This window comes from Durio zibethinus, chromosome 17 (genome assembly GCF_047325235.1).
Source record: "Durio zibethinus cultivar Kanyao isolate XHJ-2024 chromosome 17, ASM4732523v1, whole genome shotgun sequence".
Lineage (NCBI taxonomy): Eukaryota > Viridiplantae > Streptophyta > Magnoliopsida > Malvales > Malvaceae > Durio > Durio zibethinus.
In genome coordinates this window covers 2,989,202-3,044,259 of record NC_143178.1, presented here as the reverse complement: position 1 = coordinate 3,044,259, position 55,058 = coordinate 2,989,202, and the positions used below count along the sequence as shown (strand labels likewise).

General features: G+C 34.1%; 7 protein-coding genes and 2 pseudogenes across 15 annotated transcripts in view; 4 read left to right on the top strand and 5 right to left on the bottom strand.

Annotated features, from left to right (window-relative positions):
* LOC111286730 (axial regulator YABBY 1-like) overlaps positions 1-56 on the top strand; it is a 2,979-nt gene extending 2,923 nt beyond the window's left edge. For both annotated transcript variants that reach the window (XM_022876902.2, XM_022876893.2), the window contains exon 7: positions 1-56. This exon is cut by the window's left edge and continues 426 nt beyond it. The gene's annotated coding sequence lies outside the window, so the exon portion shown is untranslated.
* A 2,754-nt stretch (positions 57-2,810) lies between these two features.
* On the bottom strand, positions 2,811-7,490 carry LOC111277326 (monocopper oxidase-like protein SKU5). The gene is made up of 9 exons (XM_022863707.2): positions 6,782-7,490; positions 6,371-6,480; positions 6,008-6,278; positions 5,761-5,899; positions 4,827-5,193; positions 4,294-4,659; positions 4,123-4,201; positions 3,263-3,462; positions 2,811-3,163 (listed from the first exon to the last, which is right to left on the bottom strand). The coding sequence occupies exons 1-9, from the start codon at positions 6,920-6,922 to the stop codon at positions 3,061-3,063; spliced, it is 1,776 nt and encodes a 591-aa protein (XP_022719442.2). The 5' UTR covers positions 6,923-7,490; the 3' UTR covers positions 2,811-3,060.
* Positions 7,491-11,960: 4,470 nt separating this feature from the next.
* LOC111277296 (acid beta-fructofuranosidase-like) lies at positions 11,961-17,370 on the bottom strand. 3 transcript variants are annotated; one of them, XM_089746089.1, is made up of 7 exons: positions 15,569-17,363; positions 15,136-15,474; positions 13,056-13,912; positions 12,791-12,952; positions 12,463-12,698; positions 12,293-12,380; positions 11,961-12,183 (listed from the first exon to the last, which is right to left on the bottom strand). In XM_089746089.1, exons 2-7 carry the CDS (start codon positions 15,191-15,193, stop codon positions 11,989-11,991), a joined length of 1,596 nt encoding a protein of 531 aa, XP_089602215.1. In that variant the 5' UTR covers positions 15,194-15,474; positions 15,569-17,363; the 3' UTR covers positions 11,961-11,988. The 3 variants fall into 3 exon arrangements, with proteins under 3 accessions (XP_089602215.1, XP_089602214.1, XP_022719396.2); XM_089746088.1 differs by having other exon boundaries at positions 15,136-17,370; XM_022863661.2 differs by lacking the exons at positions 15,136-15,474; positions 15,569-17,363 and adding an exon at positions 14,690-15,033.
* Positions 17,371-18,619: 1,249 nt separating this feature from the next.
* LOC111277319 (uncharacterized) lies at positions 18,620-22,634 on the bottom strand. The gene is made up of 12 exons (XM_022863694.2): positions 22,425-22,634; positions 22,261-22,339; positions 22,100-22,175; positions 21,933-22,016; positions 21,686-21,790; positions 21,105-21,185; positions 20,924-20,988; positions 20,685-20,754; positions 20,514-20,591; positions 19,876-19,973; positions 19,634-19,769; positions 18,620-19,013 (listed from the first exon to the last, which is right to left on the bottom strand). The coding sequence occupies exons 1-12, from the start codon at positions 22,594-22,596 to the stop codon at positions 18,867-18,869; spliced, it is 1,191 nt and encodes a 396-aa protein (XP_022719429.2). The 5' UTR covers positions 22,597-22,634; the 3' UTR covers positions 18,620-18,866.
* Positions 22,635-23,078: 444 nt separating this feature from the next.
* LOC111277311 (putative trehalose-phosphate phosphatase F) lies at positions 23,079-26,055 on the bottom strand. Of its 3 annotated transcripts, XM_089746091.1 has the most exons (12): positions 25,944-26,055; positions 25,339-25,840; positions 25,108-25,248; positions 24,914-24,985; positions 24,681-24,806; positions 24,500-24,556; positions 24,304-24,405; positions 24,133-24,210; positions 23,900-23,969; positions 23,738-23,808; positions 23,559-23,651; positions 23,079-23,444 (listed from the first exon to the last, which is right to left on the bottom strand). In XM_089746091.1, the coding sequence occupies exons 2-12, from the start codon at positions 25,630-25,632 to the stop codon at positions 23,355-23,357; spliced, it is 1,194 nt and encodes a 397-aa protein (XP_089602217.1). In that variant the 5' UTR covers positions 25,633-25,840; positions 25,944-26,055; the 3' UTR covers positions 23,079-23,354. The 3 variants fall into 3 exon arrangements, with proteins under 3 accessions (XP_089602217.1, XP_089602218.1, XP_089602219.1); XM_089746092.1 differs by lacking the exon at positions 24,133-24,210; XM_089746093.1 differs by lacking the exon at positions 24,681-24,806.
* Positions 26,056-36,922: 10,867 nt separating this feature from the next.
* On the top strand, positions 36,923-38,034 carry LOC111318560 (protein INAPERTURATE POLLEN1 pseudogene; annotated as a pseudogene).
* Positions 38,035-38,300: 266 nt separating this feature from the next.
* On the top strand, positions 38,301-40,108 carry LOC111277264 (putative xyloglucan galactosyltransferase GT19). Its single transcript, XM_022863589.2, has one exon. The coding sequence runs from the start codon at positions 38,531-38,533 to the stop codon at positions 39,935-39,937; it is 1,407 nt and encodes a 468-aa protein (XP_022719324.2). The 5' UTR covers positions 38,301-38,530; the 3' UTR covers positions 39,938-40,108.
* Positions 40,109-40,263: 155 nt separating this feature from the next.
* On the bottom strand, positions 40,264-51,701 carry LOC111277274 (beta-ketoacyl-[acyl-carrier-protein] synthase III A, chloroplastic-like). 3 transcript variants are annotated; one of them, XR_016329057.1, is made up of 9 exons: positions 51,005-51,701; positions 49,415-49,563; positions 48,884-49,020; positions 47,854-47,959; positions 47,649-47,767; positions 41,601-41,665; positions 41,295-41,517; positions 40,896-41,093; positions 40,264-40,763 (listed from the first exon to the last, which is right to left on the bottom strand). XR_016329057.1 is itself a non-coding variant. In XM_022863611.2 (8 exons), exons 1-8 carry the CDS (start codon positions 51,187-51,189, stop codon positions 40,542-40,544), a joined length of 1,206 nt encoding a protein of 401 aa, XP_022719346.2. In that variant the 5' UTR covers positions 51,190-51,693; the 3' UTR covers positions 40,264-40,541. The 3 variants fall into 3 exon arrangements, 1 of the variants encoding a protein (XP_022719346.2); XR_016329056.1 differs by having other exon boundaries at positions 40,624-40,763; positions 40,846-41,093; XM_022863611.2 differs by lacking the exon at positions 40,896-41,093 and having other exon boundaries at positions 51,005-51,693.
* Positions 51,702-53,165: 1,464 nt separating this feature from the next.
* Positions 53,166-54,827, top strand: LOC111318552 (uncharacterized; annotated as a pseudogene). The gene is made up of 6 exons (XR_016328917.1): positions 53,166-53,310; positions 53,396-53,409; positions 53,534-53,710; positions 53,805-53,879; positions 53,965-54,105; positions 54,238-54,827. The product of XR_016328917.1 is annotated as an uncharacterized LOC111318552 (transcript).
* The last annotated feature ends 231 nt before the right edge of the window (positions 54,828-55,058 follow it).

Here is a 55,058-nt window from a genome sequence, read left to right as displayed (position 1 = left end):
TTAATGTCATTTCTGATTGGTGAATCTTGCTAATCAACTACTACTAGTTTAAACTCTCTTTTCTGTTCGACAATTTTAATTAATTAGTTTCTTCTTTCATGCATCACTCTTATCTTATGAGAAAAATAGTTGCTTTATATAGTTTTTAGATATAATAAATTTTCCATTTTATAACATAATAATATTATAATAATTCTTCCACTTTTGGTTGGTTGCGTGGTGGGAGGGCTTTCTCTTGAGTCGTGTTTGAAGATATAAATGATATATTAGTATTTGTAAATTATTTAGATTCAATTCGAATAAAATTTAAATTCGATTTGATTATTATCGAATTAAATTCGAACTCGAGTAGCTTGATTCATCGATCGAACCGAGTTTCAGTATTTTTATATTCGATTCAAATAGTTCGCGAACTTAATCTAACTTTTATATTTAAATATATTTTTATTATTTTAATTAATAATATATCTCAATTCGAGCTTGAGCTTGAATTCGAACACAAATAATCAAATTTTTATTAAATATAAGAATCAAATTTATTTTTATATATTAATCGAATCTAATCGAACGAATTCAAGTAACTTAATTTTTATCTTGAGTCGAGCTAAAGCTAAAAAAATAAAACTCGATTTATGCCATATATTAAATGCATATATCAATCAGGATTTCTAAGTTTTGATGCGTCTAAAGATACATTACACCTTTGGCCAAAAAACAAAGATACATTTAAACAATTCTCTGTTTCATAGGCACACTGTAGTAGCAAGGGATAAAACTTGGGTGACGTTTCTGGTATGAAATTCATTAAATTCCCCCCATAAATTCTAAATGTGTGTTAATTAAAATGGCTGTTCAACATAAATTAGGTTGATTTTTTAACTTTAATTCCACAATATTAATGACAACTATTTTAACTTTAATTTCATTAGGATTTTAACATCTGTCTGACAGGCCAGCCCAGCCCTTTTATAATTGCTTGTTCCAACTAAGTGGGCTTTTGCAGGCAGGCAACCGTGGTGGAATATGAAGTCAGTTGTCCAAGCAAAAAAAAAAAAATCGCACAGGCACAACAATCCGAAGGGGATTACAAGCCTTTGTTCAAATACCGGGGATGTGGAACACAATCATGCCAACAAAGTAGTGTTGGTGTTGTGAATAATTACGATTGCACTTATTTTTCAGTCCTACACACTGAATCCTGTAAAAATGATAAATAATTCCTTTTCTTCCCATGAATTGTATAATACAACCTATATATATTACCAAGCTATTCCAACAAAAAAAAAAAAAAAATGAGGTTCAGCTTAAATTTTGATTCATAGGGTGAAGAGAATTTTTTGTCCATTAAAGTGTTTGTTGAACTGATTATGATGTTATTACCTTAAAACCTATCGATGCTTGACAGAAATGGAGTTATTTCGGAATAAGATGCTAGACGATGGCTCTCCAAAGAGAGCACCCCCACAATCTCAAAGTAAACTTTGTAAAGGGGTTTTTCTTTTCAACCTTCAAGTCGCTCCTCCCCACTTGCCCTACAAAAGCAGAAAAGAAATGGAGTGAAAAAAGCTGCCTTTTCAACTCCAACATAACCCCAGTAGGCCAGTAGTTCCTATATCCAGCCTTTTCAATGTCTCTCTCAACTCAGAAAGGACATTAGACAATAATTTCACTGCAACTTGGGCCAGCAATTCCGTCCTTAATTAGCAACATTGAATGAGGCCTTTCGATAGATATCAGCGTTTGAATGTCTGAAAGTCTGACGTTTGCTTTTATCAGTTAATATGCTAGCATACAATGACCCGGAGTAATGATCTTCGTTCTTCTATTTGCATGTAGTTCAGATTATAGTCAACTTAATTCTGCTTAGTGTAAGTGAATAAGAAATCATGGGAACACTTCAAGTATTCAATAGGACTGTGTCACCCAAACACTTGGTTGCTAAATGGAGGTAAATGTCATGACAAGCTTAATCACAATCTTAATCACCCAAACACTCCAATGTCATGACAAGCTTAATCACAATCTTAAGGCAAGCCAGCAAAAGCGACGAGACTGGAGATTTTTAATCAAAACCCAAAAAAGCTTGGGAAAGAGGAAGGGTTTAGCAGCATTTGATGCTTCCATTTGACAGAACACTGGCCAGAATGCCCCTTCAGTCTCAGTCTCGCAAATGGAATCTCTAATGGGCCAATGGATACGAGCAATTGAGCTGGCTTGGCAGAAGCAAAGCACGGAAAAAAAACCATATAACCTGAAGGAAGCATGATTTCCAGCTAGACTTGTCATCTTCTATCACGGATAGACCTAAAAATGGGACCAGCTGATCTTTCATTTTCCCTGGTTCGTGTCACTCTCAAGTTGAAAATCACGTTTGTTGAGTTACCATTCTTGTCCAATCTCATTAAAAACCACTCAAGCGTAAATGGACATTCAGACAAGGCCAAAAGTAAGAATTGACTAAATTTTAACCCTTCATTATGGAGTAACTACTTACAACTACTACACCAGTTATAGTTTAGTAGTGTCTCTAAAACACATTTTTATCATAGGTTCTTTGCATGAAATGGCATCGTTGACCTGCATACAAAACCTCAAATGAATGACTATATTGATGGACGATACTCACAGCATTACTACAACCACCAACCACAATCAAAAGGGGCGTCCAATGTGCAAATTACACACCCACCCATTCACAAACATATACATACATGCATACATACATAAGAGAAAAGAACTTAAGGACAAATGTGTGAAACTGGGCAGATATAGATGTCAATTGCAGAAAACCATGAAGGAATAGATAAATCTAGACACGAGGTTAAATCGTATTGAAATTTGATGAATTGTCATCAGTACATAAATTATAGGTATTAAAAGAATGATATTCCCAATGAATTAAACAAGGAACCCCGGGTGCATTAACAACATTGTAAACAAAAAAATACATGTTAAAATCACCCAAGATTCATATCAACAAGACTACACTTACACACTTGCACACCTAAACACACAACCACAAACCTTTCTGACAAGAAGAGATACCCCAAAAGAAAACACCTAGCGGGAAAGGACAAGTAGTGCAGAGGCAACCATCAGCACCGTGAAGAAGAGTTTGTATCTACTGCCTGTGATTGATGTTGCCAAAGAGACATCCTGTGGCCTGAAAAACAAACCAAGTAGAATCAGGACTAGCCATCGTCAATTTTTAGAGCTAACTTAAGAAGAAAACTTTTCACATAAGAGGACTCATTTTGCATACTTCTGCAATTTGCTGAGGGCACCACAATAGAGGGCATTGTCTGGCATAGGCAATTCAGTCTTGTTTGTAGCCTCTGGATTGACAACCCTGACATATGTTTCTTGGCCAAGATACCATGAGTCGAGGTTTTCTGTTCTAAGGTTCCAGACTCCAACATTGTCAAGTGATATCAAGATTGCTGTCCATGCACCAGGATAAACCTACAGAGACAGAGAGATTACATTTGAGTCTTCTTGACAAAAGAATCAGGTATCTCGTGAACTTCATCTCACATGAGGGATCAAAGTAGGCATTGTTGGTGGCAAGTCCAAGACTAGCAGATTAAGGTTTAATGCTTAATGCATAAATGTCATGACAACCTATGATGAACATAATCATTCATAAATGAATGGAGGAATTAAAGCTACCGAAAAACAGCAAACAACAACTTGATATATCCTGCAGGCATTGTCTGTATCCAACATCATGAGAAGCAAGGCACAACATTACAGAAAAGAAATACCAGAAATGTATTTTCAAATGCTGAAACCATTAAGGGAGGGAAAAGAAAGCAGCAGTTCAAATAAAATATTGTGTAAATGACAAAAAAAACATGTTTCCCACTAAAATTCAGAAGGGGAGCATCAACCTAAACTAGTTCAGCAGCAAATTACCAGTGCAAACTAGGATGTTTCCCATCAGTTATAATTACCTAAAATATTAATATAACAGTTGCATATAAACTCTACTCATTGAAAACAGCTCCAGCATAGCCATGTTTGTTTACTAGAAAATATCAAGTCAGAGAAGATAATACTAACTAACCAAAGCTTTAGAAGGAAGCATAACAAAACTAAAAGCACAAGTCTCCAATGACCTACCTGTGTTGTAGTGCGAGCAATGCCATCCCACTTGTTATATGTGCCCCTGCTATTCTCTGACCACTCACCATAATCCATTCTGCACCAATATAATTGAAGAGTTAGTGTTAAAATCATAGTGCATACGCATAAGATTATTCTTGATGATGTATATAGGAAACATATTCCTACCCGACAACAAAAAAAGCATATCCACTCATGTGATAGCTCTGCACCTTGGTGTCATTGTTCTGTAGGATGACTTCCATAAATCCCCTATATGTTCCATTAATTACTGATGTTTCCATTTTAGGTGGCCCTGTAAGTGGTGCATTGGGAAAATCAAGCTTATATACTCCCTTAACCTTGAACTGGTCAGCAAGCCGGATTGGTGTAGCTGGATTGACAAATGATATCCCACTGAGTGTTGTTCGTCTTTTCCCATCAATAGTAACAGGCGGCTTGTTTTCCAACACAATAATTTCAGTCACATTGATTGAACCATATCTAAAAGATCCCTGTGGATTAGGGCGAGCACCACTGGCAGATACATTCCATCTGCATAATTTAAGCACAGAAAGTAAGAAGGCATGACCAACTAAATTATTCAAATAATTCCTTTTCAACATTTGAAGATTACCGACAACTAAAATAATACTAAAATACATATCATTCACAATGATTTAGAATTCCATGATGTGTGCTTAACCACAATAAAAACCAACCTGATAGACCTTGCTTGGTTCATTGAAAAGGTTTTGTCATATTCATCCTGTGGTGGATCAGGGAGGGGACCAGCTGCCTTTCCTTTTGAATTTGAATAATGCAAAATGGCAACACCAGTAACTCGTTTCCACTGTGATTCATTCACAAACCTGGCACTTGCTACTATGTAGTAATCACTACTTGCATTCTGATCTGTAGTTAGCAGAAAAGAATAAGACTGTCCTACGTGTATGTCTAAGCTAGTGTAGTTCTGCTGCACTGTATATGATCCCTCGGTCTCTGCAAGAAGCACATTATGGCTCTGAATCCTGAAATTCAAGGAGGTCGATATTCCCACATTTGTCACTCGAAGGCGATAAGTTTTACCTGCCCAACATAATAATGTAATGTTATCATTTAGGAGCTTGAAAAACTCACCATAAACATAAAGGTAATAACTAATTCAAGTTAGTTAGAAGTATGTATGTATGTATGTATCTAACTGACAGTTTGATGTACAAAATTTATGGGACAACATGTCTTTACAATGTGGTCATAAATCAGATGCATGCCAAAAATTGAAGGCCCAATGCTAGTTCAAAATTCACCATTAATTACACATGAAGTTAACGCCAGTAATAAATAGGGAATTGGTAGTATGATTTGTGTATGAATAACTGAATATTCCCAAAGTGAAAGGTTGCATGCCATATGCAAAGCTCCATCCGGCAGTTATAGTTAAGTAGATGCATTTTTTGGAAAGATCTAAGATAAAACTACATTATAATAAAGAGATGCTAATTACTTCCAAATTCTATCTCCCAGAATTAAGTCCATTTTTCAATCACCAAAACATCCTGTAATTACACAAGCAGTTGAACTCACATATTTAGAAATGAGTAGCAATTAGCAAATCATAAGTCGACAATGCCTTGCATTGCATGAAATAATCACCTGGGTGGACGTTAATTGTTTCATAATCAATGCCATCAGGTACCAGAGTATCATTATACCGGTAAGGGCCTTTGCCATTAATAAGAACTCCATCTGGCATCCCTAGATCTTTTCCAGCATCAAGTGCCTTTCTCAGAGCCTAGAATCCAAAAGGTGTCATCATTAGACACATTATATCTTACGCCCCAAATCCAACCTTAAAAAGGAAAACAAAGTTATATATCCAGTAACTTAACAACGCACTAACCGTGTGATTGCGTGTGTACCAATCACCAATCAAAATTGTAATATCCCCATCAGGTGTGTCAAAAGGAATAGGAATAATAGCTCTATTGTTTATAATAAAGCTGCCAAAACCACCAGCCGCTCTCTGGAAGTGCAGTGATGGGAAGTAGAAGAAACTCCCAATTTGGTCCTTCACCTGGAACTGGTAAGTCCAGTTCCACTTTGGAGGAATTGGACAATTAGTGCCAGGAAGCCCATCTTGCCATGAACTACGCCTCTGTTGAATCCCAGACCTATCTCTCCCAACCAAAAAACACACAGTCAATCACTCTATCTTTGTACTATGATTTAGCTTAACAAAGATTACTGCAAAGTAAGATTCTACCAATGGATGAGTAAACCCTCGTCCAATTTGTTTCGAACATTGACAACGACATTGTTGTTAGTGGTTGCATTGATAGTAGGGCCAGGAAACTTGTTATTTATAGCAATTACCTACAAAGTAATGCAGACACAGAAAAGATTAATAGAACTCAAACAGCTCAACCACGTTACTACAAAGCTCACTTATATCTCAAACACTAAGCAAAATACAAGTAAAAAAAAGCTAATTTTTTGTAGATCCGAAGCTAAAAGCAGAAATTTTAAGCAACGTAAAGGCAACTCATCTCTCAGTTATGAAAGTTAAGAAGACCCACGTGAAAAAATGAACTGGAAATAGTAGTAAGAGCCTAAGAGGAAGTAGATATAGCAGCAAAAATGTAAAAGCAGACTAAAGAGATGTAAAAGAGCAGACCTGTTGGGGAACACCCAAAGGAGAAGCAGTGATGTAAGACACCTCAAAATCATAGAAAACAAACGGATCTTCAGCAAAACACAAGCTCAAAAGCAGAGCAATGGGGACAAGAAACAGACCCAAGAACCTAATCAAAGACATTCTTCAAGGAAAAATAAAACTCTTTTTGGGTTTGTCTTACAAAATTTGTAGAGGGTACTCCTTGCTAAAACTTTACCGGGCTTTACATTATCTGACACGCAAAAGAAAGAGAAGAAGAAACCAGAGGCTCTAAAGATAGAAACTTTGAGAAGGAGAGAGAGGGACTAAAATTTAGCTTTATGAGTTGGCTGTTAGAAACTAAAAAAAAAAAGGGGGCGGAGCACTTTGGGATGGATGCGGTAAATGGGTGATCGTAAGAGGAAGAGAGAGAAGAGAGGGTGACAGCCAGTAGCCAGTTAACGTAATAACGTGTTAAGACATGATAGATTTTCACACGCAGCCATAGCCCATACCCCACGGGGTTAACGATTACGCGTTGCTAAATTTGACGGATGTCGTGGGATGGTCGATGATGGAGTAACGTTCGGATCCTCTGAAAAGCAAGACATGATCGCCAGCACATGATCACATCTAGCATGCGCCGCCCAACCCCCCCCCCCCCCCCCACCCAAGGAACTCAAATTTCTTTCGTTTGCTAGAAATTGCAGTACCTTCCTCCCTAACAGCCGCTTGATATTTCGGTTTCACAGTTGCTTAAATATAGTTCTAATTACTCAAGAAGGATAATTTTTAGTAATAATTGCAGAGTTTACATGGGCAAAGATTAAATTAATTCGTCATTTTAAATAAAGATCTCAATGGATAAAATATTTATTATTATTTAAGTATTTGTATTTAATTATCTATTAAAATATTTAAATTTGATAATTATTTAAATATTTTTTTATTTTTATTACTCAAATTTAACTCATATAATATATAGAATATTCGTTAATTACTTGAAGGTACTTAATACTCATTTATTAAACTAAAGTTTAACCTTCATATTTAAAATTAATTTTAATACGTATTATTAAAATTTTTTAAATTAATAAATTAAATTTAAAAACATAATCAAAATATTTAATAAATTAATTTAATTAATCATTACATTAATAATAAATAATTTATAAATAAATTATATATATCATATTAAATATATATTATTTATAATCAAGTTCGATAGTAAATATATTAAAATTACTATTCAAGCCCTACTTGAATTAGTAACAGATAATAATTTTATTGCTCAAAATTGATTATAGAATATCCTAATCTTACTTAACACAATCGAGTGGTTTCAGACATCTCTTTATAAGGTACCCATTGTCATCCTTAAATCTTAAACATATAATTAAATTAGATAATTCGTGTATCATTGTATATTTTTTTTGTATAAAAGATAAATAAAATATAAAATATTATTATATCATAATTTATATAAAATTATATAACATAAAATATACATATTTTTATATTTATCAAATTCATATCATTTTTATTGAAATTTTAACTTATATCTTTTTATAATTTTATATTATTTTTATATTCTATCGATATATCATGCTTAAAATTATCACACAAATATATAACAAGCGATCTTATAAACAAATCACTATATATCGTTTAACAAAAAACAAATGAAGAAAGTAATATTAAATGGTGGAGTGGTGGGTTTTATTATTGGTCCTTAAACACTACTATTAGTTAAGTATTTGTCATAAATAAATAATATTGTTGATTAAAGATTTGTTTATAATCTCTACAATATTCATAGATATAATTCAATAATTTTTTTTTTTTTATAATGCTATATCCTTAAATTACTTTTTGTTATAACACGGAAGGGTTCTTTTTAGATCTCATGACCTACATGACAAGATGACAGGAGGACTTTTTGGTCGTTTTCCTGTATCAACATCAGAGATACTGTCAGATTTTGGGCAACCAATGAGAAATATTTTAATGCCATGTGTATTTTTTTTTTCCTTAACAAACAAAAAAGTAGTTTTCTTTGTCATTGTTTAGGGAAATATAACCAAAACAGAGAAAAATGAAACATCATGCATACGTATAGTCAGCAACAGCTTGGGTTGGGTTTTTCTTGCTTCAAATTTGATTCGATTTAATAAATTTAATATTTGATCTGATATTAAAATAATATTTTTATATTTAAATTTTATTCATATATGTTTAAATTTATAATTAATTTGATTTGATTTAAAATTAATAAAATATTAATTTTTAATATAAAATATTATTTAATATTGTTTTTAAATATAATATATATATATATAAAGTAAATGTAAAATTAAATATAAAACAAAAAATAATATATATCTCAAGTTGAATTGAAGTGAATTTATATAAAATCTAACATCGATTGAGTTAAATTAAAATATTTAATTTAATTCAAAATTTGATTAAAAAAATAAATATTATAAGATTAGATCAAATCAAATTAAAATGTGATAGGTATGAATTGAATTGTCAGCTATATATATATATATATATATAGTTGTGTATGGATATATGTTAATATAAAAGGAGGTGTTAATATATTTATGTATGGAATGTGGTGGTCTATAAATAGACAATTTAAACTTAAGTAATCATACAGTTGTATACAATTAGTTGTAATAATAAAGCTTTATTCATAAAGGGTTTCTTTTTATAAAATCATGAATGAAAGATTCATTTGAATTAGTGGGATGGCAAATTGAAGTGGTAAATCTTTTAGGCCACCTAACCCTAGGTCCAAAATCTAATATCATCATAAAAGAAGTTGGTTCCTGGACCTGTATGAACCGTTGTAATTACCTCTTATAAATGCGTTAAGCTAAAGAGTGTGTGGATGGTTTCATATCACATGCTGTAATTATATAGAATTTTCTTTATATTTATATATCAAGGTGAGTGGTGAGTCCAAGCTTTTGTGATAACTACTCCCATCTAAATATAAATATAAAACTCATTTACCTGCTGCAGGACAAAGAATGGCATATATGTACTTATAAAATCCATGATTTTAAGTCATTGAATTTTTTCCATGACCATTTCAATCCAACCCATATCAATAGAATTGGTTTTCATAAAGAAGTTGTATGAACCTGGAAGAAAAAGAGAGGGATTTCGTCTAGCTGGCAAATCACGTCCACTTTCCTCACCTGCAACCACATTCATGGCACATGGAAACTTGCTGTTGCACAAATAATAATAAATGAAAAGTTTTAAGACAAAGATATAAAATGATATCTTTTTCAAACAGACAAGAAAACTTATGCTTGGACTGTTGTTCATGTGCCTTAATTTAGTTCAAAGTTATATACCCATAACATTTATATACAATCAATCAATTTGATTTCAGCTATGGAGACAGAATTGAAGCTAGCTTCAAGTTTGTACAAACGTGAAAGGCAGCTATAATTTCTTTATTATTTTATGTTCAAAAATATCATAATTAAAACTGAATAAAAAATCCAATTTAAATGAATTTATGATTCAAGTGGATGATTTTTTTATACGCAATGCCTCATATGTTTACCTCGATTACAAGAAAACTGTTTTTGGAAAGTCATTTGTATATGTATTTTCATTTTACTTCATTGTTACCTCTTTATTTTATTTGGGTTTTTCATGGCCCTAAAAGAAGTTTTGTTAAAATAAAACAAATTAAACGATTTACCGAAGTTATGAGATAGAGATAGAACTTATACAGCTAGTTATTAGACCGTGAAGAATGCAATTGGCTGGGTCTAACACAATGAGGTGGCTCTCAAAGCCCAACGAAGCCCCAAATGGTTCGATTCTTTGGTGTCCAATTACCAGCCCATGGCCTAGACTTCAAATTTCCACTGGTGTTTGATTTCTTCCCTTTTTAATCAATTTTGTAGGCCCAACCTTGTAGGCTTTTGGTCTCGTAAGGCATATTTGAATGATGAAAATACTCTGGCTTAATTCAATTCTCAAGGAGAGTAACTTATTTATTTGCTTCCGTTTGTAGTGGAAAATATCATATGCAAGTGTTAATGAGAAAAAAAAAAAAAGATAAAAAACAAAATTAAAATGCTCAACTTATCTTGTTAGGATATCTAAAAGTAATTTAAAAATTTGAAAATATATAATAATTGTTGATGTAAGAATTATTAAACATCGTCTTGTTATAAGATATTATCAATTTTGAAGGTTTGATGTGATTTTCATCGTAATTTTGTCTTTTAAGAAAACTTGAGTTGATAAGAAAATGACGATTTTTATAAAGATGTAGTTTAAATCTTTTTTTATTGAGATTTTTCTAAAAATAAAATCATAAAAAAAATAATATTAAATTATTAAAATAATCGATATCTCACAATATATACAATCCAACAAAATAAATAATGTCATTTATGGAAATCCATACTAACCTTTCAAAGTGCACATAATTCACACCCTTACCTAAGAGGATTAGTATTGGAGAGAAAAGATCCTACATCTATAAGCCAATGATCGAATTATGACTTTATAAGTAAGGATCATCCTCCTTTATCAAGACACATTTTTTCAAAGGATAAAACTGTGAAAGAAATTAGATCAGTTTGAGCAGACAATACCTTATAATAAGTAAATTCCAACTATCATTGCATCAATTATAATGCTAATAAATAATGCTATAGTATATAACTAGTAATATTGAATTTTATCAACTACAACTAGGAAGTTATCTATTGATTAAGTTGTTATGGGCTAAACAATTGCACCATTTGATAACAAGAACAAACCCCCTTTGGGGGCTTAAAATTGGAATTGATAAGACCCAGTTGGCAGATTTAAGCAGAAGTTGAGACATATCGTTACAAATTCAAAGAACTTCAAATCCCCAAGATGCCGAAAACAATTTGCAATTTATGATCTTAAACAAAAAAAAGAAGACAAGAAAACAATGTGCAATTTCCAATCTTCATCGATGAGGCACCGGCAGATGCATGCAGATTGCAGATGATACTTCACTCAGGTTCTCTTTGCAGTTACAAATGTCTGTTTGCACATTTGTTTCATATTAACTCTTCCCTAGCGAGATCTAATTCATTCCATTTCCAGTCAAATTGATGAGATGACATGATTTGATTGAAGAGAGGAACCAAAATTAATCAATGGTGAGGTTCCGATTACCACATGATTTCTTTTTGGTCCTTTAGAAGTTCTTATCATTTATTTGGATAGGGCCGAATGAATGCAGAGTTCATTTGCCAGATCTTAAGTGAGGCGGTAACACTGGCATTAGTAGCATTGTTAAATAAAAACACTTTAGCAGCTTCATATATTGCTTTTGTCGGATAAAGACGAGATGTGATGACTGTCCTTCCGCCTTGAGCAAAGCTTTCAATTATCGAATGATCCACCTGGAAAACAATGCATTTTCATATTTATTGATCCTCATAGTAAGGCAATTTGTTTACTTACATATATACAGCAATAAGAGGAGGAAACAAGATAAACACTTGAACTCACCAATACTCTGAGGGATAAGTTTTCGCCTTTTAGAACTGGAAGGAAGCTCCCATAAATTTGTTTATTAACATCCGACGCTGCGGATGATCTGAAAGAATAGAATATGGTAAGTCCTAGCTATCTGATAAATAGACTAAAGTTAAGAGAGAACAGCTGAGGTTTATACATACCGGGATTGATCATTGCAGAAGGAAGTCTTGAGATTGCCATCAGATCCTTTGGTAATGTAGAAGTATACCGGAGTCTGCTCACTGAGGCTCTCATCTGCAAGCACCAGAAGACCAAATGGTCCCAATGCCCCACGTTCTGCAGCTCCTCCACTCGCACTGCAGCTGAATGTTATGTTGGACCCTGTTGCTTTCTTCAAAAGCTCTTTATCTATCTCAAACTCGGCTAAAATATCCAACTGTCACATGACCAGGCATCTACTTATCAACTAACAGGATCTTGGTCTACAAATTATCATTAGCATACATGTTCTAAAAGAAAAAGACAAACCTGTGTGGCTGGACCAACATCTAGAGGAACAACTGATCCTGGCAGGAGTGACACCTGGTTAAATTCATTGCTTTTCAACCTTAAACTCTCTATTTCTTCCACTGGCCATTGAAGCAAATGAGTACCAGTCTTCTTGTCAAACAAAATCGTCCTTGGGATGCTCTGTAAGTAAAATATCGCATTAGAAACATTTTAATCGGTTAAAGAAACTGAAGAAATCTGACGATTAAATAATGTTTATGGTTCAATGAAACAGAAAAATTACCTGGACAGATGCCCATCCTTTCTTCATATCAGCGGCTTCACTATCAGATTCTCCAATCCAACCCCACAACACTCTTCTGTTTTTGTTCTGATCATAGAAAGTCTTGGCAGCATAGTATATTCCATAATCATACCTTATTCCAATGCCAACATCAATTTCAGGTTGGTCAGGAATCCATGTACCATTCTTCTCATGATATGTCCCAATAGCATAGTAGTCATGCCTGTCATCATCGAGGCTTACCTTGACCACATGCTTCACTCCAGGTCCATTTACGGATGTGTCCAAGCCATTTTCTTCTGTTTTTGACACAGGAAAGAAGTCAACACATTCCCACATGCCAGTGCCGGGCACAGCATGAAGTACCCCATCTAACTTCTCGTAGTTTATGAAGTCCTTGGTATCATATATCAAAGCTATGCCAGTTTTATTTATCTTGGACCCTATGGTAATGCGCCACTTCCCTTCAGAGGTCAACCAGGCTGTAGTTGGGTCACGGAAATCCTTCTTATAGGTGCCTGGTGGTGGAACTAGAACAGGGTTCCCAGGATACTTGACCCAATGGACGAGGAGAGGGTCAGAGTGGTCAGCAGGGTAAGCAAGGTTTTGAACTTGAACAGCCTCCACGGTCGAACCTGTGTAGAGCATTACAATTTTTCCATTAGGGAGAATTGTGGCAGAACCAGTCCAGACGCCATTTTGATCGTACCATTGGTCAGCAACCATTGCTAATGGGAGGTGAAGCCAATGGATCAAGTCCTTGGATACTGCATGACCCCAAACTATATCGCCCCACACGGCAGCATTGGGGTTGTATTGGTAGAAGAAATGGTACCATCCCTTGTAGAACATTGGTCCTGTTATTTGGCAATGGAATTTTAGAAAATCATAACACGATCCATTTCAGAATATATATATATATATATATATATATATATATTCAGAGGAAATTCTTATTGACAACTTGACCAAGTTGCCATATTATATACGACTTGCCAAAATCCTTGAAGTCTAAGGATTTGAACGTTGTTTAAAGGCACAACAAGCTCGGTTGTCAACTATGTTGTAAGAAGATGGGGACAAGAACCTCATTTTTCTGCCCTGCCTTTTTTTGACAAATTCATTCAAAAATAAAAAAGCTAAAATCCCACAGACTTTTCTATATTTTTAATAGTAACTTTTAAACCAGTCAGTCATGTGCAATTGATTATTGGCTCACAAATTCGAAGAGTTAACTTCTAATTTTTATTTTTTAATTGAAAATTTCATTTGTTATATGTTTTTATCAATGTTCTTTAGTAGTAATATATATTTCATATATTAATAATGAATGTATTAGATGAAAAAAAAGTGCTCCAAAATTCATTGAAAAATTGGGTCCATCAAAAGAATTATTAAGAATATTTTCGAATGTGATTTTGACTAATCAATCTTTTTTTTTTTGTTTTTTGTCAATTGGATTGTCTAGTCAATCAAATACTACAGTTAATCAAATAGTGGCAAAAAGTTCTTTTTTAAGTTTTAAACCTCAAATATGACGTAACTTTAAGGTTTTTCTTTTATAAAAGTTTGGGAATTCCAAATCAGATAGAGATTAAGAGATATGCTGTAAGTGAAAAAAAAACGAGGCTTACCATTAGGATCTGAAGCAGAACCAACCAGATTCCCACGCCATAGCAAGAACGTAAAAGCGCCCAGCCGTACAAAAAATTCAAGATATACAAAAATCAGCATATAAATGTAAGTAGTAAAGTCAAATTTTAATTTAATTAAATTATATAATTATTTTTGAAAATGATGACGACTTTGAATCTTCGCTTCCATAAAATAATGCACTACCATAATCCTTCCTTCTCATGAATTATTGTATATAATAAATGATACTGTATAATATTTGATCTACCCTTTTGAGATACTATAAGAAATACATATTTCTTTTTGTTCTCACTTTTTTTCTGCTTGCTCAGTAATGATGATATGATACTGTTGAGTTATACACTTTAATTGTGTAGATGAAAATGAAAGGAACAGTGAATTAAAAAAAAAATAAAAGGAAAGGAAAGGAATATTTTTTCCTTACCATTCATCCAATTCTTTTCTGGTTGAAAATGAAAAGATGTTCTTTGCCATGACAACATGCTATTATTCCATGGATACACCGGTAAATTCCCGTTAACGTTGGCGGAAAGCCTGTTGGATTTCTCCGATACTCCGGCAGCCGGGCCACGTGACACCGGCTGCAAAGGTTCGGGTTTCTTGGAGCTCGATGAAGCCAATGAACCATGTTGATTTTCATGTACATGACTATTATCTGACCCATTGTTTCCTATCAACAATGCAGCAAACAAGCCAACCGCTAACAACCCAAAAAAGATTGTAAGATGCTCTTTGATGGGTTTCCGGTGAGTTATCTGAGGCCCTGTTGGACAAGACCCATCAGAGCTGGAGACTGGAAGGAATGGATTTGTATCCACCATTGTTTGTAATTGGGATAAAAGAAACAGAGAGAATACTTGGAGAGAACGGAGGAGAGAGTGCTATGTTTCAAGACTTGAGAGTTCTCATTGGTATATATGGGCAGTGCTTCGCTGGCCAAACAGGGTGGGTGCTTCATCTGATTGTCTAGGACCAGGAAAATAAAAGAAAAAAAGGGAAAATTTACCAAATAATTTGATTTATCTGAAACAAGACAAATGTAACTGCCATGTATTAGCTGTTATTCATTATATTAACTGTAAGATCATCATGTCCTCCATGCAATAGTTGTAGAAAAGACAGAAATTGGGGACAAGTCTCGTGTATTTTGTTTTACAATTCAGAGGGTAATGATTTTTTTAAAAAAAATTTTTATGATTTGCACAGAGAATTTTTTATGCTACCAGTCTGTTTGACCAATAGGAAAATTAGAAGATTTGGCTTTTTCCCAATAATTGCGTATTATGGAGATATGTATCAATAGTGTAGAAAAGAATTGATTTTGTAAAATAATCTGAGCTAATGCAATTCTATTTGGGGTAATAATGACAGCAAGGCTTAAACTTTGTGGTAATTAGTTGGGTTAATAAGTGGCAGCTGATGTCTGAACTTTATAAATCCTAAGTAATTCCTTTAATAAATGAAATAATTTCTCAAATATTAAAGGAAATAAAATTGTAATCAAATTAATCTCACTGTCGACACTTAAAAAATTCAGACTAATTACATTATCATCCTAAAAGCATTTTGCATTCGAATTGTCTTTAAAGTTAAAAAAAAAATGAAATTAACCAATTAATTTGACAACTGACTATTGTGATGATCGGCAGCAAGCGATGGACAAGGACTCCACCAAGGCAAAAGAAGGAACGAAAGAGGAAGATAAAATGAAAGACATGATTTAAAGTAATTTAACAAAGAATTTTTCTAGATAGGTTAGGTATTTAGTCTAAGTAGAAGTAAAATCTAGACTTGGTCCGGCAATTATTCACATAAACTAGAATTAATGACAAAGTGCTGATTAGAATTTGAAACCAGATGGTTCATCCACAGCCACCAGTTTCTTTAACAATTCTACAACAGAAAAAAGCAATTGCCAACACAAAAAGCTGTGGCAAAAATTGATCTCTGACATAAATTGATTGGACCAGCTGGTTCTTTTCCACATGCAAAGTAATTGTTTCAGTCGTATTGGTCTTTTCTCATGTACTTTTCATTGTTTTTATTTAGATAAAAACACAGCAATTAATACAAAAACCTCAACCAAAATAAACAAGCTGACCCCAGATCGCATGTTCCTCAAAAAAAAAAAAAAATGCCGGCTCTGCATGTTTCCACATGCAAGATTCACATGCATTTTGGACTCCGAGGAACAAGAGAAGAGAATGAATAATGATAGTTTAAATTTAAGAAATTTCTTGAAAATTTTAGATCACCGGTTTGTCGTAAATGTGGGCCAATGGGATCGAGTGGATGGTGGCAATCAAAATCTAGTTCTAGATGTGAATGATTTTGCTAACATTATTGAAATAGGGCATGGTTACTTGGTGGAGGTGGAGAGACCTACTTTAGGTTTTTGCCCTAGCTCGATTACATGTTTCATTGGTGGGGAAATAAAATTGGCGGTTATAATTGAAATGAATTGCTAGCATGACATTACCATTGCTTATCCCGATGAATTATTGAGGCTGACGTGTTTACTTTTGGTAAAGATACCAGGCTTTTCAATAAGATTCGAGCACAATCAAATTTTCAATTTTTAGTAACACATGTTTGCTTCAAATTCTTTTAATTTTTTGAATTCAAAATTTAATTGAATTAATTCATTCAATTATCATAACATTTAATAAATTTAAAAATTAATTTAATTAATTTATATAATTATTAAAAACATCTAATAAATTTAAATTTTAAATTTTAACACTTCTAATTTTTACATTTATCCTTTATTATTGAAAAAAAAAAAACCCTAAACTTGATTTAGCGGTCTTAAAAATATCAAAAGTTCAAGGTTCAAATATCTATCCACTGCCTTAACATGATTTCCTCTCTTTACCTAAATTACTTGATTATAGTCTCTAATAAATCTTAATAACGTGATATTAATGACATTAATATATATATATATATAAAGGATTTTACTAACGGGCACTAAATAATATATTAATTAATCTTACAGTATGATTTGATAACACTCATTAGCAAAATCCATATATATAAAATTTCAATAATTCTCTCCTTGTGTTAATGTTACTATGAATAAAAAAAAAATTGCTATGCTTTATGTTGTATCGACTAGTCTAATTAATGCCGACATGGGTTTGTCAAGTAAAAGTAAACAATGGAGCGGAGCAAATGTTTTATGTTTTATGTTGAATCCATGACTTTTATTTTCTTAAAGGAGGGGATCTCCAATGTCAGGGGAAAGGGGAGAGGTTATGGGGAACAACATGGCAGTGGCACCTTCCCCCTTTTTTTTCTTTTTTCCTTAAAGGGAAAACTGGTCGGATACGGATCTGGATAAGGCGATAGCCAATCTAAAACACGAATACTGATCAAAGTTCAAACCAAAAACTCTTCCTTTACCATCCAGAAAGTTAAAAAGAAAGGTGACTGCCACTCAGCTCCTCTAGCAGGCAGAAGGCTGTACCAAGGTTCTAGCCTTTAGCTCTAGGTAATGGACTTTCTATGCAGGCTGTCAATTTCTTGGGCTTGAATGACACTAAAGCTTATTTCAAAAGTAGATTTCAAAGTTAGGGCTCTCAAGATTTTTCCAATTTCCCAACCACCACTAAAGCCTAGCCCTATTTTTTCCCAAACCCCAAATGACAGAGTCAGTGCTTCCATTGGCTTGGAGCTTTAAATATAGGCTCTGGTAAACTTACGTTAGGCTGAATAAATTAGGTTAGGTTTCCAAGTGAAAGCAAGCAACAATAACAGACTAGCTAGCTATAGCCAACTTCATAGCTATACTATATGAAAGACTGGAGCACCTGGCTGATCAAGCAGAACTCAATAACCTAGGTTGTTCAAAACGAAACAATAATAGGCTAAAATGAAACCATAATAGCATAAACGTAACAGTACTGTAAAAAGGAAAGCTTTGCCATGGTATTAATTGCAATTTTTGGAAAGTAAGTGAAAGGGTTACCACATGCAACGGCAGAAGGGCAACTTCAGCATTGTGTTCATGGATAACAGAAAAAAATGGAGGATTGACATCAAGCTTTAAAGACCAACTTTAAGTACTCCGCAAGAAAAAAAAAAAAGTGTTGCTAACATGGTGGAGTTGGTATCATTGCCATAAGAGATGTGCATTGAAATGGACAAGCCACTTTAGACATTTGGAGGTGGCCAAATCTTGTCCAGTAATTGCTCAACTCGCTTTGCTTGATTAATATATCCATCCAGTCCAGCAGCCAGAAGCTCCACAGATGCGGGTCCCATAGCTGATGAAAGGCTTAATTGGTCCCACTTCGTGAGCTTAACGTAGAGACAAATATCAGTCAACAAACAGGTCACGGTTTTTATAAACAGAAAGACCTTGTTATGCATGCTTGTGCTTGTCACTTGAACATGGGAAGAATGAAGATAATGGAGAATATTTCTCAAAGAAAGGAAATTTTTTATGAAAAGGAAAGCAAGTGCCTAAACTTGATGGCTTCTAGGTAGCAAATGTAAAGAGGTGACTTGCTTTCCTTACAATGAAATGACTTGCTATCAAAAGGGTACTGCAATAAGCAAGTATAACCAGATTAGCAATGAAATGACAAATACTTTCTTGATATGTAAAGTCTATCCACGGGGCACTGAAAGGATAGGTTCAACCTAAACATTCATAACCTGTAAATACAGGCTCATATCAAAGGCCTAACTCCAAAACCATGCCCATGTCTATACAGGCTGTTTCCACATAGCAAAAGTATTAGAACCTATCAAAGGTGTGATTGAATTTCGTATTGTAAGACCATGGATGTAATGACCTCGTTAAATCACTAAGTCCACATCATTAGCATTTTCTCATTATTATGTGCTCTGAGTTTTGATTTCCTTTTCCCCTGCTTTTCTGAGTTGACAACTGAAAATATGGAAAGAGTGCATACCTCTTCAGCAGTGAAATTGAAGTTGGCAGCAGACTGCGGGGACAGCCTCCTAACATAAGAGTACTTCTCATCAGGAGCAGTGATTGATTCTTTGAGTGATTGCAATACCTTCAAGGGTGCAATGATATAGTCAACCCTGAAAGAAATAAAAATCCACAGGTTTAAGAAAAAAAAGATCAATATTTGATTCTTAATTTGTAATTATTTCCAATTCAATTGATAATAGTTGAGTCATATGATACCCCAGCAGACTGAATAAATCCTGCTTGTTACGAACTGCTGCTGCCATAAGCTTTGATTTATGTCCATATTTGTGAATATAGTTATAAGCTTTTGTCACCTGCAGCAACAAATGACGGTACATTGAGTTCAAGCCTTTTTGTGTTATTACAGACAAATTAAATATAATGGTATACCAAATAAAGATCATATTATTGGTGAAATGTTCTTTCATAGATTACAAATTATCAATAAACGGTATCCTAGAATTATTAAAAAGGAGACAAGAAAAAAGAAGAGGTAAGTGTAACAATGATCACATGACATTATTCCTAAGTCTTTCAGAATTTATGCAGATCCCAGGTTCACAGCAACTTACTTACAAGAGATGCTGGATGGAAAGAAAGGAAAAGAGAAAAAAGGTAACACCAAGAATCATAAGTTTAATATGGTAAAAAGAAGAATCTCTTATTTTCGTTGGAAAATTCCTAAGAAGATGCTCAACAGTCAAAAGCAACAGATAAACTTCAATGCACTCCAGAACATTAGAGCCGACATTGCTGCTCACAATAACAATTCACTAATACTCAATGTCTCAACCAAAAACCTATAAGCTACAAGAAAGCTAAGTCTAAACTCTAATAAAAGCTGTTTAACTAACCAGGGCCAACCCAGGATCCTCTCCTCTTTGAATAGCAGCTTCAATCTCAGGGTCTCCAGAATGATTGCGTGCCCAATCCTGAAGAAAGAAAAAACATGCTTTAAGGATAACAAAATATCATGGTTTGCAGAATAAAGTCACCAAAATAGGTATTTTGGGAAAAAAATTTACCCTAACACGGCCAACAAAAATCTGAATAACAGAAGCACCAGCTTGGGCTGCAGCTGCAGCTTGAGCAAAGCTGAAGAAATATGCCAAAACAAGCAATGATTAGAAGGGGAAAAAAAAAAAAAAAGGACGAAAGAAAAGTCTTCCGAGGGAGGTTATTCTTTCTCTTACAAAATAGCATGTGCAGAAATTTCCTTAAATTGTTACAATCAAGCAACATCATCGTCTACATAATCACATACCTGTAAACAAAAGTCAAATGTGTTTGTATACCCTCAGATTCAAGCAATCTCGAGGCCTCTATTCCCTGTAAAACCAACATGCAATACCAAGAATTGCTAACTTTTATGTTCCAACTTCCAACACTATTAAGTCTAATAACTTTACAAGTGTGTACACACACATTTCATCAGAGGGACTCACTTGCCAAGTTGAAGGAATTTTAAACAATAAACGCTCTGGAGGAACATCAATGTCATCATACAACTTCAGCAAGTCGTGCACCTGCACATTTCAATAAGCTCTTAGCAATATCAGAAATAAAAAACAGGGAAAATAAGCTACTAAAACACATAAAAGGAAAATAGTATTTTTAGTACCAACAAAGTGCAAGGGTTTAGAAGGCAATTTTATTCATCCTATATAGAATGTATAGTTTGTTTCAATAAGCAGCATAAAAAACCCTATAACCATCATACTTGTTAAAATATAATGATGTATAACAGATATTGAGTCTTTCACTACATTTCTCATTCCAAAAGCCTAGAGAAGAACCTCAAGTCCACATAAAATAAGCAAAAATTCAGGGACAAGGAATGAATAGTTCATTGCATCGTTGTGTATATTCAATTAAAATTTTCAACTTTGATGCTTATGTGTAAGACCCTAGACAATTTTCAACCATTAAAATTGGCAGTGATTGAGATACTAAACAACAGAATCATACAACAAAATAAAAAAAATTCAGTAAGAAACACATATGGACATATGAGAAAAGCCAATACCCTCCTAATAATGCCATGTGTGTCATAAGCCAGACGTGCATCCACTTCTGTTGAAACTCGACCAGGAACTAGCTTTGCCAAGTCACCACCGACATTTACCAAAGCCTTCACTTGATGAACAACCAAACAAATTACCGATCCAATTCCCTTTTTTTTTTTCATCTTTGACCATGCAAATGAATAATAGATAGCATAAAGCCAAAAATCTCAGGCATTATTATTTAACACTTCAGGGTATAAGAGTAACCTTGTTAACGAAACAAGACGACCTCAGTTCAGGATTGTCCAGCCCAGAACAACTTGAATCAGCCAAAGCCATATCCACAGCATTCTAAACCCAAAAGCAAAGAAATGTAAATTATATGTATATGGAAAAAGATTTTAAGCACATTTATTTTACATGAGAATTCTTACTCTAAAAATGGTATCGGGAAGGCTCAATATACCCAACAGCAGAGAAGAGCTAACAGTTGCAGCAGTTGGTGGAAACCTATGAATTTCAATTAATTAGTATACAAAACTCAGCCTTTACAGTAAAATTTTCATAAAGAAACTAAGAAGAAAACAATCTTTACTTTTCAAAATCATCAAAGATCACAGTGTCAGGAACTATCTCACTGAAAGTAGACACAGCATCCAGTTCAGTACTCAACCCTGAATTTTCCAAAAAAAAAAAAAAAACCAAATAAATCACACATTGAACCATCAAAAGATCTAAAAGGAAAAGAGAGGTAAATACCAATGTCAAGAGAAGAAGAGAAGCCCGAGGAGGCACGAATAATTGGAAAAGATCTGTTGAACTTGAAATGCAGAGCAGAACAAGAAGACCCATTTGCAAATCTCAATCTAGATTTTGGCAAAGAAGAAGAAGAGAGAAATGAAGAAGACGGAGATTGCAAGGAGAGCGACATTGTTTTTTTCTTTTCGTCTTTGTGAGATAGAGAGGTGCGAAGAACTCTATTTTTTGTTTTATATATATATATATATATATATCGAGGGGTAAAGATGTGGACACGTGGAAGTTGTTTAACTGAGGTTTGAGTTTATCTGTGGTCGTTTTGGGGTTTCGGATATTTTAACAATGGATAAGAGCTTTATCGGAATTTCCTTTAGATTTTTGCAAGGGATAGTATCTGTCTGAATTGTCGGCATCAGATTGGTTCTTCTTTTAATTAAGTTATTTATTATGAATTTTAATAAATTTATTACGCTCAACAAAAATAGTAAATTCATAAATAAATTTAGCTAGCCCTATTGAGCAAGAATGATGATATAATATCAAAGCAAAGAGGCAAATGTCTAGGAAAATTTCATCTTCAAGTAGAATGGGGGTTAAATCCAAAGCCGACCCAGAAAGATGACAAAGATGTGGGATTTGTGACGATAGTTAATCCTTGTTAACAATGGCTTCAGCTTCATATCAACGCTTTATACACTGGAAACAATGTTGCTTGTATACATTAATTCAAAGCAGACAGAAATAATAAAACCAGGGAAAAATGCTTTACAATATTAAGCGAAAATATATTTATATAAACAATTCGTTATCAATTAATATTTTCAAATTTCTGACAAAAAGATTGGAAATAAAATGGCCACCGGACTGGAATGAGAGGATTCATTGTGGATATCTGAATAAAAATTGAAGGGAAATTTTATTTGCATATAATTAAATGCTTCTCTTCATGAAAATTTGTTGTGCTGCTGCTCTTTCTTCAAGCTTCTTCCATTTCACTAAAGCCTCGAGAAATTTCTTCACCTGCACCATATTTCCATATTAGTATGGTATGACTATGAAGAGAAGCCATTATACCTTTGTTTTGCAACAAAATAAAAGAAAAAACAAGAATTATTCTTTAGCAGGATCTTTTACCTCTGATGGGTCCCTGACAGAGTAAAATGCCTTGCTTTCTTTGGGCAATGAAGACACCAAGATCCCATAACCCCGATTTCCTTCCCGCAAAACCTGATTTAGATTCAGTGTTGGAATCTGGTGCAAATTTTCTGAATGGCACAATAATAACAACAGCAGTTAGAGTGATGTGTGCTTACCTTGAATGCATCCTCATCACTCTTGTCGTCTCCAATAAAGATTGGGAGCACATCATCTCTATCACTTAGTCCTGCATCAATAGCCATTATAAATTATACTAATAAGCGAATGCAGCATATTATATTAACCTGGCATATCGGTGATCGTAGAGAGAAAATTACCAAGGGATTCAAGCAGAAATTCAACTGCCTTCCCTTTATTCCAGTCAATCACAGGACGGATCTCTAAAACCTGAAGAACAAGGAAAATAAGCATATTAGGAGGCAAAACGGTAGCATAACTATAAAATAAACACAAATTTCAACGAATTCTCAAGAAAAAAAATAAGGAAATTGAGTCACATATATAATACAACAAATAAAGATATAGTTCCTAGCCAGCAAAAAGGACACACCTTCCGTCCATGAGTTAATCGCAAACGAGGATAATTTTTCAAAATATCATGAACACATTGTGCTATAGCTGGCCAGTTCTGAAGAAAAGGAAACAAAATGCACTTAGACGTTGGAACTAGTTAACCAGACTGAATGCTTATAAAGAAAATATGGCACCTACTGTCTCTCACCTTCTCTTCTACATTACGGTAATGTACAGAGGCGCAAAACTTGTGATTCTCAACTTTTGCACCTTTGATATCTTTGGTATTCTCGACAAGGGTTCTAAAAACCTGCAAGAAAAACCAACATGTTTACTATTCTATATTAGAACATGATCTAGACCAGCGATGAATGCAAAATGTGCTAAACATAACATTTATCTACCTCATCGATCATAGGTATGAATTCTCTAGCAGGCTGGAAAAGGTTAACCTCCTTGCCCTGTCACACAAGTAAAGAGAATGATTAACATGAAATTGGGAGTGAAATTATACTTTGAATAATCTATTTGACAGCCTACAATAAGTTAGATGAGGCGAGCTTGTCAAAATCTCATGACTCTTACCTTTTGGTCAGTTGATCTAATACAATTTGGATGGTCATCGGACTCTGTATGATTCACAGGGCCCATGATGTCCATTCCATGACTACCAGCATAATAAAGTTCAGTTAGTCCTACCAATTCATAAACCTGAAAAAAAAAAAATGCATTGCTTCAGACCCTATTGATGCCCAGATGATAACTATAAAGGGGAAAGAAGTGGACAAAAAATACAACAAAGTTGCTGAATGCTCTACCTTATCACGACTTCTGCCACTAATAATTGCTGTTGGGAAATACTTTGCAACTTTTCTGACAGCAGAACGCATCTGAAAAAGAGCAAGACTGCTTTCAGTTTTTGTTTCTTTAAAATCTTAATCAAAGGAAAATATTGAAGACAACCAAGAAATTAGTATCATATACATGCACCAAAATGGACCGTCATACTTACAGCGTCAGACATAAAGGCACGATCAGGGTCATCTACTATTGGAGAAAGAGTACCATCATAATCTAGAAAAACAGCTATCTTCTTGTTCTTTGCACTTTTGGAAATTTTCTCAAAAGATTTAAGTGCAGATGGATATTTAATCTGCATAATCAGCAGAGAAGCAGAGCATAAGAACAAGCAAGTTTATCTAGTGAAATGTATGTGTTTATCAATAATTAAATATATGCATACCATCCAGGAGCAATAAGCAATATCAATATCATCTGCAGAAACGTCAATATTGAAGTCCTTGATTAACTTCTTACGAGGGGGTGATGAAGATTTCATGGCATCCAGCCAATCATTGGACCAAACATCATCAAGCTTTCCAGGTTTCTTCCTGGGAATTGTAATATACTTGCCAGAGGACAAAGATCCACCTGATTGTGGATAGCACAACAGATTCGAGTGGATGCCTAGTTTTGACTTGTTTATTGGAATAGGATCAGTGAGGACAGGAGATGAATGATTGGACTTCAAATCCATTAGCTTCAGATCACTTTTTAAGTACACTTGTATATAACAGATTAAACTAGAACTTTGATAATAGAAGCAGCTTTGTCAAGTACAGTTATGAACCTTCAAGCCTTAAAACTTTTTAGCCAACCCTTTTGTCTATGAAAAACCACCTCTTCAAAGTTTTCTTATCACTGCTGTTGGGTAAGCAGTCCATCAATCGCAGGCTTCCTGAAAACTGATGATCACAGTAAAGTGTAAACTTAAACTATGAAATAACAGCAAGATGTAAATTTAAGATTTGAAGTTTTTCTCAACTTAAATGCAGATACCAGACGTACCTTCTCATCTCCAAAACTACACCGCATTTATGGCAGGTAACAGAACATTATTTGTGCAAGGATTCTCCAGAGGATAGTAGTTTGGGTTAAAAATTTGATCAGAAAGTGCTTAAATCTGCAAGTAGTACAGTAGAAACAGGCATTATAATAAAGATGTGTACAAATAGTGATTCAATGAGTAAAAATGACCTTAAGAACATTGCTTTCTGGACATAAAACAGAAAATCAATTTCACCAATGTGACAAATAATCTATTTGCTAAAAACAACACAAGATTGCTTTGATCCAGGTCTTGAACCATCACTATCTGATCTGGCTTCTACGATTAAACTAGCAGGTGACAAAATAGTTTTGCAACTTTTTCGTATCTTTTTAGCAATGAAAGGATACAGGCACCAGTAAAAAGCATATAAATACACATATATATTATAAATAAATGTATGTATATGTAACAACATTCATAAACACATATTTCATCACCACAGTATATGTGGTGTCACCACATTTTCATTTCTTTGTCCAGATAGATACATAATCTAAAATTAAAATACTCCCACAAATAGATAAATGAAATCACAAATACATTGTAGGAGTCACCAATTTGTATCCAACTACAACAGGCGGAACACTTACGTATAAAAAAGCTTTGTATTTACCTAAAACTTCTAGACACGTATATTGTACCTAAGGGGGCCATTGATGGAGAAAGGATGTGATTAAATTGCAGATCTAAATCTACATGAACATCAAAATATAAAAAATAAAAAAGGAAGTAGTATAGTATACTATTAAGCAAAAAAAGGAAAAAAATTGAAAATAAAAAAGATGTAAGAACTAGTATATTAACATCATTCACCAAAAATGAAAAAGTCAAATACTAATGAAGGTTTTGGACATAATCTCATTAGCAAAATTTTTTATATTTAAGGTTAACATCAAAGGAAAGAGATTAAGACAAGTTTCACAATTTTCAACCTAGTTCATATGTAGCAACCGACAAAATAGAAACTTATACTAAATAAAATAAAATAAACGGTTTCTTCTGTTATATACATCTCCCACAACAAGAAAAGATCATATACACCTTTTAAAAAATATTAATACTAAAACAAAGAAAACCCCACAAATGTATTCATCAGAAAAACCAGGTTAAATACAGAAGACATATTATGTGAAAATAAAACAGACCCACAAGCAAAAATCAAAAGTAAAACAAACCCAGAATTATAAAGCTGGGTTTATATATATATATATATATATATATATATATAAATGCATATTTAAAACAGACCCAGAAACAAAAATCCTTTCACAAACCTAGCGGGCGTTGACATAGAGATCTTAATCTTAAACTAACAGGTGAAAAGAACCCAAAAGAAAATATAAAGACATGCTTTAACAACAGTTGCATTAACAAAAGAGAAATCTTAACGTAACGAACCTGATTGACGAGTTGAAACCCAGGCAAGAACTGATCTCTAAAATGCAGTTCTTTCGACAAGAGAAAATCCGCACAAAAACAACGAAGGAAAACAAATAAAAGAAACAAAAGAAGATGTTTACCAAGATGGAATTGGAAAAAAAGAAACCCTAAAATTCGTAAACCCAAAACGAACGGTGAAATATAAGAGAAACAAACGAGAGAAGGAAGTTGCGTATTTATACAGTTTATGAGAAACCAGACGTGTTAATCAAGGTAAGTCGTTTTTAGGTAACACCCGCCGTGGTTTTACCTATTGGTTAACTGGAAACTGACACGTGTAGTGGAAGGTGAGCTGGGTTGTAGCAATGCCATCTGTAAGAGTGTCAAAATGACGTGGACACGTGTCAGTTGGGCCCACTGTCGTCTGTGACCGTAATTGTTTTTTATTTTTTAAAAAAGAAAATTTTAAAAGGGTAGGAAAAAGAAATTTTATTTTTGGTGTGACGTGCGAAAAAAGGTGAAGTTGTTTGAAAAAACAAAATTAGAGAAAAAAAAAAAAAGAAGTTTCCGCTTTTTCAACGGCTGAAAAAACAAAATCATTAAATTATCGCGCAAATCTCGTGCGATAATTCACGTGGCTTTGACATCTAAGAAAAAAAGGAAAAGTAAATCCGGAATTGTGAAATAAAAACAAATTATTATTTCTTCCGTTTTAAAATATTTATTATGCAATTCATAATTTTTAATGTTAAAAATAAAATAATTTTAAAATATAAAAAAAGAATTTTACATGTTTTAAAAAAGTAGGATATAATTTTAAAATATTCCAAAAAAATTTTTAAAAAGGGAAAAAAGGAGTATATACAATTAAGATTAATAAAATTAAAAAGAAAAAACTTAAAACCAAATTAAACGTAAATTTGGTGGAAATAGGTTTTTTTATTATATAAACATATTTATTGTGTGATCATAATAGATTTTCTACTATATTCACGAAAGCAATGTTTAAAAGATGGGAATAGGACTTAGAATTTGACAATAAGATTTGAAGTAAGTTTTCTAGAGAGATTGTCACATTGAGGTCATGTCAAGAAAATTTTTGGTAAGATACTCATATTACATTAAGCAAATCTTTGCCCTTATATTGTTTTTCTTTGGTGATGTGGGTAACAAAGTAAGTAAATTAGTGAATACATATTTTGATAGCTATATAGGTAATTATTAATAATAATGGTACATTTAGACTTTTATTACCAACTTGCAACTTTTATAAGTAAAATGATTGATTTCGAAACAAATATTAAAGAGAGTAAAATTGGATTTCATACACAATTTATTGGAACAAACGTAGATGATAAACATAGTTCATAGAAATTTTTGTTGTATAGTCGATTATCCCTTTAATCAATTAATATGTTATTAAAATTAATATTTGGAGATTATGAGTTCGAAAAAACTTATGCATGTAATGTCTTCTTCAACTAAGTAAGTACTAAGATAGAATATTTAAAGGTAAACTAGTTATTTAAAAAAAAATTCTTGTCATAAATGAATAGAGGATTCTCGTAAATTATATCTTAGTTCGAAAATGGGTTACTTTTTTTTTTATAACTAGAGAGACCCAATTATGTATATTTAGTTAGTAGTAGAATTCAAATTTAAAAAATACAATTAAAAAAAAAATTAGTCAAGTATGTAAGTTTTCAAACTTCAAAGTCAAGATCATATACAAACAATTTGTGCTAGCAACCTCACTTGTAGTTTTCACCACTTGGTCAATCTTCCATACAGTTCCATGGTATCCTTGAAGTTTGACTAATAATTACTAGAGGAATTATTTCATTTCATAATGTGAAAGGAATCTAAACTCCATTTTGGCAAAGATGTTAATGCATTTACTCTTCATTTCCTTTTCATCCTAAAATAAGGAATTAGGGTTAATTCAGTTTAGGTAAAAACTAAGATTTAACTAAAAGGGGAACAAAATTATGTTTGGAACAATTGTCCTCTCTTTTCAACACAAAGAACAAAGAGAAAAGGGAGAGACAACAGCATCTAACTAGTAATTACCAACAATAATCAAAAAGAGGTTAGGATTGGTTCTTGAAGTTTGGATCACTTTACAACATGTTTGCAATCATCATTTAGATTTTAATTTGCAACATCGAAAATATGAAAGTCGAAATTGAAAATCGAATTGGAATTGAATTCAGATCAAGTTGAAAGATGTATCTTATTTTCGAAAGTAATTTATTATCCATCTATTTATCTATTTATCTATCTATATATTCTTCATGTACTTTCTCAAAACTCCCGTGTCAAAAATGCAATACTATTTGCTACTAATTTTTCACCAATTTAGATATATATATATATATATCCATAAGAGTATGAATTATAAAAAATATAATATATATATATGCACAAAATTTTTTGTATTTAAAGTTATTAGAATTTGAATCCTGATAATTAAAATTAAAAATTTAGTATATATGTACAATTTATAATTATAAATGATTATACAATCAAATTAATAGACCTTAATTTGTATGTAAATGATATCTTCGATATGTTCAAATTTTTTTTTTAAATCTTTAAAAAATGAAATTCAAATCTAAAATCACTAAGTCTTAAAAGGCCGTCTTATTATTAGGGCAAGACCTATTTACAAACCACTCTCAGTGCGTGAAAGTACTTCCTTTATCACGCATACAATATTTAATTTCCTACATATGGACTTCATTTCTTTATGCGTGCTTTTGACTAGAATGGCACTTAGATGATGGTGGGAAAGTTCCTTTGTGTTTTTAAATGGCTTTAATTATAATTACTTTTAAGTGGGTTTGGAATTTTAAGTTAAAAGATGAATTTAAGCTTAATTTTTAATCATTTCCGTGAACATCATGCTACTTAACGTAGGAGATCAATTATTGGTAGGATGAAAAGGAAAAATGATGGGATTTCAAAGAAAGTTGGAAAAAAAGTAACAATTTAAATTCATGTTTCTCACTTAAGGAATTGACTTTCAGCTCACTCGCCTAAGATCATTTCCTAAGAGTTCCACATTTGAATTAAACCTCTCTTTTCTTTGTGTTGTTTTTTCTATGGCAATGTAGGCATTAACCTCTAGAGTGCGTATAAACCCTAGATTCCAATTAGGGGTTTAAATACACTCTTTGTTCTCTTAAAAAAGTATTGGTCAAAATATGTTATAGGTCTTTGTACTTTTCGATTTTAAAAAATCTAATTCCTCTAATATTATTTAAAAAAAATTTAATCCTTATAATATTATTTTATTCAATTCAATTGTTAATAACGCACAAAGACTAAATTTAAAAAAAATAATACTATAGATAAAAATATTATTATAAAGACTAAATTTTTTAAAATAATATTATAGAGACTAAATTCTTAAAAATCGAAAAATATAAGATCTATAAAACATTTTAACCAAAGGTATTTGGGTGAGCCAACTCTATTGAAATTTACTTTATGTAAAAAATCAATCACTTGTTTAATTTAATAAATAAATAAAAATCGAATTTATTTATGAATTGATCAACAAATATTTTGCTTATTTACATTCTTAATCATAAATGCATTTTGATATTAAAAGCATTTAACCTTTTCACCAAAAGTGCTTGTAATTGTAGCATTTTTTTATTTAAAAAATGTCATTGGGTATTAGAGTGGTAATTTTTTAGAATTAGAAATGATCATGCATTAGAAACTTGGCATTAGAGTGGTGTAATTAATGGGAAATAGTTTTAGATTCAAGACTCCCAACATGTTTTCATTTGTTGTAATAAAAAATAGCATTAGTTTAATAGCCAAAATTAACGAAAGTTGGAATAAAAGCAGCATTGCCCTGTACACTCTAATGGTTTAGGTAAAGTCCCATCAAAATATAAACGTTTTTTGGAGGATTGTTGCTGTTATTTTCAAATCGATTTGAGGTGGAAAATGCAAATAGTAGGTAAAGGTTGGCATTGCCCAACCCCACCATACCAAACAAATCCTAGCTACCTCTCTTGAAAGCTTGCCCAATCCCTGTATTTTTGCGAAAGTTTGGTTTAAAAATTGGCTTCAAATCTTAACCTGATGTGACTCCCCTTTCTAACTTTAAAGAAGATCCCTATCACAATAAAATCAGGTATAGTTCTTTTGGAATTTGATACATATATAAATATTATATAAAGTATTATTATATGATTTGTAAATAATATATCTTTGTTGATAAGTATTTTATAAATTAAAAAAATCTCAAAAAATTAATAAATTGACGATTTACCTTATTTTTAAAAATAAAATAATTTTATCTATTCTTAAATTAAAAAAATTTAAAAAAAAAAACACGAAACCCAAATCTCCTATTTTATTTCAGTTGAAGTAGGTTATGTTGTGAGTAGGGTTTCGCTGTCGCGACCAGCCACCTCGGAAACACGAAGGCGAATCGTTATCGCCACCGTAAAAGACAAGACTTAAAACACTCGCACATGCCCCACAACTCCCAATGCCCAAATCATTGAGACCGATTCATGCTGACATGGCAGAAACTTTTCTCATTGGGGTTTTTTAGGGCAAAGGTGGGTCCATAGATTTGGGTCCCACGACTGCACGAATTACGAGGAAGTTGTAGGGTGATGTGGCTGTGATGCAATGAGGAGAGACCTGACTCGGTGCTGACACGGCGGAGTGTAATATTTTGGAGGTCAAGACTTGACTCAAGACTCGGACAGAAATGGGAAAAGAGCGTCTGCGTTATCATCCCTGGCTGCGCCTTCCACTGAAGAGTCGTTTTGAAGAAGAAAAAAGAAAAAGGGGGTGAGGATGGAATTTCAAAGGCAGTATGCGTCCTTTTGGGCTTTTTTCAACTACCATCTTTGAAGGCACCAAGAATCTTCTCAACCATGGCGCTTGCAATCCAGTGTTCTGTGTAGGAAAGTTTCTGCCTTTTTGGACAATAGTGAATCAATTATTAACTATGTCTTACATTTTCAAATATTCCTTATCAAGTTCTCATGTATGTATTTTTCTTGATATAAGATAAGGTAATATAACACAAATTCAATATCTTCTACTCAAATCATACATTACTTTTATTACTTAAACTCATTTTTTTTATAAAAAAAATAGTCGCAATTTGAAGTTCGAGAAAGTCATTGGAGTATTTAGAATTTTTTTTATTGGGGATCAGGACTGATAATATATATATATATATATATATATATATATATATTATCAAAGAATTTATTAATTTTAATGATGGAAAAGATGTTTTGAAAAAAAGTTTTGGAAGTATCTAAGAAAAAGTTTTTTCAAATTTTTTATTTTTCAATTTTTGATGGTGTTTACATCTCACCTTTCACTTGGATCTAACTACCAATATTTAAATTTCAAATTTATTAATATTATTTTTAAAAAATAATTACATAAATAAATTAAATTAAGTTTTAAATTCTAAATCTATTATTTTATATATTTTATATTTGATGCACGATTAATATATAAATTATTTGTACTATTATTGAATTAAATAATGTTATATCATTAATTAAATGAATTAAATATGTTAATTCATTCATGAGTAAAATTTTTTTAAAAAAATTAATTTTTTATATATTTATTTAAAAAATTAATATTTATTTATTAATGATCGATTCGCTAACAAATGATAATGTTTAAAATTTATACGTTAAAAGTACATCAAATATAAACTCAAACAAAAATTAGTAAAAACAATAAATACTTCGTAGATCAATAGATCATACTAACATAAATTAAACAATTTAATAACATCTTTTCCTAGAATCTTCTATACACTTTGTTCAAACAAAAGTAAAATAAATTAAAGTTGGTTTCACCATTATTGAAATAGCATATTACTTGAAGAGAATGGAGAAGCTTTTTTGAAGAATATTTGTGCTGCTCTTTTCATCATCACTTACATCATTGGACAAATCTTGTAAGGTTAATGTTTTTGCACTTATTAAATTGCCAGGTAACATAGTTTTCACGCTTTTTGCGCGGATGCAATTCCCATGGAAGGAAGCTACAACTATCAAATAATCTAGAAACTCATCATTGACCGTGCAATCCTGGAGGTAGTGTTAAAAAATGTGGTAAATTTGCGGCAATTTATGTGATGTTATCATCCGGTCATAGAAACGGTAAAATTGGATTGAAAGGTTAAAAAGCCTAAACCATAAAAGAAATTGACAGTAAAATGTTAAATGAGATTAAAGGAACTGTAATATGTAGTATAAGGACTTTATTAAGTAATTTAGAGATAAGAAAATTATAAATTAACTATGCTAAGTAATTTAGGGATAAGTAATTTGTCAATTAGTTATACATAATCATGCAATAATTATACAAGAATGAGTTATAAATATGTAAAACGATCATTTCAAGATTATAAATGAAAAACATTACTGAATTTTCTCTCAAACTTATTTTTCTTTTTGGTCTTATGCTCTGAAACTTTTTTTTTTTTTTTTAGTCTCATAATCTGCTATTTTCTGATCTAATCTCTTTCTCTTTCCATCATTATCCGTTTTATCACAATTTACTCTTTGAATTGAAAACCTTGCAACATTAATCTAACAATTTACAAAGAGGAAAAGTACCATTGCAGCAAAACCATCGGCCATGGCTTGTCTCTTGGAACGGGGGTCCAGCAAAGCTCATATTTCTTGGCCAAACCGTTGCCCAAAAAGGACAAGGAAACAAAGGGTCCCCCTTCATTATTTACCACCAAATTACATATTTATTTATATGCAGCATCAGTTCAGTTCCAGATGAACAGTAAAGCCTTTTCCTTTTATGTGTCCTTTCGAATTGTCACCAGCATCAGTTTAACGTGGAGTTGCAAAAGATAATATAAGAAAATAGATAACTAGTTCATAGCTTTTCTATAAAACAAATTTCAATAAATTATTAGAACACCATGCTGCTGTCCGCCCACGTAGTTTTTCTTATGCACATGTGACCAAAATCGATTATTGTTATTGTAGATTCAGGAGGCCTCTAAATTGTTCCAAAAGTACTCGTGAAAACTTGCTTTAAGCTAGCTTTCTCAAATGTAGCAATGGACGATCTCAGGGAAAGAGCATCAAGTTGCTTGTTTGGGATTTAAAAAGAGATTAAGAATAGCATGAGATCCACATTCAGGATAGTTTAATTGTTTAATTAGAGTCCATTAACTACAAATTCAGCAACTTATGTATAACCTATTCTGTAATTCTGTGCAAAGTTGTTGCAAGTTTGCAATATAAAAGATTGTTCAAACAGGCGTGCCTAGAAATAAACATATTGGCCATCATTATCCAAAGTGGATCATACTAATTTCATTTTTCAAGAACTTCACAGAATTTATTAGTCAAGTAGACAAATATTGGGTGTTTTTAAACTCATCATCCGATGCTTGGGGTCAAAAGTAAGTCACATGTCCTAATATTTTCAGCAAACTAGGGCTTTTTCTTACGGGAAAGTTAGTTATTTATTACAATTCATGGAGGTCATGATGTGTGTGATCGTCCTCATGCATGTGTAGCGCATGAGAGAGAGAAGACAAGATCAAGACTTGGTTTGAAAGGATACTTAATAAAAGTGAAGACAAGACAGTTAATGAACTTCCTCCGTCGGCAAAACTAATTGCAATAGTGAATGACTGTGTCTTTTGTGTGTGCTTGTACAAGAAGAAGACCCATTTGGCCTAAACGATAACTTTATTAAAGGAACGAATAGACAGCCTTTGTCTGGACTTTCTTACAAATTTATAGGGACAGAACTCTAACAACCTACCAAATTCAGAGATTCATTTTCTTATGTAAATTTGTTATGTACATGAGAACAAGAGCTAAAATTTCCCCTGCAAGCTCCCAAGCTCAGGAGCTCAGGGTCAAGTTGACCCCGCAGATGATCCACTGCACATTATTGAGATGATGACTGATTCATTGAAATATGTTCTAAACTTTTCATGAGTTGGAACTCACTTGGCTGTCTTTTGCCTACTTGTCGTAAAAGACGACCCTTAAGATTATGGAAGGGCTGATTTATACATTAATGCATGAAATTTCAAACGATATTAATGGTGTATAAAAAGAAAGAAGGTGACAATGGAATTCTTGGTTTTAGACAATAAATTTAGGGTCCCGATCGGGGCTACATGCATGCACAGGCAAATATCAGTTCGTACTACGGAGTGACTTGCTAGATAACCATTGAGAGATTCCCCCCAAATAAGGAAAAAGATCCTTAAGACACAAATATTTTTTATTAATTATTTTGAGTTACCGGAAACCCTGTGTGATTAAGGCTAATATCATTACTATATATATATATATATATATACACATATATACATACACTTTGTTTCTTTTCACTGCTTAATGCTTATCGTAGCATCAGACAAATACCTAAAAGAACAAAAAAGACAACTAAATACTGGTAATGGCTTCCTGGTTTTGGTCCTGTTTATTTATAGAAATATAAATGCACATGGTCTAGCAGAAGACATTGAGCAAATAAACAAGCCTTGATAGGTGATAATGTTGGTTTGGTGCTCAAAAATCTTACTCTGTAACTTTAAAAAATTAAAAAAAGAATACTAGAAATCCTTCATTAATATCCATGTCTGCAATCTTGAATAGCAGTGGCTAGTTTCCAGAATCCAAGGTCAAGGCACGACATATTCGGTATATCTTCTATAATTAAGGAGAATATCAGAAATTTGGATCCTTCTTCTCTCCTATAAACTATTCAAGGTCCGTTTCTTGTGCACATATCCTCATTTTGATATCCAGCCCCCTAGTCCAACCTTCAAGGCTTAAGCAGCATCTTATGACTTGGGCCATTTGACCCATATAATTTATTTTGTGGAAAAGATGTTGCAGAATTCTTAGTACTGCATTCAATAAATCCTATCAACTTTTGACTGTGAATGATTTAGATTTAGCAACGTACCACATTTGTTATATATTGTTTGTTTTATTCAAGGATCCAAATAAGACCAAATGTGTACTCCTTTTCTTTTTTCCATTGAATATTATGAATTAATTTTTTGGGTTATTCCAACAAATTGTAAGGTAAAAAGAATACTACTCTACCGTCTGTATGTTAACTCATTGACAAGCAATCCTGTTTATTTTCTATCTTGATGGACCCATGTTTAATGGTTCCAAAAATTGGATTCCAGGACCTGGATGGAGCCAATGGTGGGCTGGTGAAAATTGGTCCAAGGCTCTTGGTGATTTGGCAATGGACTGAGTTACCTTTCTGATTTCCAATATAAGGTTAATACATCCAAAGCCAATTTCCAATTCATTAGTGGGCTTTGTTCCTCTATGCGCCAGATAATCTAGAGTAGACAGTTAAAAGAAAGAAGTCTATTCATTGAGATGAAACAAATGCAGGCCCATACCTGATACAGTCCTCAAAACCCACCATGATTGCTTTACCTGCCCCTTTCCCTCCAAAACCACTTCTGCTCTGTTTTTTCTTTCTCCGTTCTACGACAAAACCAAGAAAGTGACCAACAAATCACTCACCGCCCTGAGTATCCTCCGCCATTCACCATAGACATCATTTCCTGCAACGATGGAAAAACCCTTCTATATTTTTTGTCGCAAGAAATCCACCTCTCTCGCTTTCAAAGACTACTATGATAACTAGTTCAACACTCTCACGAACACCCTCCTCCCCCTCCTTCATCAATTCCTCTCTTCCCGCTTAACCACTCTCCTACCCTTTCATCGTGATCTCCTCCTTCAACACGTCCTCTCCTACTACGACTTCCTCGACATCGCAGTCTCCAATGATGTTTCTCAGATTCTTTTCCCTTCTTGGCCCAACTCCCTCGAAATCCATTTCTTTTTTCTTGGTGATCTCCACCCTTATGTTTTCACCAACCTTCTTCGTTCATTCATCGATGCACCCAACAACGAAGAAGACGTTGAAATCGATAGTTACAATGATCCTGCTAAGGGTTCACTTCATGAAAATTTGGAGTGCCTTGGTAAACCCTGACTGGTTTTAACGGCCTGGATGAATCCACCCGAGAACTTGATTGTAAGAATTGAGCAGATTAAATGTGGCTTAAGGCTAATGGTTCCTGCACTTGTTTCTAGAGTAAAGAAAGTTCAGGGAACTTTTATGCGGAGGGTTGCAGAGAAATGGGCTGCATGTGAGGGAAAGAAAAAGGCCCTGCTGGAGGCAGTGAAGGTAGAAAATAGAAATGGAAGAAATGTAGTTTCAGATTTCAAGCCACTTAAGATCTTAATGTTAATTCTTTTAGGGGCCAAGATCTTGATAGTAAAAAAAAAACAAAAATTGTAGAGTTTACAAGTTGTTCAATAATCAAAATTGTTTGCAAAGAAGTTTAAAATTCATTTGAAAGTAAATGATACGGATGTCCACTTCCAAATTTCAGTCCTACTAATAATATTCTCTGATGAAATTGTACTAAATCAAATTAATTGCCTATAATGTATATTTTAATTAGTAATGCTCTCTTAGACGCCCTTTATCCTCAACAAAACTAAAGAACCAATGTGGCTACTGGCTAATGATATTGCAATGGGGTTGTTGACTCAACTTAAAATTTCAACTTCTGACCTGCCACTTGGCAAAATCCTCTTTTCTCTTCCTTACTTTGACCAATCATGAGATCGACTTTTATAATCATGGCCCAATGCAATAATACCTGTTTCTTAAATAAAACGCTACTGCCACTTGAAAGTTGAAAGGAAAAAAGGGGAAAAAAAATAAACCCACTGATGGCCTAAAACGTCGCCGCTTCGTATGGGGAGATTGAATACCCGGTGCAGTCGGTTGTTCTTATTCTACCGACAATGCTGGATCAAAGAAAGAAAACACCAAGCACTGTTAACAGATACAGTTTAAAAATAAGAAGAAAAAGTGAAAAACAGACAGAATAAACAATTACTACTGTCATTTAGTTAAAAACTGTTTTCATTTTTCATTTTTGGGTTTGGAAACTGAAGCTTTCTTCTCCACCAACAGAGAAAAAGTCGAAAAAAGCCGACTGTCATACAGAGTTTTATCAAAAAAAGAAAGAAAAAGAACATTACAGAATACAGAGATAAAAAAAAAAAACCAAAACCCCCAAAAAATCCATCCTTAGCCACACATAAATGTTTTTATGAGACTTTCAATCTTTCAACATCTTGTTTCCATGGCCTACAAGACCCAAATCACCACAACTCATTTCTTCCTTCTATTGATCATCAATTCAGCATCTTCTCAACAAATCCTGAATACTGAATCAACATCAAACCAAGCAACAACAGCAGAATGCAACAACCGCTGGATCCACATCAGGAACCTCCCATCTAGATTCAATCTTGATCTACTTACTAACTGTTCTGAATACCCACTTTTTGATGACTTTTGTCCTTACTTAGCAAACCATGGGTTAGGACAAAAAACCCATATCAAATCTCGCAGTTGGTACCGAACTGATCCTTTGTTACTTGAACTAATTTTCCATAGAAGAATCCTGGAATACCCTTGTCTTACAAATGACCCTAATGTTGCAAATGCTGTCTTTCTTCCTTACTATGCTGCCATTGATTCTTTAAGGTATTTGTATGGTCCTGATGTCAATTCCAGCTTCCAACATGGGATGGAATTGTTTGAGTTTTTGCAATATGATGAACCTGGAATATGGAAACGGCATATGGGTCATGATCATTTTTTGGTTATGGCTAGACCTGCTTGGGATTTCTCTCAGCCATTGGATAATGATCCTCCTATATGGGGCACTTCATTTCTTGAATTGCCTGAGTTTTACAATGTCACTGCTTTGGTTCCTGAGGGAAGAGCTTGGCCTTGGCAGGAGCATGCTGTGCCTTATCCTACGTCGTTTCATCCTCCGAATTTGGCATGCTTAGAGGCTTGGATTCAACGGGTGAAGACGTCCAGGAGGACTGCTTTAATGTTGTTTGCTGGTGGCGGAGGAATTAGTGCCACCCCGAATATCAGAAGGAGTATAAGGACCGAGTGTGAGAACAGTAGCATCAACAGCAACAGCAGCAGCTTCGACGTTCTTAAAAGTAATGGAATATACTCAAAGACATGTCATACAGTGGATTGCTCGAATGGGATATGTGAGCATGATCCTATACGGTACATGAGGCCTATGCTACAAGCAACCTTTTGTTTGCAGCCTCCAGGGGATACTCCATCTAGAAGGTCAACTTTTGATGCAATCACTGCAGGTTGTATACCAGTTTTCTTTGAAGAATTGTCAGCAAAAATGCAGTACGGTTGGCATTTGCCGGAGGAGAAGTATGCAGAGTTCTCAGTGTTTATACCAAAGGAGGAGGTGGTTTTTAAAGGTTTAAAGATTTTGGATGTGTTAATGGGGATACCAAGAAGAGAGGTTACGAGAATGAGGCAATCTGTTTTGGAGTTGATCCCTAGAGTTACGTATAGAAGGCATGGTAGTTCACTGGGATTGAGGACCACGAAGGATGCATTTGATATGGCAATAGATGGAACCCTACAAAGGATCAAAGATAAGATTGCTAACCTGATAGAAGGATGACCCAAATTCAATTTTATTTCTTGTCTGTATTTACTACTGGTATTTTTCTTGACATATTACTTTCCTTTTTTTTTCCTTTAAAACTTGCCACATCACTGCACAGCTGCAGACAGAATGTGATGTTTTCTATATCATTTATCATTATAAAACATTGAGCTTTTGCAAGCGTAATGATGATCTTGTTGATGTCCATATTATAGGCTGAACCATGATTTGCAGAAAATAATGGTACTGTTCTACAAAAGAACCAAAACAACGTTGCATTGTAGAAAAACTCATCTTCGTTCGGCTGTAACATATTTCTGCCCAAGTTTGACTCAAGGGAGTAAAAGGTATTGCTACTGCAGTGCTGATTATGTTGATATAGAGGACTGAAAATACAAAAGTTTAAAAGCTTGAGGAAAAAGAATAAAAATTTACAAGCAGTGCAATAACTAAAATATAACATATTTCGAACAAAACAAAATGGAGCTGATGGAGATTATGCCAGCGCAAACTCCCATTATATGCGTGCTTTTGGATCAGGAGGTAGGAACTGGAGAGCTGCTGTTCACAAGTATTTCTCTTCTGTTCTACACGGTTAACTTGGCAGCAGGGCAATTTTTCATCCCCATCTAATAACAGCAGAACCCCAAGTTAGACCAGCACCAAAACCTGCAGTTGCAATTGTTTGCCCCGACTTCACCTTTCCACTTCGAACAACTTCATCCAATGCCAAAGGAATGGATGCTGCACTTGTATTACCATAATTTGCCAAATTTGATATGACTTTTTCCTGTGGGAATTCTAAACGTGTTGCAACTGCATCAATAATCCTTTGGTTTGCCTGCATTAATTAAATTCCTGTTAGATTTCCCCCCCTCTTAATCGTTGGAAGATATTGTACTGAATACCATCCTCAGACATACAATATGTGAATTAGGCTGCAGTTGGTCACTTCTAATGGATAGGGCTTTACCCATTCCTTTCGATGAGCATGGGCAACATACACTAATCGAAACAACACCAGTGGTCTTTTTTCCCCAACTACCTTTCAACAACTTCCAATAGCATCTGATGCCCAAGGGCAACAGCCCGAAGAAATTGCATTCTTCCTACTCTCAAGATGTTTTAAAGTATTATCAGATGACCATCCAAGTCACTTTCTGTCAATGACCTTCTCGTACTCAAAGATATAACACCCATGAAGTTAGATTTAAAAATGAAAGAACAATACATCAGTGACAATAATGTCGATCAACAGTAATCACGGAAAAATCTATGCACCAATAATCTGGGAGCTCTCCTGGTTAGGCCAGCAGGGCATATTTTGACAAAAACAAAAGCTATACTATATGTGTACATCTAAATCATATACCTGATGGAGCAATAACCAGTCAATGCTGGATGCAGTGAGACCAGCTTTTTCCAAGGCAGACTCAATTGATTGTGGCACACATCGCACAGCAAAGCGAAAAACTTCTTTGCCATTCATCTGCACGCAGTTATAAGAGGACCTTTTTGGAGGGAAATCTAAAACTGAACCATTAGAACCCAACAGATCATTGGTTCTATCATCATTTATGGGAGCACCAAGATGTCTGCAACAGGGGTGACAGCTCAGTCAAATTCCTCAGAGGAAGCAATAGTGTTTGTTTACTTCCACAACAAGAGAAGCACATACCTTCCACCCTCACCATCACTATGCAAGTCAAAGCCTAATAAGCCATCCTCCTCAGCATCACAGGCCTACAGAATCATTTGTATCGCAAATGATATCATGTTTAATTGTAGAAGAAAGTAGATAGGTACATGGTAACTACTATTTCATAAGAAACCATTAAACTAGTAACACTTTAGGCAAATCAACAGATACAAAAGTTGGTATAACAACTACGACAATGTCGGAATTGGCTCTAAAATAGCTTAATAAAGCCGCTAATTTAATTATGGTTGAATTTTTTGCCTCAGAGTTTGAGGTAGAAAGAGTAGAGGAAAGAGATAGAAAATAGAAATTTAGATAGGAACCAGAAATAGACAGAAGCAATTAGGGAGGAAACAAAGGAAATTGGAAGAAACAAAAGAACCAGGGGGAGAAAACCAGAAAGAATTAATAGAGGGAGAAAATCCAAATATTCAATATCTCAAAATATTTAGCATCCTAAACCTAATTGAAATAAAATAACATATATATTTATAACTAAACCCTAATAAAATGCAAATACTAAATATAATCCTGAAACCCTAAAACTTAGAAAAGAAGTAAAACACTAATTCATATAAAATAACCTAACTATTCTAGAATGTCTTAAATATATATAAAAGTTACAACTTACAATTAACCCTGTGGGAAAACACTTATTTACAGCTGGTTGTAATCTTGTAATCTGTATATTTATATTTGTATCTCTAGAATTAAGTATTTGTAAGGATAGACAATCCCTCAATTATAGGATTAGTTTTTTAGGAAGATTTAGTTTCCTAGTTTAACCCCTAGTTAGTTGTATATAAACCTAAGATTCTTGTATAATTCTCAATAAGCAATTTTCCAACATACATTCAATTTTCACACTGATTTATTTCTTAGTTTTTCCACATGGTATCAGAGCTTTAGGCTCTTCTTGGGAAGCAAAATTTTCAGCCTTCATTGCTGACTTTTTTAGGCCTTCATTGCCGAATCCTATTTAGGCCTTTATTGCCGAACCCTTTCAAAGAAAGATATCACTACCACCCAATTTGAGGAAATGTTAACTGAAAAAATCACCGGAGTACTACAGATGTCTCAGAAATAAGGAGAGTTCGACAAGTAAGAGATTGAAAAGCTGAGAAACTTATTGAAAATCCTTGAAAAGCTTATTATGATATGTTCTTCGGGTAAGGTTTCTAGTTCAGGTAAAGCTTCCGATTCTCATGGATTAAATGTCTCGACTAAGTCTATTACGAGTTCTTGGGTCATTGACTCAGGAGCCACAGATCACATGATACATTCCTTACTAAAGTTTAGTACATATAACCTGTGTCCTCGTAATAAGAAAATTGTTGTTGCAGATGGTTCACTTACCACAGTGGCAGGATTAGAAGATGTTCAAGTTAAATCCCTCGTTTGTTCTAAAAAAATGTTCTTCATATTCCTAGATTGTCTACTAATCTGATATCTATACAAAAACTTACCAGAGATATAAATTGCAAAGTAACTTTTTATCCCTCTTATTGTGAATTTCAAGACCAGAGTTCAGGAAAGATGATTGGACTTGCTAAGGAGAAGGATGGACTATACTATCTTGAGACATCAAATAACACAAGTAGTATCAAGAATAGTTTACCTTTGTCATTTCTTTCTGAAAAATCTTCCAATAAAGACAAAATCTGGCTTTATCATTTTCGTCTTGGACATCCTTCTTTTGGAACCTTGAGAAACATGTTTCCTTCTTTGTTCAAAGGATTAAATGTCGAAGATTTTCATTGTGATGTTTGCGAACTTGCAAAGCATAGACGTGTGTCGTTTTCAATCAGTAACAAAAGAAGTTCTACTCCCTTTTACTTGATTCATAGTGATATTTGGAGTGCCTCTACAATTCCTAATATTTCTGGTGCGAGATGATTTGTTTCATTCATAGATGATTGTACCAAGGTCTCTTGGGTTTTTTTACTTAAATCCAAATCAGATGTGAATTGTGTGTTTTTAAGCTTCCAAAACATGATCCAAAATCAATTTGGAGTGAGAATCAAGAGATTTAGGTCTGCTAATGCAAGAGACTACTTCAACCAGAGTCTATCTACCTATTTCCAAAAAGAGGGGATTATCTATGAGTCATCTTGTGTTAATATTCCACAGCAAAATGGAGTGACAGAGAGAAAAAACAGCCATTTACTAGCCACAACCTGAGCCTTTCTTTTTCAAGCAAATGTACCTAAATTTTACTGGGGGGAAGCTGCTCTCACTGTCACACATATTATAAATAGGTTACCTTCAAGGGTTTTGGGATTTAAAACTCCTATGGAACTAATCTCACAATTTTATCCCAACCTTAATACCACAAACAATCTCACACTTAGGATATTTGGTTGTACAACATTTGTTCATGTTCACAGTCATAACAGGGGAAAGTTGGATCCAAGAGCGATTAAGTGTATTTTTGTGGGGTATTCTTCAACTCAAAAAGGATATAAGTGCTATCATCCTCCTACCAAAAAATTCTGTGTCTACAGATGTCACTTTTGAAGAAAATAAACTATTTTTTACTCAACCTTATCTTCAGGGGGAGACTTCATTTATGGAAGATAAGGATAAAGACTTCTTTTTGCTTGATTTGCCCCTTTCTTCAACATTTACACCAATTAATTCTTCTGAGTCGAAACCTGTTTCTGCTGAGCCCAAGTCAAACACTGAATTTGAGTCTGAACCCATTCCAAATACGGAAGATGTGACAAAGGATAATATTGTTCTTGATTCTATGAAGGAATTACAGGTGTACTCAAGAAGGAAAGTTCCAGATCCTGAACCAGTGCCAGTCCAAGAACCTGATCCTAACTCTGTAAATGAGGTAACTACAGTTTTTGACTCAGTTTCTCAAAATGAGCATGAATCTCCTAAAACTATAACTAGTGATTATGATCTGCCTATTGCCATTAGAAAAGGAACCAGAGAATGTGCCAAGCATCCATTATACCCAATCTCTAATTTTGTGTCATTTGAAAAATTCTCACCATCCCACAAAAATTTTCTTGTGAGCCTAAACACTATTTCTGTTCCAACTACATTATCCGAGGCATTATCCAGTGAGAAATGGAGGCAAGCCATGAAAATAGAAATGGAGGCCTTAGAGAAAAATCAAACATGGGAACTAGTAGAGTTGCCTAAAAAAAAAAATCCAGTGGGGTGTAAATGGGTTTTCACTGTAAAATACAAGGCAGATGGTACTGTTGAAAGGTATAAAGCCAGGTTAGTGGCTAAGGACTACACTCAAACCTATGGAGTGGATTACCAGGAAACCTTTGCTCCAGTTGCCAAGATGAATACAGTTAGGATTTTGTTATCATTGGCTGCAAATTACAATTGACAGCTTCAACAATTTGATGTAAAGAATGCTTTTTTACATGGTGATTTGGAAGAAGAAATATATATGAAGGTTCCACCGTGATTTAGAGGTCATCTAAAAGCAAACAAAGTATGCAGGCTGAAAAAAGCTTTATATGGCCTTAAACAGCCTCCTAGAGCTTGGTTCGGGAGATTTGCCAAAGTGATGCTAGCAAAGACATATAAACAGAGTCAAGGAGATCACACATTGTTTATCAAGCACTCTGATTCAAGGAGAGTCACAATTCTATTAGTGTATGTTGATGATATAATTGTAACTGGAGATGATGAAAAAGAGAGAGAATTTCTAAAACAGTGTTTGGCTAGAGAATTTGAGATAAAAGAGCTAGGGAGATTGAAGTACTTCCTAGGAATTGAAGTAGCTCACTCACGGCATGGTATTTTCATCTCACAACAGAAATATGTGATGGATCTTCTGAAAGAAACTAGGAAGCTTGCATGTAAACCTGCAAATACCCCTATAGATCCTAATCGTAAAATTGGAGAAGCTAATGAAGATGCTGCTGTAAATAGAGAGATGTACCAAAGATTAGTTGGAAGACTCATTTATCTCTCACATACTAGACCTGATATAACATATGCTGTGAGTGTGGTAAGTCAATTTATGCATAATCCTAAAGAAGTGCACCTACACGCTGTCTACCATATATTGCACTATTTGAAGGTCAATCCTGGGAGAGCTATCTTATTCAAAAGAAATTTGGGGTTAGTTCTAGAAGCATATACAGATGCTGATTATCTAGCTTCAGTAACTAATAGAAGATCCACCTCAGGCTACTGCACTTTCTTAGGTAGTAATCTTGTGACTTGGAGGAGTAAAAAATAGAATGTGGTGGCAAGATCAAGTGCTGAAGCAGAGTTCAGAGCAATGGCTCAAGGAATTTGTGAACTACTATGGTTAAAGATTATCCTAGAAGACTTGAAGATTAAGTGCGATGGACCAATGAAACTCTACTGTGATAACAAGTCTGCAATAAGCATTGCACACAATCCTGTGCAACATGATAGAACAAAACACATTGAAGTAAACCAGCATTTCATAAAGGAGAAACTAGACAGTGGGTTGATTTGTACACCTATGTATCAACCAAGGGTCAACTTGCAGATGTGTTGACTAAAGGTCTCAGTAGTGCAACATTTCAAGAAATTATTTCCAAGCTGGGAATGGAAAACACCTATTATCCAGCTTGAGGAGGAGTGTGGGAAAACACTTATTTACAGCTGGTTGTAATCTTGTAATTTGTATATTTATATTTGTATCTCTAGAATTAAGTATTTATATCCCTAAAATTAGGATAGACAATCCCCCAATTATAGGATTAGTTTTTTAGGAAGATTTAGTTTCCTAGTTTAACCCCTAGTTAGTTGTATATAACTTAAAATTCTTGTATAATTCTCAATAAGCAGTTTTCCAACATACATTCAGTTTTCACACTGATTTATTTCTTAGTTTTTCCACAAACCCATAATAAAGTTCTAGATAATTTAATCTAGCAATTAGCACGTCCCCATGCTAAAACAGTTATGCTTTTTAATAAACCAAATATAGGGTGAAAGATGATTCCCCACAAAGACCTATGATTTCAACCCACTAGTTCTATATTAAGTCTGCCTGATGATTATAAGAACCTATATTACAAGCACATTGCTATGAAATCTTGATGCAAGGGGCAACATGCAGATCAGATTCAGCTACTCCCAAAATCTTTGGCAAGAAATGGCTCCAAGAAAATATCTAATTCTGTTCTATTTTGTAAATCTAAGATGAAAGCATGCTGAATATAGGTACTTCCAATCCCTTACTTTTGTATGGTGCAACAAAGTATTAAAGAAGTAATAAGCAGTTTTCCAACATACATTCAGTTTTCACACTGATTTATTTCTTAGTTCTTCCACAAACCCATAATAAAGTTCTAGATAATTTAATCTAGCAATTAGCACGTCCCCATGCTAAAACAGTTATGCTTTTTAATAAACCAAATATAGGGTGAAAGATGATTCTCCACAAAGACCTATGATTTCAACCCACTAGTTCTATATTAAGTCTGCCTGATGATTATAAGAACCTATATTACAAGCACATTGCTATGAAATCTTGATGCAAGGGGCAACATGCAGATCAGATTCAGCTACTCCCAAAATCTTTGGCAAGAAATGGCTCCAAGAAAATATCTAATTCTGTTCTATTTTGTAAATCTAAGATGAAAGCATGCTGAATATAGGTACTTCCAATCCCTTACTTTTGTATGGTGCAACAAAGTATTAAAGAAGTAAAATGCAGGACTGTATCTTATATCAGGGCATCTATTTAAGTCCTCCACCAAACAAGCATATTAGAGAATGTAATATAATGCGCAAGTCGGGCAACTCAGCAAGGGGTATGATGCACTAAGATATCCTTCCTTGCTAAGATTTCAGATTAAACAGTTCTCCATTTACAACCAATTTTATGCCCTCTGCTAGACAGAAACACCACATACGCATGTATATAGACCAAGCAGATCATCCCCATCAGTGAAGCTAGAATCTGCAATAGTATGAAACAGTCTGTACTAGCTGATGCAAGTTCAAGATATCGCCACGGCATCATCCGGAAAAGAGTGAACTTACAAAAAGAAGGTATTAGCATATTACCTGAACTAGTACAGCACCAGCAGCATCCCCAAAGAGAATGCATGTCCCTCTATCAGTCCAATCAACAATTCGAGAAATAATATCTGCTCCAATCACTAAAACATTACGAAACCCACCTCCTGTAATTCACAAAGGTAAAAGGATACTATAAAACATTAATGGGCATGATAAAACCTCCCCGCTGTGAATTAAACAAATTCCTTACCCCTAATATGGCAAGCAGCAGAGACCAGACCCAACACAAATCCGCTGCATGCAGCTGTAATATCATAAGCTAAAGGAGTTTTTGTGCAGCCAAGCTCTCTTTGGACCTGACAATTTAAATAAAAGTTGCCAGAACAATAACTAATTAGTATTCAATAAAACATACACACATTACTGTCAAAATAAGCACATATGCCATGTCAAGACCTACAAACAAGAAGACTAGTGAAGCTCAAATAGACCCAACCTCTGCTCGAATTAGACAAAATCTGTAGAGCCAAACAGTTGCCTGAACCAAAACCTGCTCTGACATTGATTTTGTATTTATTTGAAGTTTATACCCTACAACACTTGATAAAATCTACTACAGCATCCATGAAATTCAATGTAGTACAAGGAAAATTTTCACCAGAAAAATAGTTAATTTTTTCTCTGTGCCTCTTTCACTCAAAAGAGAATACTTAAACCTGAAATCAAGATCTCCGCTTAAGCCCCTATCCTCCAGCAACAATTAATGTACATTAACTAAGTTTGTAGCCTTCGTGTACCTTCACACAACAATTACACTTTCAAACAATATTTGATTACACTACTTCCCATTAGATCCCATTACCCAAAATGCTTGGAAACCCCTAATGAAACCCAAAGAAGCATCTAAATAAACCAAAAGATCTTTAGCTTTTACAAATATTTATAAGTTTTGAGACCAATATAGAATCTACCAATATGGTTAAATTTCTAGAACACAGGGAAAAAAATGCTTGCAAGCACATATTCAAAGTCTCCTCTAATACAAAAAACGTTCTATGATTTATGCTAGTTAACACAAACAAGTTTTTCAAGATAATCCAGGACATATCATTTTTACATTCCTCTTGATATATTTGAAGCAGTCTTGTTTAAAATGCATAGAATCATCCAATCCTAGATTTTCTGAAACCTCCATGCAGTCCAGCATAAATAATGAAAATTGCTATGTTTGTTACAGCCTCATTAGATTCTGCAATAATTATTGACCTATTCCCCAATACCTGTGGAGCAACACCAAAAAGATCATCTGGTGTAGATGTGCACATCAAGATTAGGTCAAGATCATTACGGTCAACATCTGCCATTTCAAGAGCTTTCCTTGCCGCTTCAACCGCTAGGCTTTTTAAACTTTCCTTTCCTGTAAGAGGATTGTTAATAGGACTCTCCTCCACAGAGAAATAAGGATGGCAAAAAAAGCAAACAAGGTTTCTGTCCAGCCATGGCCAAAAAAGCAATTTAGACAAAGCAGTGCAGCACTTAAGCCAGGCCAACGTTCTGCTTATTATAAGGGAAAAAGCCTGTATAAAGTATTTTTCAACCTCTTAAGAATAGCAAGCATAAATAGCTGTACTTAAAACCAGTCTAACTCAGCATATCTAGACTGGGACTCTTCAAGCCAAATACCCTTCCACAAGATTTAAGCAAAGGTTTTTATCACATGAACGAAAGTTTGATACAAGCAGGAAATGCCAGCAAAATAGTTAACGGATATGCTACACATAGCACTAGTATGCATTAGAGAATGTTCTGACCTGAAATAACCCGTCGATTTCGTATACCAGTTCGGACATAGATCCATTCATCAGAAGTATCAACTATTTTTGCAAGATCATCATTTGAAACTGAAAGAATTGGCACTGCTGACCCACAGCCAACTAACTTGCAGCCTTTACTAACAAGCCTGTATTTTTTTCCAAAGTATAAATAGGAAAGTAAAACATAAGTCACGAAAACCATTATCTTTCAAAATGAAAGGAGTAAACAAACAAATAAAACCGAGGCTGCATCTCAACTCTGAAGGCCAGAATGGATTTGAAGTACCCAGTAAATGCCATTGACAAGCCAGCTGTTTGGCACGTGTACTTTGAAAACTTCAGTGTCAAAAGGGGGTTACATACAACATTGTACTTTATCTTAACCCCAGACCTAATAGGAGCTTCTCAATCACCATCAGAAGAGAAACCTAATGCTTCTAGTAGATCAATAACAAAACTATACAGGTCTGGAGTGCTCAAAAAGCTTACAGATACCTGGCTGTCTTTCACCCTGTTAAGTGTCTCCCTAACTAATGTGGAAATAAAAATCATTAAGATGGCCTGCAAGAGACAAATTAAACAAAAAATTGGATTGACCAATATATCCAACAACTAGGAAACCTTAAGTATCTGAACTATGTCCATGTTAATCTCCAGCTTGTTGATATAAGTAAAGCGTGCAGATATTAGCCTACAAGGGTCACAGGAAGACTTCTTTACTCAAATGGCACAAACTCCAAATAGCTTGCGATTTCCTCTATTCTCATCTCATAACCCAAACCAAAGTTTCCTATATCATATAAATCCATGAATGGATAATAACTGAGACTATTTAATATCAAACTCAGGACAATTAGTTATTTTTGGTATGCCAGACACAACCTCCTAAGCCACTGATTATTCTGAAGTACCATTCTTAATTTGGAGACAAAGGTTCATGAATTGTTTATTCAGCTAGGACTACAAAGAACGCACAAAGCCAAACATCTTAAAGACCCACAAAAAAAAAAAAAGACAAACATCTTGCTCATACCATATTCAAGTCATCTATCCAGAGTTGCCTTTGCATAAACTAGGAGGATCGGCAATTTCAGCTCATTAGTTTTTCAAACCTCGATGATAATCCACCAAGAGCAAGCAACACAATTACTGGGCACTACAACCAAATGACATCCTAATCTTTCAAATTTAATCAAGACAACTCCCCTGTAAATAAGCTCCAGATGCACACGTATGAATCTGTTTCATCAATTCATAAATGAAAAGAATCGTCTTTGTTCAATGCACATGATTCTTGCTAGTGGAAGAGCAATTTAGCCTTGAACTTCACAACAACTATAACACCCAAACAACGAAGTTCCAATAAAATTAAAACTCAATAATAAACAAAAATTTACTCTTTCCTGAAAAAGTATCCACATTTACTCAATTACAGATACAGAGTCAATACCCATAAAGCCAAGCTCATTTGAAACCATTTTCAGAAATAAACCAGCTGCTACACTCCAACAACTCAATTCCCAGAGAAATAAATCAATCAAGCAATAATCAAACAAGAATCGAATAAAATAAGCCGAAGAAATTTACTTGGGTACTCGAGATTTAGAAGGGGAAAAATGCTTCTCTGCACCTTCAATGCCACTTGAGCACACTACCGTCCTAAAGATTCCTTCAGAGAAGCAAATCCCAGATCGAGAAATTCCTATGGAAGGTTGAATCTTTCTCCTCAGGCACGGAACTGAAGGTGTGAAAAACCCAGTTGCATTGGCCATTTACAATCCCACAAAACACTCACTTTACAGCGGCGAAGGAATAATATAGCTAAAAAAATGAGAAAGAGAAATGCAAATTTTGAAACTTTTTTTGCCTAAAGGGAGAAAGCAAGGGTCTTTAGAATGTAATGGAAAGAGTATAAAAAGCCCGTGACAACGAGAGAAAACTCAAATTAAATAAGTTTCATGAATCAATTTTTCAAAAAGGTTAAATAGATTTATGCAAAACTTGAGCGAAACCCAGGCTTCATTTTTGGTAAAGATCTTAGGAGGGTCCAAAGATAAAAGAAAAGGGAAAAAAAATTGGCTATTTTGCCAACCAGTTTTGTGAAACTCCAACGCTACTCTTAAATTTTCTCTCGTTGTACAAGTATATCTTGTGGGGCATAAAACAGTTGGCTTAGCACTTGACAGTTGACACTAGGCAGATTGAGCTTGAGTTCTGTTTGCTGGTTCGTACTCTTTGGGAATGCTTGGCCAATACCTGTCGTTGATGGTTCGTGAATTACAAGGTTTGGTTTTGCATTGAATCCTCATCTAACTCGTATTCTTATTTCTTGTCGTTTCACACATTGTTTCAGCTTTGGTTTACTTGTAACTCTTTTCAGTTTTCCCAAACAATATAAGTTAAAGAGTTTGTTCGACAATTGGATTTCAAGTCAAAATTTTAAATAATTGGATTTATTTGATTGGATTGCATTGGATTTAAAATAAATGGTAGGTCTCTTCTTATAAAAAAAGACAGACTCACCAATTTTACTTTAGAATAATAATGCCATCACCATGTGATTGCTCTAAAACATGACCCCAATATTGGGCTAAATTTTGGAGTTTCCATGGTGGAATTGGTCTATTGTATTGGACTCCAACACAAAATTGAAATTTTGGAGAGGCCCGAGAGCAATGTTAGAACAAATCAGCACGTTTTGAACTTAATACATATAGTCAAGTTCCCTTGAGCCGCCGGGAAATATGACCTAACAAGATTTTTTCAAAAAAAACCTTTTTCAATAGAGTAAGAACTTTTTAGGTACATAATACCTTATCATTAAATAGCATTTTAGAACTAAAAAATATGATTTGATCAAAAGCTTCAAAGTTCAAACCCTGCTTGGTAAAAACATTGAACATTGAACATTCATCTTCTCATGAAAAGGGAAACAAATTAATTTTTAAGATCGGATAGGGCAATTTAAGATCCTCTTTTTCTGAATCTCAAGCTCCCAAGGAGTAAATGCTGCTGCTCTACTCCTCTCAAATTTCGCCAAAGAAAAAAAAGGTCGAAATTGTAGGCACCCAGAGTTCACATGGATAGCCGCCCCATACTTGGTAACAGCTGTTGTATCATGTCATCCAAGAACAGTACAATATTTACATGAGAGGTTGAGTTTTGACTTTTGATATACTTGGTAATCATATCAAAGCAGAGGAGGGTGATCTATTTTTGGTTTGATTTTTTGCAAAAATTTTAGTTATTTTATACCCATTTTTATTTATTGTAATGTTATTTTGTATCTAATAATTGAAGATAAGATTTATATTTGATATATTATCGACTAATCATAAGCCTTGATAGCAGCCAGAAATAACTTCATTTGTGTATTTCCATCCCTTCAACATTCCAAACTCTTTCTCACCTGCCTAGAAACTTGAAACTCATTGTTAATGGCAAAGGATACTAACACTCCAAGATTGAAAGTTATTTAAAAATGACAAAGAAATCATTCTCGTACTTGAAAAGAGTGAAGAGGATTTTAATAAAGAAATGGGAACTTTACCATCGGTTGCAAAACAGGGTGAGTGGAACACACTAAAATGAACAAAATCACTGCACAGTATGGAGAAATGTTGAAACCTTAAAGTTGTAGGCCTTGGTCTAAAATTGCTAAAACATTTGCTTTTGATATTCAAAATCTGCATATCATATGCTTTGAGCAACAACTAAATCCTAGTGTAGCGCCCCCTTTTTGCTATAAATGAGCCCCAGACCCCATTTCGCAACAACAGGGAAATCAGTAGCTGCCGCCAGCATTGCTAGCAGAGAGAAAGAGGCCCTGTTTCCCTTTTCGTACACTCTGCTTATCTCTCCCACAACTCCCCCACATCACGAGGGCCCCAATCGTTTCATTGATGACTGATACTTTTTTGACCAAACCCCTTTTTCTTTGTAAACTCCTGACATCCTAACTGCTTCTTCAACATACAGGAGAGCAGAACATGGTGAAATACCTTAATTTCCGGGACTCTAGATTGTTTTTTTTTTTTTTTTCTGATCATTTCATGAAGTACTCGGGGTTTGATTCATCTTTACTAGGTTCTCTTTTTCTTTTAAAAATTTTTACAGGTTGATGCAAGATCAATTCCTCATTGGCTTGGAATTCTTCTTGGAGAAAAATTCTTTGATCCTTGTATAGTTCATAAGTCTGAAAAGAAAATTGAGAAGAACATTTTCTGCTTGAATTGTTGCATTACTATCTGCCCTCACTGCTTGCCTTTTCACCGTCCTCATCGTCGCTTACAAGTTCATTGATCTAGATTGCCAAAAATCAGCATAAAATTCCATCTTATCTTACTTTCTTACAGATCGAATTCCTTCTATTTTTTCCCTTGTACAGATAAGAAGATATGTTTATCAAGATGTTCTACGGTTGAGTGATGCTCAAAAACTGATCAATTGTTCCCTCGTTCAAGTATGTAGTTAATCTAGCTTGAACTAAGAAAGTGAAATGTTTCTTTTCTTGAATTCAGGTCTTCTGATCATTTTTAACTCTACAGCCATACACAACAAACAGTGCCAAAGTAGTGTTTTCGAATGAAAGGCCAATGTCACGCCCCTTTAGAGGCTCTGGTAAATTCTGCATCAAATGACATCGCAGCCTTCAAGACCCATTTCTCTTCTGCTCTCTCTCTTGCAAGGTTCATCATTTCCGTTTTAGTCAATTACTAGTATATTCACTGTTTTGATTTTCTTAACATTTTCAATTTGCTTGTACTGTTACTGTTTCTCTTTTTCTCACAGTTTAATTTCCTTGCCCCACATGCATGCAGGTTAATCACTTAGAGACTGCCAAACGTGACGGAAAAACACTTGACCCAACCTCTGAACTACTTCCATTGTTGTACAAAACTAGAACTGACGCCAGCTTCCTAAAGCTTGAAGAGGATCCTCAGATGACTCCTGACTCCGTCATGGGCTCCCCTGTTTCCCCTAGTACTTGGTCAGGAGGATCAACAAGCACAACTGTCACTAGCAATGGTAACAGTGCAATAAACTGCAAGCCATCGTCACTTGTTTCCACTGCCACAACTGAGTTCGTGAAGAAGAAGAAACGCAGCTGCGTTTTAATGCCTCGAGGTTCGTGCCGAGGCAGATGCTCACAGGCTGCTGCGGCTGAGAGTATTAGCCACCGGAAAGGTGTGCCTCAAAGATCACCTTTGAATTGAATGTGAAAAAAATAATAATAATAATTACGATGCCTTTAGTAGTTTAGCATGTAGTGTGTTTTAAGGAGGCAATGATTTGTGGGAAAAGTTTTGACCGGGATGGAATATTAATTCCTTCCCAATATTTTAGTGTTTAGTAATTGTTAAAATTAAATTTTATAGTTGTATAACCTAATGTTCTTTGAATTTGATCATCCCCTCTTCTCTTTGAGTTATGATATTTGAGATTAGGTTTAATTTTCAAACAGAAGCATTGGTTTTGTTGAATTAAATTAACCTATAAATCTAAAATATAATTCAATTAATTCATATAATTATTTTTAAAAAAATATACATAAAAACTTTAAATCTAGATGTTTATAATTCATATTTTTATCCCATGATTGCAACAAAAGAAAAGTGTATTCTCTTGATTTGCATAAAAA

Coding starts and splice junctions, on each gene's coding strand:
- LOC111277326 (XM_022863707.2), bottom strand. CDS start 6,922: ATGTCTTTGATTAGGTTCTTGGGTCTGTTTCTTGTCCCCATTGCTCTG. Junction 6,279..6,370: donor GAGGGTTTACTCATCCATTG/GTAGAATCTTAC, acceptor TGGGAGAGATAG/GTCTGGGATTCAACAGAGGC. Junction 3,164..3,262: donor GCCCTCAGCAAATTGCAGAA/GTATGCAAAATG, acceptor TTTGTTTTTCAG/GCCACAGGATGTCTCTTTGG.
- LOC111277296 (XM_089746088.1), bottom strand. CDS start 15,532: ATGGTGGATACAAATCCATTCCTTCCAGTCTCCAGCTCTGATGGGTCT. Junction 12,953..13,055: donor AAGGATGGGCATCTGTCCAG/GTAATTTTTCTG, acceptor TTTTACTTACAG/AGCATCCCAAGGACGATTTT. Junction 12,184..12,292: donor ACTTATCCCTCAGAGTATTG/GTGAGTTCAAGT, acceptor ATTGTTTTCCAG/GTGGATCATTCGATAATTGA.
- LOC111277319 (XM_022863694.2), bottom strand. CDS start 22,596: ATGTCGCTCTCCTTGCAATCTCCGTCTTCTTCATTTCTCTCTTCTTCT. Junction 22,340..22,424: donor CTCTTCTTCTCTTGACATTG/GTATTTACCTCT, acceptor TGGAAAATTCAG/GGTTGAGTACTGAACTGGAT. Junction 20,755..20,923: donor CATTTGACTTTTGTTTACAG/GTATGTGATTAT, acceptor ATATTTCTTCAG/CTTTGCTCAAGCTGCAGCTG.
- LOC111277311 (XM_089746091.1), bottom strand. CDS start 25,632: ATGGATTTGAAGTCCAATCATTCATCTCCTGTCCTCACTGATCCTATT. Junction 24,807..24,913: donor GTGGCAGAAGTCGTGATAAG/GTAGAGCATTCA, acceptor TTTTTTTTTCAG/GTTTATGAATTGGTAGGACT. Junction 23,652..23,737: donor GTGATGAGGATGCATTCAAG/GTAAGCACACAT, acceptor AATCTAAATCAG/GTTTTGCGGGAAGGAAATCG.
- LOC111277264 (XM_022863589.2), top strand. CDS start 38,531: ATGAGACTTTCAATCTTTCAACATCTTGTTTCCATGGCCTACAAGACC.
- LOC111277274 (XM_022863611.2), bottom strand. CDS start 51,189: ATGGCCAATGCAACTGGGTTTTTCACACCTTCAGTTCCGTGCCTGAGG. Junction 41,518..41,600: donor AGTGATGGTGAGGGTGGAAG/GTATGTGCTTCT, acceptor CCCCTGTTGCAG/ACATCTTGGTGCTCCCATAA. Junction 40,764..41,294: donor ACTGGTTATTGCTCCATCAG/GTATATGATTTA, acceptor TAATTAATGCAG/GCAAACCAAAGGATTATTGA.